Source organism: Peromyscus leucopus, chromosome 17, assembly GCF_004664715.2.
Source record: "Peromyscus leucopus breed LL Stock chromosome 17, UCI_PerLeu_2.1, whole genome shotgun sequence".
NCBI classification, from domain to species: domain Eukaryota; kingdom Metazoa; phylum Chordata; class Mammalia; order Rodentia; family Cricetidae; genus Peromyscus; species Peromyscus leucopus.
In genome coordinates, this window is record NC_051077.1 from 44,999,828 (window position 1) to 45,071,916 (window position 72,089).

Here is a 72,089-nt window from a genome sequence, read left to right on the forward strand (position 1 = left end):
CTTCCAAGTTGGTAGGTTTCACACATGGAATCGAGTCCCAGATTTAAGTGGCTTCTTCACTGGAGAAAGTGAGTTCAAGGTAGACATGCTTTACCCTGTCTCCTGGGTCTCTTTGCATGGAATTCACTCCTCTCACTGTTCACAGAAGTACTGCCTATATTTCTTCTAGTGGTTTCAGGTTTCACATTTAGGTCTTTGAGCCACTTGAAATCAGTTTCATGCAAGGTGATAGATACAGGTCTAATTTTGTTCTGCCACATGTGGACATCCAGTTTGCTCAGAACCATTTGTTGAAGATGCTGTCTTGTCTTTAGTATCTGTTTTGGCATCTTTGTTGAATATGAGATCTCTATAGTTATATGTACACATGTTTGGGTCTTTGATTTTATTCCATTGGCCCTCATGGCTGTTTTTGTGTCTGCACCATATTTGCCTTGATTACTATGTCTCTGTAATCTGTCTTGAAGTCTAGAATGTTAGTCCCTCCAACATTGTTCTTTTTGTTAAGGGATGTTTTAGGTATCAGGGGTTCATTGTGATTCCATGTGAATTGTAGGATAGTTTTTGTATTACTCTGAAGAATGAGATTCAGATTTTCACTGGAATTGTGTTGGATCTGCAAAGAGCTTTTAGTAGAATGGTCATTTCTTCAGTATCAATTCTACCAATCAATAAATATGGAATGTCTTTTCATTTCTAGTGTTCTCTCCATCTTCCTTCAGAAATTTAAAGTTTTTATTGTATAAGTCTTCACCTATTTAGTTAGGTTTATTACTAGACATTTCTTTTTTGAGGCTGTTGCCAATGGAGGGGTATTCATGATCTCTTTATCAGTATGTTTGTTTTATGTGTATAGAAAATCTGTCTGTGTATAGCTGTAAAAACTGCTAGAAGACAACATAGGCAGAACCATATAGGAAATGGATGTGGGAGATGACTTTGAGCAGAACCCCATTTGCCCAGGAATTGAGACCAACCATCAGCGAGTGGGACTTCATACGCCTACAACACTTCTGCACAGCTAAAGAACACTATCAACTGAGTGAAGAGGAAGGCCAAGTTGGTTGCAAACTGGTCCAGAACCCTAGAAATCAGTTTGAGGAACCTCAAAAGCTAAAAAAAAAAAAAATAAATAAATCTCCATCTGACCTAAGGATACGACTTCTCAGTGTAAGCCCAAAGGACTCAACAGTAACCCCCCCCCCAGTTCCTTGCTCAGCCATGTTCACTGCTGCACTATTCACAAGAGCTAGGAAATGGAAACAGCCGAAATGCCTTTCACCCGATGTGTGGACAATGAAAAATCTGTATGTATTTATTGTGAAATACTATTCAACTTCACAAAAACCGAAAGTATGACATTTGCAGGTAAATAGATGAAATTAGCAAAGATCATATTGAGTGAGATAACCCAGGTCCAGAAAGACCGAGGTCATCTGTTGTTCCTACCTTCAAATCTTTATATCCAAGTGTGGATATCACCCTTGCCAAAGAAATGTCTCTTTGCCACAGAGACTACTACAGAAAAACCACAACCAACCAAAATATAGGGAATAAGTGATCATGTGGTACACAGCCCCAACTGATACATCTACAACACAACTCCTGCATCTAAGGCTCTGGCATCATTACAGAAGATGAACAGAAAGATTGTAAGAGCCAGAGGATCAGGAAGCTTGCTGTGAGATTGTGTTTCTTAACAATGTCAGAAGCTATGATCATAAAGTTCCATAAAGATGCCTGCCTAAAATGATAAGAGCAAAGACACTAATGGACATGCTAACATGCAAGGGGAAAATCTCATGAGGCCACAGCCCTAGAAAAAGACTGTAGGCAACTAATTAATGTTGAGAGAAGTAGAAACAGGCTTTCCCTGGGAAAAGCCCCCTAACTGGACATCCAATACTGAGTGGCTAGGCCTCATCTCATATATCTGCAAGTAGCATTATATGGACTGAGCAGATTGTATTCATATATTGAGAAACACACACACACACACACACACACACACACACACACACACACACCACCACCACCACCAACAACAACAACAACAACAACAACTAGAAAAAAAAAAGAGGCCATGAGTTTGAAGAGAGCAAGGTGAGCACATGTGCCATGGTACATATGTGTCCAGCCTTCCTCCAAAAATTAAAGAAAGAGCTTTTAAAAAAGTTTCTTAATTAGCTTTACTGGGAGTGACATTAGCACAATCAAGGTATATACACAGATTCATGTGAACCCTTACTCTTCCTTCTAAATATCTTGTACAAGTAAATAATCCAGTAAGTATATCTCTTGGTATACTTTATTTTCAACTACTTTCATTCACAGGCTGTTCTAGGGCCTCATTTCAGCTTTATTGTGTTTGTTCAAGAGTGAAGGCAATTCGCATGAGGGTGGGCACACACTTAGGGTGATCACACACTTTAGTGTTATAGATTTCAGGCTGATACCAGAGACAGTCATGATCAGACTTTCTTGTAGGTACTGACAGTTCACATTTAAATAAAATCGAGGCCAGCCTGGGCTACCAAGTGAGTTCCAGGAAAGGCGCAAAACTACATAGAGAAACCCTGTCTCGAAAAACCAAAAAAAAAAAAAAAAAAAAAAAAAAAAAAAAAAAAAAAAAACGACTCCAATGCAATGTTTTTCTTATTTCATCACACGTAATTTAATTAATTACTAATTGAGGAAGGGGTGCAAATCCAGGATTACATATTTTCAAGAGTAGATTTTTTGTCTTAGAATAATTTTAGAGATAGAAGAAAAGTATGATTTTATAGTTTTGTTTCAGTGTCAATAACAGCACAAGTTCAACAGTTTGTATCTGAGGTGTCTGTAAAGAGGGTTTCAAGACCTTCAAATCTTTACTTATTTTAGTAGTCTTCCACATCACCAGCACAGATGGCAAGCAGTGCTTTTTCATAGTGCCCTGAAGCAAAATTCTAAAAAGAAAAAATAGAGGCTCTTAAAATCAAATCTCTCCATGTTTCTAAAAGTCAGCTGTAATTCTAATTTCAGTATGAAAGATTTGTGGACTGTTAGTCTTCACAAAATGATTTATGTTTTTTTCTAAAGATTTTCTGAGCAGTTTTCAAAGTGAAACTTATTAAAAATAATGCTGTGGTTATAGCCAATACAATATATTTCACATAAAGCTGATAGAACTTTAACGTGTATTTGTGAGCACAATAACAGGATAAAATGGATCTTCTATTCAGCTCTAAAAGTTGGTAGCCTAATATTATTAATCAGTGTAGTCTGGACATTGCCAAAGATCTGAAAATATTTATACTGTTTAATTCAGTAATCCTATACCAAAAAATGCATTTTAAAATTATTATTAATTGAGTGAGCACAGAGATTTATGCAAAACACATATGCACCATAATGTTACATATCAATGAAACATTACACATATCAATGAAACATATCACATATCAATGAAAAGTTGAAAAGCAGTTTGTAATCATGTAAGATAGTTTTTCTGCTTCACAGTATGTTTTATACAATAAGATGTCCTGGTTTAATAAAATCCTTCCTTTGGACAGCAAAACATTATAATTTATGTGCTTTTAAAAAAGATCAACAGTGGCTATCTTAGTCCCCTAGGGATTCCACAAATGAGGTGACTTAAAGTATGAGAAATTTATGTCTCCATTAGCATAGAAAATCTAGGTGACAACACATTTTGTGTCACTGAGAGCATACTTCTTCACAGACTTCAACATGACATGGCAGAAGGGACAAAGGAGCATCCTGGAGCTTAAGGAAAGTAACCTTACTCATGGATTCTACCTTCATGACTTAACTCTTGGAGGCCAAGCTCCTAATGCCATCTACATAAGATTAGGGTTTCAGTGTAGTGATCTGGGGAAGCCATAGCAGGCCTGACAAAATCTCATTAGTGGGTATCCACCAAGAGAATTAGGGCAATTTTGTTTCCTTTTTATGTTCTTCCATTGTTCCTAAATATTCCAGAATATTTGGCTGAATGAATGCCATTCATAAAAAGCATTTAGCATATTAATGTTTTACACAAAGCTGTGTAATTAAGGCTCATAAATTTAAAGGTACATAGTAGCATTGCAGTATTCCAACTTGTCTTTGAGGTAGCTAGGAATAATGACAGGTAGTGTATGTGAGTTAGCTTATTCACTTAGAAACTGAGTTCTGACTATTTCTCAATGGTGCATGTTGATCATCACTAGTAACTCTGGATTTTCTCAGTGGTACATGTTGATCATCACTAGTAGCTCTGGATCTTCATGGTAGATACAATGATTATTTTATCAAATATTAAAAAATACAATATTGAGTTTAACTAATTTATCAATTTCTTAGAACCTCTTTGATTCCTACAAGGGCCTAGCAAATCTTCTCGATTTTGTGGCTTTAATATTTGAGATGTTGAGTCATATCTTGAATAATTCAAGGAGCTAAAATGTTCTTTTTGTAACTAGGCATTCCATTTGAAAGCAATGTGAATGTACAAAGTATAAATTAAGACATAGTCTCAGGTACTGTGTGTGTTCTGATGCCCTGTGCTATCCATTCCTAAAACCTTTTCGATTTTTTCTTTTGGATGAGAAACTAAGCATTTTTATTTTCAGACTGAGCCCTCAAATTGTATAGATGAACCCATATATTTCAATTTTTGCCAAGTTTTATAAAATATTTAACAAAAGCTTAGAAAGATCAGAATAAGACATTGGTTTACTTATTTTTGAATTATTATGTTCTTGACCGTTGCGTGCTGAAGTGGTTGGTCATGTAGGCTTTTACACATTCAGTAATAACTTTCTCCAAGCTAGCAGCTACTGACTGTCTTGCCTTCTATGATGCTATGAGGAGTGCCGCAGTGAGGTAGGAATCCTTCTCACAGTTAATTCATTCTTGTGGCAAAATACAGTTTCCCTGATCCTCAATTTTGTTTTTTGTTTGTTTGTGTTTTGAGACCAGGTTTCAAGTAGCCTGTCTGAGTCTCTAGTTGCTTTTTAGCACAGAGTTGACACTGAAGTCTTGATTCTCCTGCCTCAACCTCAGTAGTTCTTGTGTGAAGGTTGCAGGTATAATTACAGGTGAATTTGTCACATCCAAGTGGTCCTGTGCTTTCCAGGTGAGAACTGAACCCTTGAAGCACAGTCATAGGGAGTGACTATTCTCTACAATTACAGCACATTTTTTTTAAAAAGCAAAGAACAAAAGGTTTTATTTTCATGATGCAATGGCTTCCCAGTTTAACTTTGTTAATGCGCTGAAAGCTGTCTGAATTTGTAAAGTCAATCATCCTTGTCAGATAGGTAGATTTCTAGATCCCAACATCAAGTTGTTTACATTGAAGCTTTTATTTACGGCCCAGAAAGAAGGAAATGTGAGCTAAAGTAAATCATGAAGAGAAGGCTTACTTTGATATCATGAAACAGGGATTTCCCAAATCTCTCTTTGTAGCGTTTCCTTATGGTCATTAGGTCTATCTCACTTCTGGCGATCAGAATCCTGATGACAGTTTTATTATGGAAGCCAAAGTCCTAAAAGATGTAGAAAGGTGGGTAGAGAAAACAGGGCTTTAAAGGTCTGTCCAACATCGACTGACTTCCGTTTCAGTAGCAATTTTCTTGCAGGTCCACATGCCTCCGGTACCACTGCGGTGGGATGCCTGAGGCCTACCCGCAGGGATGGTGCAAATGTCTTTGAAATGGAATAATGGTGACATCTGGTGGCCAGTTAGTACAATCTAACTTGATTTCAGAATGTTTTGAGTGTCAATCTACTAACGGACTTTATGATTTGAGGTGATTAAAACAAATGATCTGACCAAGTTTTTATTTTTAAAATGTAGGTCATTTTGAGTTTCTTTAAAGAAAACAAAGGGCTTTTTTTTTTGGCGGGGGAGGGGTGGTTAAAACAGCTTTTTGACATTTGTTGATATTCCAGCTCTTCATGTATGAACTTTTAGATTACTTATACTTAATCTTCATGAACTGAAAACTACTTGTCAATACAAGAACATTTTTTCTTCCTTGAATACATAGAGTTATGATTTAATTTATTAGTTATTAGAATGAGTTTCCCTGAATCAGGGCATAGCTGGAATCAGAATAACAACTGTGATTATTTGCCCAGGGTAATTCCCAGGGAAAATTTAGTTTCTTGTTGCAGTCATGGCTCATTGGAGAGGAATTGCTGAATTCTCTTACAGCTTTTCTCAGGATGCTATTTTGCACAAAGTGATTTTTCTCTTGAGTTCTGAGGCTATGTAGATTCTTATGCATACGTTAAGAAAACTCCTATGTACATAATACATAAGAAAAATGTTCTTGACTGTTACCATGCTTTCCCAATATGCTGGCACAATTCAAGAAGTTGGCCTGTAAAATGTCTTTGGTAATACTTTACTTACATGTATGAAAAATGTCATAATGAAGACTGTTATTTTGTACAAATAATATATACTAATGTGAAATAAATTGCTTTAAGAATAACATATTCTGATTATCAAAATTCTATACTCTGTTCAAATTACTATGCTATTGCATTTAGTAAAATTTTATTTCAAGGCTATGTTATATGTACAATAGTCTATGTGAGATATTTTCTTTAAAATTTTATTACATTTATTGTATGTGTGCATGTGTGTCTGTGTGTGAATGTGTCTGTGTTTGTGTGTGTGTGTCTGTGTTTGTGTGTGTGTGTCTGTGTTTGTGTGGGTGTGTCTGTATGTGTGTATGTGTGTTGGTTTGTGTATACATGTGTGTATGTGTGTATTTATGTGGTGTGTTTGAGTGTGTATGTCTGTGTATGTGTGTGTGAACCACAGTGTACCTGTGAACATCAGAGGACAACTTGTTGGAGATGTTCCTTACACCATGTGGGTGCCAGGGATTGAACTCAGGTTGTCAGGCTTGGAGGCACTGAGATGGAACCATTTAATTAGTTCAATCTTTATTCTTTAAGACAATTTCAGAACATAATGGGGAAAGCGTCTATCCACTATCTGATGACCATAAGTGTTTGTGTCCTTAATACGGACTGCTACAGGGTGTGCAATTGAATATCACACCAGAGCCTCAACAACTATAATGATCTATTGAACATCACACCAAGACATGGACAGCATTATCATTTAATTACAAAAAATAGGTCTAGAATTTATTGTCATTTAATTGTATTTTACAGTATTTTTGACATATAGTACTTGTACACTAAAAATAACAAGTATCAATATTTTGTTTTCAAACTTGAAAAAATATAGCTATTTTTTGGCTGAGAGTTTAAAATGTTTTGGCATTTTCTGCCCCATATTTTGTGCTTGCATATATGTGATGTAGGGTCTTTGAATATGTCCAAATGTGTTTGGATTATCAGTTGATATAAGTGCTCAGACTCTAAACTGCATGAAAGAGATATACCCTGAAGTGCAATATGTTTTATGTGCCCATGTTGTATGTCTTATGTCACATATGACTTATGTGTCTTATCTGCAATTGATAAATTTTGCTTTGGTATTTAACTTGTTTCTTTTTACTTGAACACAATTTCTTTGAAATAACAAATAATATTAATTTTAGATGAATTTTAAAATGTGTTATACTTACATGGATTGCCCTGTATAATTTATAAGCAAAATAGGTTGCTTTGTCCTGGACACAGCGAACTAGAGAGGTAGAGAACAAGGAAGATATTTGAATGATAAGATGCAATTCTTCAGAAGTTTAGATTCACATTCTGCCAAAATCATCACATTGAATTATAATTTCAATACTCAGAATAATGGTAACATGCCCAGGCAGCAGAGCCAGGACCTGTCCTTGGTGCATGGGCTGGTTTTTTGGAGCCTGGGGCCTATCCTGGGACACTTTGCTCAGCCTTGGTGTAGGGAGGAGGGGACTGGACCTGCCTTGGCTGAGTCTACCAGGCTGGACTGACTCCCCAGGGGAAACCTTGCCTTGGAGGAGGTAAGAATGAGGGGTGTATTGGGGGAAGGGCTGGGGGTTGGGAGGAGGGAGGATGGGGGAAATCCATGGCTGATATGTGAAATTAAGTTAATTATAAAATAAAAAAAAAAAAAAGAAAATATAAACTGTCAGCATTATATTTTAAAATAACAAATGATGTAAGGTGAGCATATGACCATTTTTACTAAATGTTTAGAAATGTGGTGCTTAAATATAAAAGCCAACACATACAATCTGTTCATCTTCCTGAATGTCACCTATTCACATAGTCTCTAAAACTGGTCTAGCCTAGTTGTTCGTTGGGTAGCAGCTGATCCTTTATAGATTTGTAACTAGATTGGAGATCCTTTAAAGAGAAGCTGTAACAAATATAAAGTGTCTCCTCCAGTGATAGATATTATTTGACTAAACTTGCCATAGCTTTGAACTGCCTGGAGCCTGTTAATATCTGTTGAGACTGTAGACCATCAAATAGTCACATTTGAAAAAGTAAATAGATTAATTAATTAAATGAGCAATAAATGAGGAGCTATACTGTTTCTTCAAAATAAAAGCATATTAATTTCTCTTCAGTTCAAGTAAATATTTTAGATCGTGATCTTATTTTTTATATTTAGCTTCATCTTTATCTCATTTTCATTACAGAGAGAAGTAAACCTAACAACGAATCTTGAGTCGCTTTTAAAAGGCAAGCTCCCAGAGGGCAGGGGCTTTTGTTGATATTTTTGGTTTTGTTGCTTTGGTATTCTATCTGCAGTACCCAAATAAGAGACACAGTAGGGCTCATTCTGTATTGATTGAATGAACCAGATGGGACTTTCCTGGTGTTCCTGATGTCCACTATCTCTTCCATCAAACCCACTGCTTTTTGGCAACAGTTTGGGCTGCCTTGAGAATTGGTGACTTGAGTTCTATTCTAACTCTGTTGCTATTAGCTGACATGTGATACATGCCTAATAAATTTATTAGAAATTTGATAGAATATACACATATTTTGTCTCAGAAGCATTCATAGACAAAAGCTACTTCATCACTTATCTTTAGGGGTTTCATAAAACCCATCAAATCATTTTCATCGGATGCTTGCTTACTAAATAATTCATAAAAATGCTGTAACCCCTCTGCTCCATATCAAAACATACTTGGAATGGAAAACTCACAATGACTGTTTATTCAGCACATAGCTAAGTATTCGTCTGATGAACCTATTATGGGACATTTTACAATGACTCTTCATGTACCTTTCCTGAAGTCTGTGCTGCCAAGCCACAGAGTACATGGTAAGCCATGGTAAGTACACGGAATTGTCTCTATGAATAAGAGCGATGGCCTTTTCTACAATGGGTATACCATTTTGGAGAACATTCAGGAGGCATACCTGTAGAATTCACTACTAATTAACAATTTAGTTTCTTTTGATAATACCATTTATCCCTAAAAGCAAATTTATTAAAGATAGTTAAATTAAAAAAAAAACCATCAAAAGCAAGATTATAAAATTCCCTTTCTTTTTGGAGAAAAAAAAAGAGTCACACTGTTAGTATTTATCTGCTCCTGAAAAGGGGGTGAACGTCAATGAAGCTGACATAGATTTAAAGCTGTGAGAAGTCGATTCCTGAGGTAGGGCATTTGAGACTTCTCTTTTCTCATACAAAAGTTGAACCTGTTCTTAGGGAATGACGCCAGTTTATTAATGTCTCCAGGTTGCCAGTTCATTGCATCAAACCATGAGCTGATATACTTTCCCGGAGTTTATGGATCTTTCAAATAATTTCATTGAAAAAAATACTTCAATCAAATTCTACTTGTGCACATTTAATCCAGTCGGAACCAGTCAGACTTGACTATGAAAGGTGAGGTCTCTTGTTCATCACACAAAATTCATCGTACAGCTTACCAATTGCAACCAGCAGCTCCTGGAAGTAGCCATCGTAACAGTCATTGATGGCATTCACCAAGTCTTGGCCAGAAATATTTTGAAATTCCTGGAAAACTTCAAGAAATGTATGCAATAATTCAAAAGAGATTTTCATAATATCATAAACTTAAAGTACACACCCTGGCTATTTTACTGTACATGTAAAATTAAGTGTCTTCTCTGAAGTATTTCCTAGTACTACTACCCATTGTGTTGAAGAGTCTACTTTTTTACAACAAGTATAGATTCTATGAGATGCTAAGACTTGCATGAATCCTGGACTCCCAGGACCTGCTCTTGCTGGGCTGGGGAGCAATGGTTACCCCCAATTGGGCCTTACTGACTCAAGTGCTGACTTAGATAGAGGGAAAGCACAGCGTGAGTTATTATCTATGAGACATATCCAGAGGACCGACTTAAGAGACAGTTTAAATTTATTTGTCAAGATGAAACTCTGCTAGACCTTAGATATGAAAGCTAAATACAAAAATCCTCTGAGTGATGTTTAGGAATAGAGTTTGGAGGAGCGATTTTGAGAAATAGGAGATTACCATTGGCAGCTTAATTTACTAACATAAAATAATGTTCAATTAAACTTCCCTTTTAAAGAACTTACTCAGCTGGCTCTATCCTTGACAATGTTTAGTTCTCGGCCATTTCAACTTAGATGTGAACAACTATTGTTATTGTTAGTATTAATCTTAAACTGACAAAGTAAAAGAGGCATAGTTGAATTAGAGTAGGCTATTGCTAAGATAATTGATATGACTTTACCTTTCATTTAATTATATTTAATTTGTTTTTCTAATATGGGGAAGGAAAGGTGCAATTTAGAGAAAGTCAGATGTAGGTTAATGTGAACACATCTCAAAGACCAATAGGTAATATGGGTATCTCATAAATCACAATGTCTGTACAAAGACCTTGACTCATGGCCACACTGAGCTCACTGGAGATTATTCAAGACACAATGTAAAGTATCTGGCAAGAAATGGCTAATGAATCTAAATAGGTAATTTTTAAGAGTTGTTATTAGAAAGCGATGGGATTTAGTTGTTGGAAAAAATTAAATACTGGCAGAGCTTTATTCTTTAGCAGTGCTGTGAGATGAGGCATACTGTCTAGACATAATTCAGGCACTAACTGGCTTTTCTCTATTTCTGGATGACATTCCATCTTTTATCCTAGTTACTTGTACTCAATTGGTTAAAGAGCTGTAAAGAGCCTGTTTCTTATTACCCAGCCAGAGCTGTGGGTAGCTCTTGTTGCATAAGATCATCTGTAGCATGGTTTTATGTTCTCCAGTCTTCTGCTGGCAGGCTTCCCACAGGACCTGCAACATCACACAGTCAGGAAGAATTATCAGACCCAGCTCTGCTCATGCCATCAAAAGCACTGTTCGGAAGCGAGTCAGGCTTAGTTACCACAGCATCCTGAGCAGCCATCGCAGGATCTGCGAATCCTTCCTCCCTGGTTCCCTGTGAAATAAGCAGGGGTTTCCTTTTAGATGGTCTCAATACACAGAACACATAATGAAGGCCTTATGTAACTATTATTTATCGATAAAAATTGGGAGTCATATGTCAGGGTAAAAATCTGAATGACCAGAGAAAGGTGGAGCAGCTACCAGTGACTTCTATCTCTTCATTCTTCCATCCAAATGGGTCAAGACCCTCTCTAAGTACCACCCTACTACTTCCTGTCTCTCTATCCTCAGTCATCTAAAACCTCTATGATTAATTTTGGTCATCTAGTAGCTAGCTCCAGCCTCTGACTCAAAACAAACTTCATTGTCAATCTTGGGAGCATCAGAGTGCAATCAAAATATCACAAATATAGGATTGTTGGGACAAAAAAAAAAAAAAAAAAAAACCCTGAGCCCCCAAACACTGGTGATTTCTAAGCAATCTCCGTTATTAATTTGGATACTTTGACACGTGAGGAATTGGTGTGTAGTCTTGTAAGGAGTTTCATTTTTGAGCTTTTCTTTGCAACGGAGGAACTTGGAGAAAAATGTTGAGATTCTTTATGCTTTCATTTCTCTGTGAGGTATTTTGCTCCATCAAGATGAGCATCCATTCCTTGTCAGAGGTGGTAGTGATGGAGCTTAACACTGTTAGTGCAATGGTGCAGACATAGTAGTATCTGGCTTGTAGAACAGAAATAATGTAACAACCAAATAGTGATGAAGTATAGGCTTTGCAAATGAGAATTTTCTGTAAAATCTTTTAACCCCCACTCCCTATCACACAAACGGTGGAGGGTCTATTTGATCTTCCAAACAGAAGGAAGGAGTACTAAACAATGCTAGAACCAGTAGTCTCCTGGGTCAAGCAAGAGAGGAGAGAGATGGTAGAGGTTTGTGATTAGAATTTACTTCATTTTTTTTTTGAGCTGAAGTATGGAGAGGGAGGTTACTAATGATGAGAGAACACTAAGGATACAGTGCCTTTCCCTGTCATGAAATGGCTCATGCGAGTGAAGCCAGTGAGATTTGAAGACGGACAGAGGTGTGTGTGTGTGTGTGTGTGTGTGTGTGTGTGTGTGTGTGTGTGTGTGTGTGTGTGTGTGTGTGTGTGCATGCTCATGCACATGCACATGGTGGGGGATAATATTGGAATTCTTAGTCTCAACTTCTAAATAACATTAATAGTACCTCAATTTTCTTACCTGCTTCTTGTTAAAGGAACTTACACTTTGGCTGAGGAATTAATGGTGAAGCTTGAATAGTGGTGTTGTTTGTGATCATTACAAGGACAGTATTTCAAAGGTTATAATGAGATAACATTGACTAGACTTATGTAGGAGACAAGGCTAGACCTTAGGGGGACTCCTCAGATGCTAAGAAGGTAAAGGTGAGGTTAATTAATTTACCTTAGCTTTGGTCAAACAGAGACAGAAAAAGCATCATTAATAAACTTGCTGTACATTTGGAGTTAGTACTGGAAAACCTCCACATATATCATGGACATTAAAGCCTTACATTATCTATTCAGGGTTTCCCAGACCTGTTATTTCATAGTCAAAGTCATAAAGAATGCAGAAAATATCTATTATTTGAGGACACCATCACTGTCCTTTGCAAAGACACCTTATAAGCCATATACATATCTTTCCATCTGGTAGCATCTTGGAGAGAAGAGGTGATGGAGAGAACTTTGAGAGTTGAGTAGTCAACTCAATAAAATTATCAAAGGGATTGAATAAGCACTCATACAGTTTGACTGTTCAAAGTATTGTAGGATTAAATTTACTATATTAAATTAAATATTAAGCATTTTTTTTGTTAACCCAAACCTAGACACATCTAGGAAAGTTGAATTACTCATAGAAAAATAAATTCACATTTTCTTATGACTAAATTTGTCCTGAAGATTTAGGAACAGGAGACAGCATCTAAAGAATGAATGTGATTTTACTGGCCAGTGGTGTTATGGGTGTTATTTTATCTTTAAGTTATGAATTTGGGGCAGTGCAGGATCCCAAGAGGTCTTACATTTCTTCCTTATTTTGGAGATAAAAAGTAAATGGACTTAGAGATATGAAATCAATTGCCTCAGGTCTGAGAGTTACAGAAGGGCAATTATTAGATACCAATGGCTTTGTTTGCTTTGGGATCTAGGTATCATATGGGAACTCATTCTTTACAAATGCTAACCTTGGGCTCTGTTTCCAATTTTCTCTAAAAATTTTAATTTACAAAAACGTGAAAACAATTACAGCATCATGTCTTCTGTGAATGTGTACTTTTCATTTGGGAAGCTCATCCCTGTAACTGTTAGCTTTCATCTTATCTGATGTGTCTGGCAGGCTTTGGTGGCATTTCTTTTTTTTCCTTCCAGTGCCTCCATTACTGGGCTCACATCATCTTTGTTTCTTTGCTTCCATTTCATTGAAAACTTCCCAGCCTTGGGGAAGTGCTTCCTTCCTCTGCATGTCTCTTGGTGAATCTCCTGCACCGTGCTGCCCATGTCTTCTTGTCCGTCTTTCCTCTCCCTTTTCTTCTATAATCTCAGCTATTGATATGGGTTCAGATTTTGTCTATATTATAGTAACAGTCAAATTCTCTAGCTGGAGTCTGTTACAGAACTTTGCATTATATATGTCTGTTCCATTAGCCAACTCCATGTCTCTCCTTGACCTTTTTCTATGCATAAAATTCAAGACAATCAACAGTCAGCTTCTACTACCTCAACCTCAATGACCCTTTCTAAGTTATCCACATCTCAGTGGCTGACCACTTCATGCTTATTGCTCAGAATGAAAACCTGAGCCATATTTGGTTCTTTTTATTGTCTTTCATATCTCACATAAAATTCCCCAGAAACTAACATGAGCACTGCCCCTCAAACACACCCATGAGCACTCTAGATCCTTACTATGCTACCACATGGCTCACAAGTAACATTATATCCTTGGTTTCTGCTATGACCAGCTCCATTCAGGCTTTTGGCTCTATGCTTGTTTCCATAGTCTTTTATTAAAAATAGAATTTATTGTGAGTTTCATGAAGTTTAACATCTCATTAGTCATCTATTTAAAACCTAGAAAATGCTTACCAAACCCCCATGCCACTCGAAGTAAACTCCAGTGTTCATAATGGTGAAGGATTTGACCGAATCTTAGCCCTTGTGGCCTCTTTGGCCTCATCCGGTTCTTTTCTCGACTTAGACTTTTTCTCTGCTTTTATATTTTCACTGTATACCCAATTACATCTACCTGGGGCTTGATTCACTCTTTCATTTGTATTTTTGTGTGTGAATTAAGTTGTCACTTATTAGGAGTAAATTGGATAAGAATTTAACTTTATAAAATATTATCAAATTGTTTCTTATGAAAAAATATTTTTGGGATGGGGGAAACTAACCAGAGTAAATCTGCTATGTTTAATGAGGTCTACTCTGACCAACCTATACAATTCAACTTACAGATTCTCTCCAGTCCTATACTTCCTGTATCCCACGTCCTGATTGGATACATTTTGTCATCACTTTCAAAAGCTCTTAGTAATGTCTTTATTCATCATTGTCTAATAGCTTAATTTGCTTTGATAGATGTGAAATTCACCAGACCTAAAGACTTTGACTCCTGTGTTTACTGTTGATCCCCAATGGTCAGAAATCATATTTGATACATTGTAAGTCACAAAGAACTCCTCATAGGGAAGGCAAAGAATGCTTTTTGGATTGTAGCCTTTTAAATTTGCCTTCTAGATTTTTTTGTTTCATGAAGACATAAATTTTATTTGGTAATGAGATAAAATAAAATAGCTACAGAAGCCTGAAATTTCAAAACACCTGACAAATGAATTACTGTTTTCATGACAAAAATCTTCAAAGTGACAAGAAAGAAGCTGAGTATTTAACAGCTTTTATAAAACATTCTGCATACAGTAAAATAAAAAAACCTTAAGATTAGAATTTATGCTTTCTAGTGCTTGTTTCTAAATTGACTACTTATAATCAACATAGGTACTCAATATTCACTAAAATACAGCCTGTAAATATTAACCCATTAGGTTGTTTATAATTGTGAGATATTGACACGGTTCTATTGTCAGAAGCACACACTTAGCTTCTAAACATTCTATAAAAGTTTCCATAATTGTATCCTCCCGACTATATTTGTGTACCAATTAATTAATTCATTAGGTAGATAATACTACCTTAGAGAAGAGATTCAAGTATGTGATATAATTGGATGAAAATGAAGTAATGACCACTTGTTCTTGGTGTTTTATTTTAGACAGAGAAAGACTGAAAGAATTAAAACATTAAGAACAAGCTTTCTGGATTTTTGAAATGCAATTTTTAACTATACAGCTAAGTAAATTCCATCACTTGCAAAGATTGGGGGAACTATTTAGAGATTGTCTGCAGTTTTATTTATCTGAGGTTTTGCTTAGAAAGGTGATAATCTTGCATATTTAACTCGCAATGGTGGCCATCTGTATGTGAGTATAGGATTTGAGCAAGAGGAAAGATAAAAAGGGAAGAAATTAAAGGCATGAAAATACTTGAGCAGAAAAACTGACTATAGATGATTACAGAAGGATTATGGTAGTAATGCCCTGGATGTCTCACTGTACAGATTTCAGAAAGGGCCCTCAAGAGAATCCAGAAAGCCAAGATGAGGAGTGAGGCTGACGTATTTAATCAGGTTGCTTCCCATCTTGTTGAGAAGGTACTTATCCACAATGTAATTTGCACATGTTGATTAATTAATCTCCAAGAGACTAATCCTTCTTTATTTGACAGATAATTAGACCCTCCACAAATCTAGTGCAATAAAAGCATGCAGGAAGTGTTGTGGGCCAGCTTAATTACTGGCATCAGTTTTTTCAAGAGGAGTGTGTTCCCCTTCAGTTGTTTCTTGGCAGAAAACCCTGGGTAGACTAAGGACAAGATTTCCTCCCAGAAATCATAGCAGTGATTTCTACCTTTGCAGCTCACAAACACTTTCAAGCTCCTATGTCCTAACTCCTTGTCTTCATTCATATGCCAAAATGGGTGTGTCTGAGTCTTAATGATGTTTGAAGAATGAAATCTATGGATTATCTTTCCTTTGATTCTGAAAGTGAGGGTGCACAGAGGATGAGATGCTGTGATTGCTGCAAGTGAAGAATGAGAGAATATTTGTGTTGTGCAAGAACTGAGAGGATTACCTCATATTCATAAATTTGGTGAGCAGCAGTCTGACTTCAAAAAAGGCAAGTGATAAACCCAAGGATATACAACTAAGTTATAATAGAGCAAGATGAAAAGATAATCTATCCATCTGTCAGACTTTCTGCCTGCCTGTCTATCTACCTGTCAGTTTGTCTGTCTATCTATCTATCTATCTATCTATCTATCTATCTATCTATCTATCTATCTATCTATTTATCTGTCTGTCTATCTAATCTGTCATCTATCCATCTTTTTTGGTGTGTGTGTGCTTGTGTGTAAGAGAGAGAAAGAAACAGAGGCAGAGAGAGCAGGATATTTACTTGGGTGTGGTAGATTAATCTAAATTAAAGTATTCCAAAACTGTCAGGTTAGAGGCTATCAGCTCACAATGTAGTCTCTCAGAAAAAATGTGCTCCACAAACATTGGTTCAGAGGCCTGATCAACTCTCAACTTCACAAATCACTTATGGAAATCATAAATTCTAAATCAGGGGCTCCAAGAAAAACAGTCACTAAGTGTAGAAATCAAAACTCAATCAAAACATTTAAAAGCCTAAGGAAAATCATATAGTAAGCACTCTGAATCATCATAGAACGTCTATGTTTCAAAAGCACTATAAATAAATGAGACTATTATAATTCTATATCTGTGGAATTTGTTATCTCAGTTTTCTGAGTTCACTAATCTTCATGAATTATGCATTGTTTTATTCTTGTGTTTAGCATTTTGAGGATAATGTACTATGAAACTATGTAAGCATATAATATTAAATGAATATTGTTTGTATGTACAGGCTGCTAAGGTAAGGAAACAATTAAGATGAACAATAAAAAGGAGCGAGAATATTTATTTTAGAAAAGTGGTAAGTTAAATAAAATTTTTCTTGCTACCTGTGAAATCTAAGTTTCAATTCACCCTCATTTTCTTCTGTTGAAAGTTTTACTGTATTTCATGCTGCTCCAAGGTCACACACACACACACACACACACACACACACACACACACACAAACACAGAGAGAGAGAGAGAGAGAAAGAGAGAGACAGACAGACAGACACAGAAACACAGAGAATGTTTATGTTCATACTCCAGGTATCAAATTTAAGAATCAATACTTAATCTTATCAATCTATAATCATATTAGGTGGAATTCAGCGTCAAAGCAAACTCTTACACCTTACACATACACAAAACAAAGATTAGATAGATAAGATGGATAGATCTTAGATAGATAGAAAAAAGAAGATAGATGATAAATAGATGAAAGATAGATAGATGATAGATATTTGATAGGTATATGATAGATAGATAGATAGAAAGATAGACAGATAGATAGATAGAATAAGATAGACAGACAGACTGATAGATTATCTTTTACTCTTGCCTAGCTATAAGTCTCTTATACAGAAGAATCTCTGATTGGAATCTGCTATTTTAATTTACATTACTTAGCATCATTACTTTAAAGCAAAAAAAAAAAAACCCTCCTTCTAAATTTAGAGAATGTTTTAATTAAAATTAACCTCATGAGGGCCAGCAAGATAGTTCAGGAGGCTAAAGGTGCTACCATCCTACCATGCCTGATAACCCATTTTTGATCTTTAAACTCTACATGGTAGAAAGATGCAATTTACTTCCACAAGTAGGTCTCACATGTGTGTTATGGCACATAGGACTGAAATACATAAACCAAAAAAGTAGTAAAAATTTACCTTATAAAATGTAAAGTTTGAAAATGAGCTATTGATATAGTACTGAAGAACTATCTTAAAAGACAAACTTCTATTTCATATTAAAGTCATATTATTACTGTGTGGCTTTACTCAGAAGTCTTCATTTGGAGGGTGATAAACTGAGGTCCATTCTTTATTTATATGTAACTACATCTTAAGATTCTCACTCCAGATGTTGATTAATTAATGTTGGTGATAGGGGCAGCTTCGTGAGCTATGTACTCACAACAAGCACTCCAAACCAAACCCAGCCAAACAAACACCAAGCTTGATAAAAACAAGTTCTTGATTTTGGTTACAATAATTATATATAAAATGAAAAATTTAGTTTAACTAATGAGTCAATAGAGTTGCTTGGTAATATGCCTCACTTTTAAAAATATTAAAAATTTTTTATTGAAAATAGATTCTTCTCTCCTACAATACATCGTGACCACAGTTCCCCTTACCCCTGCTCCCTCGACCCTCCTTTTCCCCCAAATTCACTCCTCCTCCACTGGCTCTTCAGAAAAGAACAGGCCTCCAGGAGAAGTCAGCCGCACTGAACAAAACAAGACACAATAAGACAAGGCAAAAGCCCTTGTATTGAGGCTGGACAATATGCCTTTTTTTAAACTGAGAAATTTAAAAGACTCGAATTGGTCACCAACAGTTTTCCTCAGTGTTAAGTTACTAATGTTTGGCTTCTTTATCAGTCTACAAAAAAAGTATTTCTCCATTTTCATACCTTTTTTCAGTGAAACATTTTAGGTCAAGATACGGAGGAATGAAATCATCATGGCGTATTTGTGCATATGCATCATTTTACTCTGTTTTTCATTAACTTCTGCTTTCTCAAACTGTCTCTATTCTGAACTGGAAATTGACAATAACTTAGAACAAAACATGCACACAAAAAGGGATATCAAAAAGTCTAGATCTTTACTGATTATAGATGAATGGAATTACTGATTTTGTTTTTATGTATGTATGAATTCTATATTTATTCAGCCTTTAATTGAGCAATATAAAATCTGTAGGAAGTATAGTATGAAGTTTAATTATAATAAACATTCACTAAATGAAACCACATCTGCTGTTTTGGGCATTCTAATACATCCATGGAGTTGTAGAGGTGAATACCAGTGGAAGAGAAGGGAGAAGATGAAGTTGCAGTTTACAGACACAGCAGGTTGTATCTAGAGATATATGTGTATGAACATGTACATACACATATACACAGAAACATGTAACAACAACTAATGAGAAAAGAGGTCACAGATTTGAAAGACTGAGGAGGGGTATATGGAAGGGTTTGGAGGGAGGAAGGAAAAGTGGAAATAATGACGTCATAATCTCAAAAGTAAAAGAGGTAATTAAAAGAAAACAAAACCCACCATGAATAAAAACTTTCACATTGCCATTGTTTCAAAGGAACAATGAATTCATAAAAGCTAGTTTTCACTTGGGCTACTTTTTGGCATATAGATCAAGGTAGAAATGATTTCTTAGTGCTAAATTTTTTGCTCTCAAAACCAAGCTAACCAGCAAAATTAATAAAGCCAGTTGTGTGTATGAGCATGTGTGTGTGTGTGCATATGTGTGTTTGTGTGTGTGTGTGTGTGTGTGTGTGTGTGTGACAGAGAGAGAGAGAGAGAGAGAGAGAGAGAGAGAGAGAGAGAGAGAGAGAGAGAGAGAGAATGGCATGTGACATGGAGCTAGAAAGGGAAACGTGAGGTAGAAAAAATGATCTTCAGGAAGAGAGGCTGTGAAACATGATAATGGAATATATTTGCCATGAAGTGGACAAGAGGGGTCCAAGGATTGCTCAGTGGGTAAAAGCACTTGCCCTGCAGTACCTGGAACCCAAGTAATGATGGAAAGATAGAAATAACCACACAAAGTTGTCCTTTGACCTCCATGGCGCATCTGCCCTTCATCTCATACACAACAATAATAATGATGAGGAGGAGGAGTAATAGAAAATTAGATATTTTTTAATTTTTATCCTCACTGTATATGATCACCAAGCTCTTTTTTTTAACCTCCTAAAAGACCATGTTCAGCCACTCTCAATACTAAATAGGGCTGGTTTGACTTAGATTTAACCAATGAAATTTGAAGGAAAAATTATACCCACTATAAGAAAGCCCTGACTCTCCCACAAACAACCTTCCACCATGTTGTTGATTCTGGAGGTTGAAGTGATTTAGTGAACGTGTAGATAAAAAGAAGGCCTGAGCCTGTGGAGGAGAGGCTCTCATCAGAAGCAGCTGTCCTGGTCTTCATGTGGCCCTGAGAAATGGAATTGGTCCTTTGCTTTTAAGCATGTGTTCGAAGCAGGAACTGAACCCAGTAAGGAATTAGTTGTTTTGCAAACAGAAGTTAAAGAAGAGAGAAAGTTTAAAAATCTGATTCTTTTAAGTGTTAGAAGGGGAAAATCCTTGTATACTCCCAGCTATGTGACTTGAGAGTTGCAGAGGACTTGAAAGGGAAGATGTAGTGTAACTTGGCCTTGCAGTAATAACAGGCTCATTTTATTGTTTGAGAGCCTTGCAGCTGTGAAATAAAGAGACATAATGAGGATGCAAGAATGCAAAAAAAAATAAATCACTTAAAGCATACATCTGAAAAAGTTTGGTGTGTGGGTAATTGTGCATGAATCTAACTGTGTGCGGATAGGTTGTCATTCTTCCAAGTTTTCAGGATTATTAATTTTCAAAGACTCCAGAAACCTGTGCTCCAAAAAAGCTGGCTATACAGTTTTGAGTCAGCTATTGGCCCTTGTAAGTTTGCCAAAATTGAACTCTCAAGGAGGGTCGACTCCATGGCAGCCCACAGGAAGCCAAGAGAAATAAAGGGCAAGGGGAAACAGCCCAAGAAATGTGCAGTTAAAAACAATTCAGGGAGCTGGTGAGATGTCTCCGTACATAAAGACACTTGGTGCAAAACCTGATGACCTGATTTTGATCCCTGGGACCGACATGGTGGAAGAGATAACTGGCTCCCACAAGTTTTACTCTGACCTTCATACTGGTACCGTGGTATGCATGTGTTACCCCCATAAATAAATTTTAATGAAAAAAATCTAGGAAGGCACAGTAATCAGCAAAAGAGCTTCACAGATAAGAGAAAGAATACATGAAGTATCATACTGTATTTTCATCTGGTGAGTCTACAGAAAGAGTGTGGGTCTGGGTAGCCAGTTGGTGTGTTCTTCCCTAGTTCTCCATTCCCTGCTCCATTCCATTCTGAGCAGGTTGTATATTAAGAATACACACACACACACACACACACACACACACACACACACACACACATCACAGCATACATACCAAAGCATTCACACCATAACACACACTTCATAAAGTGAAAGAAAAGCCCACAGCCTTCAAGATGTTTTCTGAACCTGTGAGGTTTTGTACTTTCTTTTACTATTTAAGTGCTGAACACTGACTCCACTTGAATTCCTGAACCCCTTTCCTTGATAGGATGACTAGAACATTCAAAAGCAGGCATTAACTAAAAGGAAATTATACTTTAAAATAACACTGTTATTACAATTAATATGTGGAATGTTTTTTGAGAAATGCTAATTGGATCGAAATAATTACATACCATTTAGTCATTACAGAAAAGAAGATAAATGACAAAATATAATTTTAATTAGAAGTAAGGTTCCTCCTTGGTAATGTATAGTATAATGGAATTTATACAGATTACATTGAGATCTTTTGCTTACAGTAAAATAAATAGGAGCAAATTCAATTCTGCATTTCAATGTACTGACTTCTTGAACAATCAGTGCATACACAATGTGCACGCATTTTTGTGGTGCTGGACATCAAACCTAGGTGCTTGCTCAGGTTAGGAAAGCATTTTGTTGCTAAACTATGTATATCTCAACTTCCATACCCTGCTTTTTTGATTCTTTGCTTCTTTATTTGAGAAGTACTTCTAATAATAGTTTTATTATACTATTTTATTATATTAGATGAGAAATTAATTCACTTACCACATAACACTAAGTACAGAGTGTCAGCCCAGGAAATTTAGTATGTCTCCAACCCCACCTACTAGTTTAAAAAAGTGTGGAATACAGGGTTGGAGAGACAGTTCAGTTGTTAAGGGCACTGGTTGTTCTTCCTGAGGACTTGGATTCAATTCCCAGCATCTGCATGGTGGCTCACAACCATTGTAACTTCAGTTTTAGGGACTCGTATGAATTCTTCTGGCACCTGTTGGCACCAGGCACTCATGTGGTGCACAGATATACATGTGTATAAAACAGTCATACACATAAATTTATTTTAGTTGCAAAAAAATCAAAGCTGAAGTAGATTTCTAATTTAAGTTATAAATTAAAAAGTAAAGCCTTTATAATTGTTATATATATATTTATATTAAAAAATGTTATTTTTTAAATAATCATTTATGTGTGTATATGTGTTTATAAATACAGTAGATTTAATGTTTTAAGGCAGAACTGGTACACATTCATGCTTATAACATGTGTAAGTCAAGTTTTAGATTAAGTGACTCATACATAGATGTATGGGTGAACCTCAATATACCGAACTATCTGTCATATTTCGTGAGGATGAAATGTGTCTATGTTTTAAAGAGTGTGAAGTGTTATGGTTTTCAATGTCATACCTGAACCAAGTTCATGAGAGTATCTCTGAAGTGTCCCGAGGTCTCTGAATAAATGTCCTCCTGAAGGTTATTGCTGTATTCTGGACAATAAAATATGCACGTTAGAAGCATGTCTTATTACAGAACCCTATATCAATGGCCTTCACATAGCTAATGCTACTGAATGTTAATGATGAGAAAGCCATTAGTCAGTTTGCTGTTTGTTTGTTTGTTTGTTTTTTTGTATCATAAACTATGTCAAAGACACCTGTATCCTAATGGTAGCATCAACCTAGGTCTGTTTTATTGAAAAGATAATTTTGAGCCAACTTTGAAACAGAACATTGGAAATAACTTCACAGTCTCTCATTCTGTAGGTCAGGATTGTTTACACCATGCTGTAGACTGTGGGCTGGGCTAACCATTCTCCAAAGTGCTCCATCTCATTTTAGTATTTCAAGTAAAAGTCCTTATTTTATTCCACTTGGAAAAGTCTTGATTTTCTTGAGAGCATGAGTGTTGACTGTGCTCAATGTTCAATGTTCTCAATACACATTGGGTCAGAAATCAAAGCATTACACATTTTTTGATATAAAAATTATCACCTTTTTATTTTAAAATGTGCAAAGGTTTGATTTTTGAAGTAATTTGTTGGGATATTGACATTTAGGTAAAGTAAAAAGATGTATTTGGTGAGCAATGGTCACTGTTTGCTGTATTTTGTAATACTCAAGGTGTCTCTTGAGTAAAGGATCACATACCTTCAATTCGAGGTGCTGGGCACTTCCTGTCATCCTAAAGCATTTACTTCATAGATATTTGTAAACATATTTAAAAATTAAAGGAAAATTTGCTAGATTTCCTAGGGAATTGTTTCATTTTCAGCGTGATAATAATTTTTATTTAAAGAGGAAATTGGTTTTGAGTGTGTCATATTCATTATATTTATTGGCTTCCATATTTTAGTCCTTTGATTGATATATAATTTTATATATTTATATGGTACAATATGTTTCAACCCATGAGCACATTGTGTAATGCTGCCCATCAGTTATTATTATTTGATACAACCACGCCTCTCTGTTGGTTACACTGAGGTTTAAAACACATTATTATTATTGTTCTTCACTGTCTTGTTCAATAGGTTGTTAGAACTTATTTCTCCAATATATGACAGTGTACCAGTTGATCAGCCTCCCTATCCTCCATCCCACCTACTCCAGGGCTCTGAGGAAACCCTCATTCTACTCCAGTGAGTCATATTTCAAACATCATAGTACCTGTTGTGACTAATCTTGGTTGTTATCTTGACATATCTGGGAAGAGGGACCCTCATTTAAAGAACTGATTCCTTCAGACTGGTGTGTGAGAATGTCAAAGTGGAATTTTCTCGCAGCTAATTGAAGTAGGAGGGCACAGCTCAATGTGGATGGCGCCTTCTCTGCACAGGTAAGCCTGGGCTGGACAAGATAGGTAATTGAAAAAGGCAGGGGAAGCAAGCCAGTAAGCAGTATTCATCCATAATCTCTGCTTCCATTCCTGTCTCAAGGTTCCTGTTTGAATTACTCCACTGACTCCCATCAGAGATGGACTGTGACCTGTAGGTCAAATAAACGGCCCCCTTTCTACTTGCTTTTGATCAGTGTTTTATTAGAGCAACAAATAAGTAAATCAGAATGGAATGAACATAAAATGGAATACTTTTATATGTTACTTAAAAATGTGGTTGTACATGTGCCTAATATATGCATGTTTATGTATTTTCTTACGTAAGCAGTAGGCTTCTCGCATCTGGAAAATCTCCCCATTTGTTCTTGAAGCTAATATTTCAATGAGGCAATTCTCATCAGTGCCTGCACCCTAAAAGTCAGAGAGAAACATGAAGACACTTTTATTTAGGACAATGACTACTTTTTATACAATAAAAGAACAAAGCATTCATGGTGTTCTTAGAGGTGGTGGAGGGAAAAGAAAGTGCATTCAGGATCAAAGTCAGCCTGCTATCAAGTCTGTGTCAACTCTCCACTGTTTGATGTCCCTGTAAAGATGATGTTGTCTGCAGGAATTCTGTCCCTTTACTTAAAACAACAGTATGGGCACTGCTAATCAACATGGGAAACACACTTTGCGTTTTCCACTTTCCTCTGGAGTGGAATTTGAAGCTCCACGTTCTGCTGAAATATTAGCTCCTAAGCAGTTTGAAATTAGAACGCAGGTCTCATAATTGGTCAGGTACGTCTTAGTGACCTGTGCTTACATCCCCCTGGCTATGGAACTGCGCTCAGATTGCCTCATCATTGGAACTGACTGTGTTTGTTCTGAGGGATCTTTTAGCATCCAAGGTACTGATCGGTGGTCATGGGTCATGAAGGTAGCACATGTCTTTCAGAAAGTCCATGGGACACCTTACCATTTTGTGAAGTGCTGAGAAAGCTTGCTGGCTCCTATTCAACAGTCACATATGACCTCATTCTTGCAGATTTCTTCCACATAGTTTCATAAGAAATGGGGGGTTGGCATGTGAAATTTTGAAAAAGTGTGATGGGTTGGAATTCCTCTGGGTTTTATAAAATCACTATTCTGATCAGGAAATATTATGGCTAAAATCCATGTATCTTTAATTTTTTGTCTCTTGCCTCATATCTGTCACACATTGGGTGATCTGGTCTTGGGCAAGCACATTATGGAAGGATTTTTAACAGTCTACAGGAGTTTAATGCCAGCATTTGAAAGAAGTCAAAGGACCCCCAGTCCCCATGTTCCATACAATAAAATCTGCAACAAACCTGTAATTTATTTCATGAAAATGACTTTTCTGTAAGATCTTAATTCTTTAGAAGTAAAATTTTATTGCATCTGAGCAATACTTTCCATATGTATTTAATTTAAATTGTCATAGATATTTTGTCTCTGATTCAGTATTTTACTTTGCTCCTGAGTTAAATGTTTATAAATAATTTTAGAATACTCTTGTGATTTTAAATCTCAACTTGAGAACACATATAGAAGAAAGACATTGTGAGCAGCATGGAAGGCTAACTTACTCATTCCTGCTGGAGCTGAGCTTGGGGCTGACTGAGTATGTTTGAGTCTCTACGCCCAAAGAATAGGCTGTTCCCAACCTCTTGACTCAGAGACTCCCTTTTCTAAGAAAGCCTCTTTTACCAAAGTATTTCCATGGTTACATATTAGATATTCTTCTTTCATCATATAAACTGCAGGAGCATCATAGGGGAGTCTCTCTGTTGAAATCTGAGCCTGTCCCTGTCATAGGTGTATTATTGGATCAGCCTGCATCTGATGCACATATCTTATTGGGTCAGTCACTACCTTCATGGCATGCCAGAGTTCATGAGCGTCGTAAGATGGTGGCGGGTACATCAAGCCCACCATCACTTCTTTGAAGTGGGATGAAAGTTGCTCCTTCAGATCTGTAATCAGGTCCTATGGAGAAAAAGTTAAACATAAAAACTGTAGCACTCACCAAATGCACATGAAAACGAACTATGACAGTGAGGCATCTTCTGTGAAAATGTCCTTTTTCTATCATCAGATGATAAGTGTGGTTTCGACACACATACACCCTTGGGTTACACCAGACAATGAATTCAAGCGTTTGCAGTGAAATGACTGCTTTAATCACATCTATGAATGACCGAGCATGTGGAAATTTTAGTTACATCAGCTTATTTATTTCTATACTCCTCAACTCTCATGCCTCTTTTTGTTTCCTTGTGAAAATAAACATTGAACCTGACAACATTTCAGCTTGGAGTCCTTGGTTTTTCTTGATAGAATTAATGGAATCATCAATCCTAAAATTATTTCCTCATTATAGGAGTCTCTTTTAGCAGGGTGTACTTGGTTACTTAATAAACTAAAAGCTGACAGAAATTGATTTAACCATATACATTTCTCAAACAACAGTCACATTATTTAAGATACTGAATATTAAATACTTACAGAGAAAAAATAATGCTATGTTCTATATCTTGGAATACAGGTATAAAATATTAAATGGATACTTTAGATTTTCCTTTCTGTTTTTCTGATATACCAAAAAAATTAAAAACTGCTAAAATCCATTTTTGAATGTTTATCAGGACAATTGAAAGATATTTAAAGTTTATTGTGTTTTGGTAAAACCTGTCAAGTGTATCTAGGTCTATTGAAAACTGTGCAATTGTATTTAGTATTTTACACTATTACTAAGACATAATTAACTCTATTAGAATAAATTCAAACTAGTCAGACTTTATTTACAAAGCTAAGAGGATATCAGAAGACATAAACTTGAAGGACAGTAAAGACATTGGCCAGGGTAAAGTAGAATGTACATATGAAGTCCTCAAGGTAACTTTAAGTCAATATTAAATTGGTTTGAAATCTAAATGTATATGGAGACTCAGATATTGTTTATTCCAACATGCTTTCAAGTGCACAGAGGCATGTTCCTGGAAAAATGGGGATCTGAACAAAGTAGATGAGAGAGTGTGAGGGTCTAAATCACCACCATTTATTGCTGCTATCTTCCAGAATGGGCCTTGAGGATGCGAAAAGAATTTTGATTCACTACATCCATCCTATAATTAGCTGCAAGTAGTGCACTGTGTACGTGAGAAATAAGAGACAGTGCCTGGATGTTATCTCTTTGTAGTTTTTTAAAATAGTTTTGCTGTGTAGCCTAGGTTGGCTTTGGATTCACTACCCTCCTGGATGCTACGATTACAGGTGAGTGCCGCCAAGCCTAGGTAGTCTGATCTGTAATGGTATGCAGGGTACTGGGAGCCTAGATGGTGAATACAGCATATATATTTGAACAAGGAGCTTGTGATTTGCGAGATATGATACAGTGCATTGAAAATGGGATTGCAAATGGACAAATTCAATATGCGATCTGGAAGAGATAAGGGCGCTCAGGCAGACGATGCAACAGTGTAACACTTAAATTGGCTCCTCGCCCCCCAGCCTTCCACTAAACCTCAGTTGATTCCTTATTTGACACCCGAATAATTCTGAATTTATTATATTATAATATCTGGGTATTTGATAAAACTTTATATGCGTATATTTTTCCAGTGTCTATCAACACACACATTGTCTCAAAAGACTTTTAAACTCAGCGTTTAGCTATATGGCAGTGTTGTGTATACAACATATAGATAGAACATATGTAATATGTAAATTAATCCATAAAATAAAAGAATAAACAAATACTTGAATAAATAAATGCGGAAAAAGAAATAGATTTCAATTTTGTGCAGAGAATAAATGTACTATTTAAGTTGAAAATAATGTGAGCATTCCAAGTCTTTGATTTACTCTTTAAGCACTTTTGATTGTTCTCTGAGATCTCTGTATCTCTGTTCTCATCCCATATGTATATAACAGCATCTTTAGTTTATACATTATACATATTCTAGACAAATATCAAATATGTATTTCACTGCAAACTGAGGTTAGGATTGCCACTAGATGGCGATATATATCTATATTTTTCAGTGTGTGTGTGTGTGTGTGTGTGTGTGAGAGAGAGAGAGAGAGAGAGAGAGAGAGAGAGAGAGAGAGAGAGACAGAGACAGAGACAGAGACAGAGAGACAGAGACAGAGAGACAGAGAGACAGAGACAGAAACAGACAGAGAGACAGAGATAGACAGAAAGAGCTATAGTAAGTTAGTTTTTAAAAATTCAGTTGAATAACAGTTTTAGTGAAAGAAGCCATATGAAACACCCTTTACAGTCACTATGCTATAGTTTCTAATCTTGTTTAAATTATTAGCATGAGGATAAAAGAATATTACTAAATTTCTTTGTATTTTTATCCCTCTGAGTAAAGAAAACAACAACCCTTCTCACAAGATTAGCATAAGCATTATAAGACATTAGTCAAAAAAATTTTAACACTCCAAAATGTACTCCCAAAATATTAATCAATGCTTGCAAGTCAGTAATCTTTAGCTATAAACAATGGCAATACAGTATGGCTTCCATCTTCTTGTCTTCCTTGTCTCCATCTCTTACTGTCTCCCTAGCTCAGAGCTTTGCCTGTTATCTTCCACTTCTTCTCTTTTTACCATATTCCATTGTCAGTACAGTCTGTTGTCTCTAACTTAGAAATACAACGTGCTCTGTGGGCTGCACATATGGCGATTCTATAAGAATGCAGGGGAGATGAGACATTCCCATCACTTAGTGACTCTTGGTTTCCTCACTTGAGGAAGTGCAGTCAGTCTGCAATGTTCCTGCAGTGACTTCATCTAATGCCTTGCTCGGCCCCTGCGCTTGGTAAGCAGCATGTGCTTGCGATCCTAGAGCTGGCCAACCATTGCTGCAACCACCTCTGTAAGCCCTGGCATGGCCATCAACGTCTTTCTTCTACAGTGACAGAGCAGCCATCTGATGAGCTTTCCTTCTCTGCTTACTCTCTATATTCTCTTTAAAAATCTGACGATAATGTTCTGAAAAAACACAATTCAGAAAAATCATTCTTCTGCCTTAAAGGTTCCCCCCCCCATGTGGAAGTAATCATCATCATTCTTCTACATGGTTTACGGTTTATCTCTGAAGAAAGTGGGCACTGGGTATGTTTATTGCACATAAATAGAAGTGTAAATTCTTTCCAGGGTTTACAAGATTCATGGTGCATTGTGATCGCTTCTTGGCCTTCACTGCTCTTCTCCCTGACTCCCAGTTGGTCTACTCTAGCTCTGGTGGTCTTCTCCCTCCCTTCCCCTTCCTCCTGCTCCAGTGTCTTCTCCCTGCTCCCAGTTGGTCTACTCTAGCTCTGGTGGTCTTCTCCCTGCTCCCAGTTGGTCTACTCTAGCTCTGGTGGTCTTCTCCCTGCTTCTGGAACAGCAGATCTGCTCTAGCATCTGGCTTTGACCTTCATTCCTCCTTTCATGTTCTTTCTCAGTGTTTCCTCAGCTCTCAGCCTCCTCTGAAAAACTCACATAGTCACTTAGTCAGGCAGGCTCCCAGCACTCTGCACATATCTCATCTAGCTTTGACTTTATTCCACAGTACCTACCGTCTTCAAACTGACTTATTTTACCAAGTCATGGTCCTTCTCACCGAGGCATGGCATGGCTCCGTCATGGCAGAGATTTGACCTGCTCTATTCATGGCTCTTTCATCAGCCCATGGAGCCGTGCCTGCTAACTACTAAGTATTTATAAAATAAGAACAAAGAGAGCAAATGAATGGATAGGGCAACATGTAATTCAACCATGATTTGTTTGTAGTCATTCTTGACTGTTTGAAAATAAACAAGGAAAGCAATCTCTGCTTCCAGCAGTCTCTCCCATGAGTGGAGGGTGCAGAAATCTGTGTAATAACCAGGGCACAGTGCACAGCAGGGGAGGCCTATCAAGGTGGGAAAAGCATGCTATTATCAGGGCACCAGGAAGGAGACTGTGCCTTCAGCTGTGAAGATAAATATTGAATTGTATGTTTAAATAAGTATACTTTGAAAGTTCAAAGAGGAACATTCAAATCGGCTTCCTAATTAGAGCCTTAAATTCTCACTTGGAGTTACATAAATAACTTCTCAGGTGCAACCTTTGGAGTGTGACTTTCCCCAGCTTCCTTGCCTCTGATTTCCTCTTTTCTCAAGCCTTGCCCGAAGCAGGCTCTGCCGGAATCACAGCTTGGCCTTCCATTAAGCTAATGAGTACTTGCTTTTCAAATTGAGCTGTTCTGTGCCACCTCCGAACCGGTCTGACCACTCTGATTGAATTAAAAGTAAAACAACAGTTTCTCATCCATGATTTCTCTTAGTCTCATCTTCTAATGGGTGGAATGGGGTCAGAGGTGGGAATATGACATATTCCTTGTTTGGATAGACTCAGAGGAACTCTTTAATAAGCTTTTCAGAAAAAAAAGGCCTATTATTGAAATACTCAAAAGGCGAGCACATAGAGTGAAAATCAGAATCTGCCTTAATTCTGCTGTGTGACCTCTGTGCAAACACACAATTGTGTTTTATTACAAAGACACTTGTGAAAGTTGTTGTGTTACTTTGCTGCAGTAAGAGAATGTTCTTCCAAACAGCTGCACCCCCACAGATGCTGTCACATTTTATTTAAGGCCTTGGTTTTTAATGGAGGCATGGGTTGGCTTTTTTTGTCTGATGAGAATGATGACTGTTCTAGAGTAACACAGCACACTGTAGTTGGAACAGTTTGGATCTTGAATGTTTCTCAGAGGCTCACACATTAAATGCTTGGTCCCGAGTGTACCTCTGTTGGGAGGGGATGGAATCTTTGTGAGGACCCGTGGGAGTTTCTTAAGTCATTGGGGGCATGAGGGTGGAGAGACACCAGTCCTTTCCCTTCCTTTCCCTTCCCTTCCCTTCCCTTCCCTTCCCTTCCCTTCCCTTCCCTTCCCTTCCCTTCCCTTCCCTTCCCTTCCCTTCCCTTCCTTCCCTCCCCTCCCCTCCCTCCCCTCCCCTCCCCTCCCCTCCCTCTCTTTCCTCCCTTCTTCTCCCCCCCTCTCCCTTTCCTTCCCAGCTGTGAGATGAGCAACTCTGCTCTGCCACATTCTTTCATCAGGATGCTATGGCAGCTCACCAAAGGTCCAAAATCAACAGGTTCACTTGCTAATGCATTAGACCTTCCAAAAATTTGGGCCACTATAAATATTTTCTCTTTATATGTTGTCTCAGACACTTTGTTATAGTGACAGAAAACTGACTAATCCAAAAGGTGTCTCTCTCAATACAAATATAAATATAACAAGCATTCTTTAGAAAGAATTTGCCAGCAATGGAGAGAAGAACACTTGAAGAAAAAAACCTATTGGAAAAATGGAAAGTAGAAGATAAGGAAATAGGCTGACTTTCAAGGTGATCTTAAAAATGCCTGAGGGAAAGCAGGTATTAGTTCTTAAAATTATTTGTTTTGGATATTAATGTGAAATGTTGGACAGTACAAGCAGATAGGAAAATACTTATTGGGTCCTTTGACATAGGTAGCTAAGTCATGTAGAACTGGACTATTGTTATCCAAGGGCATAACCAATGCTGTCCTTATAGTTCCGGTGATTGGGTTTGCCACTTTGATGAATTAACCTTGCTACTCACATTTGAGCTATTACACTGATTGATTTGGCTTAATGCTTGAAAATTATAAATTGTGGGTTTTGTTGGGTCTGTAACTGTTGAAATTATTGTGACTTCTGCTATTACCTTTGAATCATTCTTGCAGCTATCTGGAGTCTAGCCAGTAATTTAAACTATATACCCCACATTACACCATTGTCCCCGAGGTCTGCCAGCACACTGTACATCATAAAACACACCTCATCATCAGCTAGGTATTTACTGAGGTCCTCAAAGTTTCACATCTCAAGGTTTCTGTCTCTAGCCAATCTTGTGACTTCTGTTAAATCTGACATGATTTTTCTGCAGAGAAAAGTCAGCTCACAGGGCATTGCCCTGTACTCCTGGCCAACTATATTCCTTTTTGGAGCTAAACACAGCTACAAATTTCCAAGCCACAGTGCTGCTATTTTAGGTCTGTTTCCAGTCACCCATTAACCTGGTCTTTGAGACTAATCCATGTTGTATTTTAGGTTTTCTGGACTGACCATGTTATGTGTTTGTTTGTAGTGTTTTTTTTTTTGCATTAGTATTTTTTATAGTTTTTACAAAGCTATGTGCTCAATATAACTAGTAGAATTCTACTCTGTTTCCATAGACAGGTTTCTCTGTAGCTTTGTGCTTTCCTGATCTCGCTCTGTAGACCAGCTGCCTTGAACTCACAGAGATCGTCTGCTCTGCTCTGATGCTGGATTAAAGCGTGCGCCACCTGCCGTTTCTTTCTTTCCTTTTGATGTGCTCAGCTCAGTAGGACATTTGGTCCCTAGCTACAGCAGTACAAGGGAAAAGTATCATCTCCTTCCAGTCTCCCCTTGACAATGCTCATAACGAGGGGGAGCAAGGTTATGCAGATTCACACTTCATATTAGATATCCCAACAGTGCCATTCCTGAGCCTGACGTTCATTTTTTTTTTCTCCTTGCTGACCCCTGGGCACAATGTTTGGCCTACACTTTTATTCTTACTGGTAGCCTACCCAAGGTGGGCACAAGGATTCTAATGTGATTCTGCTTTACCTACTTACACTCTCTCAGGATTCTTGTAGTCCTGGACTATGTAAGAATAATTTCTATTCTGTTGAATATACTCTCTCTTTGTAGGACATATTGACTTTATGGAATATTCTAAAATGACCTTGTCCTTCTCACATTTAACAATTCCAAATAATAGTCCTAATTATATGTTGGAGATAATACAACAAAAGATAAAGTTAAAACTATTGAAATGGAAGTTGACAGGTTTCTGTTGGTAAAGCAGGAACAATAGCCTTGCTACCTTGAACAGGGTTGGACTACATTATCTTGACCTTGGAAAGCATTCCAGTGGCAATAGCTAAGATTATTACAGATGATAGGCCCACCTTAGACTTTCTTCTTATGGCCAAGGTGAAAACAATTTCATATTTAATACAACACACTGAATGATCCAGATTAAAATTCAAGCCAAATAGAGAGTCAGTGTTAAATTTGAAAAGAAGAACACTTGGAATTTTCAGATTTATCCATGATGACATGTGGAATTGTTAGCTCATTGGTTCTGAGACTCAGTGAAGGTACTGTTAGGTATAATATGCCATCTTACTTTCTGTGTGTGGAAAGTCCTGTTTATAGGAGCTTTAATGAAGATTAAGACAAATTGATAATCTGGCAGATTTTGTTGTTCTGAGTAGTCAGAATGGATTACATTTGGTACAATCATAGCATGTATCAGTTGTCAGAGTTGCATAGAAATTGGGGTTAAAGCAGGGAAGTGGCAGTCCTCTCACAGTCTCATATTTATAAATATTATGAACAGTGAGGCACTGGCAGCCCTTCCTTTTGTCCTGCTTCTCTAAGGATGTTTACATAATATAATACCATGAAGACAGAGGTAAGATCTCCCTAAAGAGTAAAGGTAGTCATGCATTCTGCCCATTTTAAAGACTTTTGTTTTCTGAATTCCTTTGTTTCTTGGCTACAATGCAACCCACCACATGAGAGCATCTTCATATAGTTCAAGGAACTACTGCAAACAGCTGAGACATGTGTAGTGGGTAGCCATTCCAGCTTTGATCTGGAAGTTCCAACCCCTATGAGGTTTTGGTAACTGTCATGCCTACAAGGTGGGGCCAAGAGAGGACCCTGAAGACCTGAGATTGTTTGGGCCAGCTCACTTGGTTCCTGGACCCTGGACACTGGAGGTAGATCTAGCAGAGTTCTCCAGAGAATAGAGACAGACTGCACCATACCTTTCCCAGACCCTGTTACCTATCCATTCACTTGCAAGTTACCCCACAAAATAAACCTCCCTTTTAACTACATGGAGTGGCCTTAATTATTTCACTAATAGACATGTTTGTCCGTTACTAATGATAGCACTGAAATTTCTTTTGTCTTTCACTCAAGAGTCTTCTGTACCAACATCCATGTCATCTTGGTTGATTAATTTGCTGTCTTGTAAATAAGTTAAAAAATATTACATCTTTTGTAGTCCTCAGTGCATATCTCTAAAATATATAGATATATAATTTAATTATATACATCTCTATATAATTACAATTATAAAAATAATCATCTTATATAAAATATAACCATGTATTTAAATAGAACATTTTCAATCTATTAGCATAATCTCAAGAAATCACTAGTATAAATAAACAAATGCCTACATATCAATATAAAAGTGCAAAATGCTGAAAGAAAAACACATACAGGATGCAAAGTGCTAACGGCAAAGAAGCAACATCTTGTCTATAGTAGAAACATGTAAAGATACCCACCATTACACTTGATCAGGGAAAAAAGGTAAGTTAAAACTGCAGAGAGCTTTCGGTTCCACCTGTATCATGGACCGGTTAAAGCTGCAGTGAGGATTCAGTTACATCTGTACTATAAAATGATTAACACTGCAGTGAGATTTCAGTTATACCTGTATGACAGACTGGTTAACACTGCAGTGAGCTTTCAGTTACACCTGTATTAAAAAAAAAAATAGATTATAACTGTATGACAGACTGGTTAACACTGCAGTGAGCTTTCAGTTACACCCTTAATGATGAACTGGTTATACTGCAGAAGCTTCATATCATCCAGTGTTGCTGATAACTTAAGAGGAACAGGAATCATGGGGTGGGACGTTAATCAGCATCAGGACAAGCAGGATCTCTGTGAGTTTAGCAGCTGGTCGCAAAGCAAGTTCAGAAAGCAAGCTATACAGAGAAACCCTGTCTCAGAAAACAAAACAACAACAACAAAAAAAATCATAACATGGTAGAAGTGTGAATTTACAGAATGCCTTATGTAGAGATAAACTTGAAGCACAGTGGGGCCACTTTTAATGCAGGCATGACTGTATGGTCAGTTTTCCACTCTTTCTTCCCCTCTCCTCTTGTTCCTCCTTCCTGCCTTAGCAGATACTGTTTAAGTCATTCCAAATAGAAATAATTTCAATAAGAAAAGTACAGAAGTGATTTTCTGAATCTGTGGAACTTTGATTTTTTTAGAAATTAGAAATTATTTTTCTTATCTGTTAACTTTCCAGTTTTATCAGAAGGCTTATTTAACTCATCTTAATTATGATTAGTTATTTATAAAATATTTATATGTGATAAACTATATAATGAAGCTCAGTCTTTGGGCTAAAACTATATCTATTTCCCCTTTTCAAACTAGAAGTGAGGTCTGAAGGAGAAAGAACTCTTCTTATAGGAAGGAGGACCATTTATAAAGTAGATCAGATAATTTCTAGAAAACTACTTCCTAGCTATATTACTCTGTAGGTATTGATATTTTAACCATGGAGCTCAGAGACAAAAGGGGAAAGTGTATTTGAGAAGAAGGTGAGTTTGAAGAAATGAACTCTTCATAATTCACATCTATGTATGTAGTGCCAATGGAACTAGACAGCTTGGGCTGCCATAGCAGGATACCACAGGCCTAAATATTAGAGCTTCTGTCTCAGGATGTGGGGGCATAAAGTCCAAAATCTTGGTGTGCAGGTTTGGTTTCTACTGAGGTCCATTGCCCTGGCATGTAACCAGCTACCTCCTATTCATCATACACACAACCTTGGTCTCTCTTTCTGTTATAAATGGAGTCCTATTGGACTAAGGATCTACCTTTTTTTTTTTTTTTTTTTAAATCTCAACATCCTTAGAAGTCTACTTCCAGATATAATCACACTGAGAGGTAGGGTGCTGACATATGAATTTTAGGGACCATGATTCAGTCAATACTGTCAACCATTTCAATGTAACTGTGGTTGGTGATCTGGATAGACTGGTGAATAAAATATTCTTTCCTTTCTGGAGATTTATTTCAGAGGGAGGTGACATGTCATGAATAAGAATGGGTTGATATATTAAGATGGTAATTGTTGTGAACACACCCATACAAGAACAGGAGAGGGAGTTATGAGTACTAGTAATATACCTTGGGGCAGGTGACTTTGTCAAATATATTAAACTTGCTGGAGTAGTTGACATTGAAGAAAACCGTGAAGAATGTGGGGTATTCACTGTCTTTGACAATTCTGGTGCATTCTTAGTTGAGAACAAAGGGCATTAAGGAGAGGCTGTGGAAGGCACAGTTTAGTCACATGATTTTGTTCTGGGCATGCACAAAATTACACAAGCAATGCTGTGCTTAAATGATCGATAGAAATCAACACATTTCAGAGCTGACCATTCCTGTTACAGCTGAAAACTGGGAACAGGAATTGCTTTTAATGCTTCAGCTTTCTCTTTGAGAAAACATTGTCTGGTTGTCATACTTGTCATGGATGAGCAAACTTCTCCCCATCGCTTGGGTCCTGTTGCATTGTTAACAGCCCAACACTTGCTTTGGTGGGAAAGACCAGTGGGTAATCTCATTATTTATTCTGACAACTATGCCAAACATAATTTTCTAGGCTGGCTTATACTCTTTTAAATGAAGAACTTCTTCCATATTAGACCTTGGACTAAGTTCTAGAGGGAAGGTACAAAATAACCCAGTCTCTATTTTTATTAGATGTTACAGTGAACTTGGTAAGACTTAAATACAAAGCAATAGCCAGTAGCTTTATATAATGTGCAGAACAATCAAGCAGAAGCACTAGTTAGAGCAGAGAGCCATGGTAGATACAGTTTTCAGAGCACAATGTTATGCAACTATGGAGGAGCTTAGCTATGAGATCACTGCCTTTCAACAGACATTGATCAAACAGTCTTGGTGTTAAGCAAACATTATGCTCTGGCAGAACAAAAGTTATTCATGTAAGCACACTGGTAATGAGGAAGAGATACAAACAAGTTCGTGGGTTAGGTTCTACTGGATTTGAGGAGTGGGTGTCCGGTGTCTGGAAGTTTTATGGGCACAGTCATTGTAATGAAAACCGAGGCTCCTGAAGACAGATGAAGCAGCATGACGAAAGATGAGGAGTCAGGCAGGAGTGCTGTGGAAACTACAGCTGTTTCCTGGAGGATACATTAATGGTATATGATAGAGAGCAAGAGTGAGAAAAGGAGAGGGAGAGGAAGAGGAAGGGAGACAGTGAGAAGGGGGGAGAAAGGAAGAGCATAATGAAGATGCAAAATAAAAGTGAAGTAAGAAAGGCTTCCAGTACCATGAGAAAGGATTCAGGCTTGTGCCATGCACACATAGATATTTATGATGGAGAGTAGTAGAATAAATGTTAGAAGAATTTTAGGTTTTGCTTCATTTTGGATTGAGGTTGAATAGTGGACTGGTCTAGGCACAGAAGGGAGGTGGAGGAGAGACTAGAGGTTTGGTAGAAGGAACCAATTAGAATTAGAATTAATCTGGGCAGAAAACCATGATGATCTAAGTCAAGAATATGTAGTGGAGGGAAAGAGAAGAATGCGAAGGGAAGATAAATGGCAGGGCTTGACAACTGACGGAATGACAATGGTACTTCTGAGGTGACAGACAAGCCAGGATCTGTGTTGTCCTACTTCTTCAGCAATTTAGTGATCAGTCATGACATGCCAATTGTCCAGCAAAAGAACAGGGTAAACAACTCTAAGATCTTAGAGAAAAAGGTTTCACTCCAGTGCAAGTTATTTTCCAGTGGGTTTTAATTTCCTTGCGTCTAAGGAACTCATGTCTTATTTTAACCTGCTTTGTCATGACTTTGCAGTGCTCAATACGTAGAAGTTCTTTGGCCTAAATTAACTTGTCAAATGAAAAGCTAGGTTGTAGGTATACCTTTGGATTAAAAAAAAATGTTCCCTAGAAATACCATCACTTACAGTCCTGTGCACATTTAGATCATCTTAGATTAACAACTGTACTATTTCGATTATGTTTACATTTTATTTGCAAGAAAGTTATTCCTAGGAGCACATGCTGAGGTAACCATTTCTTGTGGCAAAAAGGAATACTGTCTCCTCCTTTGGCTTAATTCAACATATCTCACCACTCACAGAGCTTTCTGGATCATTAACCATTCTAAAACTCAGGGCTACCTTTTGTTGTGAGTGTTATGGTTGTTCAAAGGCTGAGCTTTAGAGACAGAGTCAATTTATATGGACTAACTCTGCAGAGAAAGTTTTATGAGAGTGTTTCATCGATAATGTGCAGTTGACAAAGTAATTGCTATTTCAGGCCCCTTTGGCCTGAAGAGTTTTTGTTCTGAATCTGTGGTTTAAATGCATAACAAAAGCAAAGACTCCTTAATGGTACTTACTTTGAAATTAGAATGTGATTACTTTAAAACATGGATAGTTTTATTGCCTTAAACTATTTTTAAACTGCCATTCATTTTTTAATGGTCTCCATCACTGCATGCCGCAGAGAAGAAAAGGTGGAAGAAAATTCATATTGGCTCAGAGCTGGATGAAGACCTGCAGAGAACTGGAGGAAAAGATATTATTTTTTGACCCTGGTGATCATTAGTTCTCTCTATGCCTCCCCTAAAGCTCCATATAGGCGTTCCCAGCTCAACACTTAGAGCCTAATTGGACCAAGTGGGATAAAAGGTTACCCAGCTCCTCATTTGGGGCAAGCTCTGTGAATTGGAAAAGCACAGGTAGACACTGTGTGAATATACCTCATACATATATACGTTTCATGATATGCTCCTATTCCTTGAAACATGTAAGAGCAAGACAGACCGTTTTTAACTAACATGGAGTTCAGAAATGTGAGACTGAGGAAAATAATAGGTCCATTTCTCTGAGAAGGGTGTTGGTGCTCAGGCACCTGCCCTAGCAATGGGTCAAGGTGAAGAAGCCTTACCCTGCCATACATGCTCTGGTAGGCCCCAGCAATCATCTGCCGCTGTGCATTGCTGCGTTGCGTTAGGATGTCGATCAGCATGTCCTTGTTGCAGTCTAGGAAGGAATCATAACAGAAAATTCGGGAAGTTCTTTGACAGTAGCTAGGAAGACTCCACCTTTTATGGATTAATCATAACTAACCAATGGGAAAGTGTTATCTCTGTTAGTATTTTACCTTTAAACACAATTGGATAGCAATGCTTGCTGAATTCTTGATGCTCTCTCTCTCTCTCTCTCTCTCTCTCTCTCTCTCTCTCTCTCTCTCTCCTCTCCTCTCTCTCTCTCTGCAATTAGTACTACTTATATACATTGCACCTCTTCCATCTAAAATCCCATAAGAAACATTTGAAGTTAAGGAAAATTTAGCTTTTCTTCAGCTATCTAGTCTACCCTCCTGAAAGAGAGTCTCCCTGACTTTCAGGCTCATGAATATTAATTGAGCGCCACATCCTTCCCATGGTACAGTCAAGTACATGGTTCATAATGAACACATGTTCTGAAAACAGGGCTGCTTTTGCAGGACCCACAGAAGAAAGGGGAATAACCTAGAAGGAAATAATGAAATCACAAGGTGTCAGCATACTTCAGTTGGGTGAAGTGAGACTATCATCAGACTTTGGATGGAATATGGCCTCTCACCCATCACCTAGGCCATCTTCCTGTGTTGTGCATCCTCTAATTATTCATATCACAGTATTACATTATCACATCACATCACAACATTCATAGCAGTCATATATAATGATTGCTTTTTTATTATGTTGTATTTCAGAGTAGAGTGACTAAAATAACTTTAACTTCTACACCAGCTTGACTAAAATGTAAACAGATTAATTTCTATCTAAAGCCTCATGAACTCTTTTTTCTTAGGGTATTTATCTTAAAAAACTTAGAAGTATAAATGCCTTCTTTGCTATCTATTTGTCTATCTCTCTCTATCATCTATCTATCTATCTATCTATCTATCTATCTATCTATCTATCTATTACCTACCTATCCATCCATCCATCATCCATCTTTATTACAAGAGAATAGAAAGATGGATGATTAAGAAAAAGATAGGAGACTGTAAAGATACTTACAAATAACAAATAGAAGATTTTTTCAATGATTTTCACTGTGTTCTTATAATCAGAATATTTATTGAGTTACTATACTCATCTGTTTTTGTTGCTCTGTTGAGATTACACACAAACTATCTCTCTGATTTACTTTGCATTTATTAGTTTTTATAGCAGTTTTTGTTCACTTTTTATGAGATATCATATAATAATTTTAAATGGATCTCAAAATTTTATTAAAGTGTGTTAATTAAAATACAGAAACAAAATACTGATAAAGAAATGAAAGAGAGCCCATTACTCATTGACTTCATTAAAAGGATAGTAAAGAAACATTATAAATAACTCTATGTTACGAATTTTAATTGTCTAGATAAATGGATCAGTTCCTTCAAAGATATTATGTGCTCAAACTTATACAAGGAAACTGACACTCTGAATAGATGTATAGCTATAAAAGAAATTGAATCAATGATTAATAGTCTGTCAGAATAAAAGTATATTAGATGTTTTAATAATTAATCTGACAAATTAAAAAAAAAGAAATACCAGTTGTCTACAATCTCTTCCACATAATTGAAATGTTCCAAGGCCAATCAGTATTACTCTAATGTTCAAACAAGAGACAGACATTACAGGTAAACTCCTGAACAAAATCCTTCATGAACAAAGATGCAACCCCCCCCCCTCCAAAAAAACCCTAGAAAATTGAATACAACAGTGTGTATGGAGAATTATTCATAGGTCTAACATTAGACAATCAGTGTAATCTATGTCATTAACAGTTTAAAGGAGCAAATTCATATGACTATAAGGAAAGATGTAGAAAAGGCATTTGACAAAATGCATTGTTGTGGGATATTTTGGTTGCACTCTGACACTCCACAGATTGACAATAATATTTACTGTGAGTCAGAGGGTGGAGCTAGCTAGCAGCTGACCAAAATTGGCCATAGAGCTTTAAGAGGACCAAGGATGTATAGAGAGACGTAGAAAGCAGTATGGAGGGGCTTAGGAGATTCTTGGATCTTTTGGATTAAGAAAGGAGAGAGAGAGAGAGAGAGAGAGAGAGAGAGAGAGAGAGAGAGAGAGAGAGAGAGAGAGAGAGAGAGAGAGAGAAGGCTACTGGTCACTTCTCTGCCACTTCTCTGATCGATCAGGTATTTACCCAATACTGATGTCTGAGTTTTTATTGATAAAATAATAATTAGATAAACACTTCAATGAAACAAAAGTTCTAACCAAAGTATGAATCAAAAGAAGCTTCTTCAGTTTGAAAAAGCTCTAAAATCTATTAATTATTATAATGACGAGAAAGGTCCTTCAGCTGAGTCGGAGTATTTCAAAACAGATTACTTTTGACTTATGTACCCCTTTGTTAAGTTTGAAGGATATAGGTTAAGAATGGTTTCAGTTTTCTGGTGTCACATGCAAATTTGGAAAATATATATGCTTATGGATTATAAAAACAAAAACAAAAACCCGGGCTGAGCAAAGTGGCCCAGCATAGGCCCCAGGCTCCAAAAAGCCAGCCCATGCACCAAGGACAGGTCCTGGTCCCACTGCCTGGGGGCCTCCCAAACAGTTCAAGCTAATCGACTGTCTCACTTATCCAGAAGGCCTGATCCAGTTCCATAGGGACTCCTCAACTATTAGTTCATAGTTCATGTGTTTCCACTAGTTTGCCTATTTGTCCCTGTGCTTTTTCCAATCGTGGTCTCAACATCACTCGCTCATGCAATCCCTCTTCTCTCTTGCTGATTGGAGCTCAGCCTGGGAGGAGGGCACTGGACCTGCCTGGACTGAATCTACCAGGCTGAGCTGAATCCCCAGGGGGAAGGCCTTGCCCTGGAGGAGATGGGAAAGGAGGGTGGGTTGGGGGGAGGGCGGGGCAGGGGAGCAGGATGAGGGAGGACAGGGGAATCTGTGGCTGATATGTAAAATTTAATTATAAAATTAAAAAAAAATACACAGTGGAAAATTCATACCAAAGGTGGTGAACACAATAAATAAATAAATAAATAAATAAATAAATAAATACCCAGTGGAAAACTTAAAAAAAAAAAAAACCAGAAAAATCAACAATGACAACAAAAACAGCTTTTCTGAGAATGTAAATGTAGGTAAGTAGCTACTAATGATGATGAGTTGAGAATCTGATGGTATTATCAGGAGACACATGTCTAAGAAGTGCTTCCTTTTAGGTTGAATAAGTATGTATTTAAGCATCTTTCTACAATTTTTGCTAAAATTATTTGCTTTCACATGCTTTAGAGTCCATTTTTGTTTATTTTCAGAGTTATATACTTAAGAATATCTGGACAAAACATTGACATTTGTCTTTTCCAGTGGCACTTAATCAAAGTCAGCAAAATTGCAGACCCTTAATACATTCTTGTTCTGGAATGCTTCCCCAGATACTATGCCAACCAACTCCAAACACTCTAAAATATGTCAGCCTAAATCCCACAAGCAAAACATTGTGACAGTCAAAATTAATCTGTGATAGGAAAGTTGAAATTGGAGAAAATAATTTATTTATTCATTATTATTATTATTTTTGTGTGTGTGTGTGACCAAATTGCTCTGCACTTCAGTTTTAAAGGAAAAAAATCACAGTTCAGAATTCTGAAGAAAAACTTATTTTGTCTCTGTAGTTTTTCAAGTGACCATTGATATTTTAAAAGGCATGAAATGATTGCCAACTCCTAAAGCCGAATTCAGGAAACATATTTAATACTCCATTATTTTCCTATGTGTGATATACTATTCATGACTGAAACATAAAGATATGCAGGTGTATAGTGTACATTCATGTAAATGAGAGAGGGAGAGAGACAGAGACACACACAGAGACAGAGAGATAGAGACAGAGAGGAGAGACAGAGATAGAGTCACAGAGAGAGGAGAGATTCTGTAAAGCAAGTAACCATGTTCTGAAGTTAAGAGTTTGCTTTCTTGTGCATAGGCTTAATTTTTTCTGTAACTATTTCTTTTATATTGTCTGTGTTTATCTTCCTGCTCATTTAGAAGTGTTTAGAAATGGGTTTTGTCCAAGGAAAATACTTGAATATTTAACCGTTTTACATTGAACCCTAAAGATTGAAGAATTAAGAACAAGCTAACTATTTTCCTCCCTTTTTCTTGTAAATTCCTTTCCTAAACTCTGATCTTATCAGATGAACATCAGTTTCTTAAGCCAAATACCCCAAGCTAGGAACTCACAGGCCAGTCTGCCGGTGCAATGGACAGACAGAAGGCAAATGATTATCAAGGAGGAAGGGGCTAGGAAGAAAGATGCCCCGGATAGCACAGTTGGTAGAGGCTGGGGTGCTCAGGGAAAGATGCAAAGAAGATGTTCATTTGGAGAATTTAGGTTAAAAACAGACCAGAGAAAGAATAGCATCCCAGGCAAGAAGTACATTGGAACAATTTATGAGGTGTGAACAAACAGAGCCATCTGGGAGAGGAGGATGCTAGATTTGGCCGAAAGAGTTAGTAGCAACAGAAATAGGCTAGAAAGAAAACAAGTGCAGAGGTCAGGGGTATGCATTACTTCCGATTACATTTACTGCTTTGGAATTTTACCTGAGAGTCCACAGTGAGGCATTTGAGGGCATGAAGACATGAGAATTCATTCAGGATTTCAGATTACATAAACTGCAATTTCTCTTCAGCATCATAGTATTCTATTATTTTCTTCTCCTTCTATGCTGTTGTGTCTGTCTTCTAGTTATTTTGCACTCTTGATATCATGTTACCTCATGGTAGAGAAGGACAAGACAATAACCAAAGCAGGAATTACCAAGCTTACCAAATCCCTGGAGTGCTCCTCCTAGCATTTGCGCATCCATCACAGGATTGAAATTTGGAGCTGGGAAGATGGTTCCTTGGACCTGGTGGGAAAAGTCATAAGAGATTATATTAATTTAATGAAAAGTTGCAACAAAATTTTCTATATAAATCCCTACAGAAATGTATTCTACAAGTTTAAACTACTGTACTACACTGACATTTATTAAATGTTGTAATTGTGTGTTAAATATAGGAAGCTAATTTGGTTGAGTGTGTTTTATTCAGTAGCTTCCACTATATTGGCATTCACCATTCAAATAAGAAGCTGAGATTTCAGAACTAATAAAAAAAAGATATAAGAACCATATTAAAATATGCATTTTCTTAGGAACTGAAGACTACTTCATAGAAGCTGAAAAGAAAACCATATTGAAAGATTCATGCTATTCATCTGAATTATAAGTGCCATTCACTATTATAGATTTTTTTTTTGCACAAACGAGAATCTATATCATATGGGAAAAATCAAAATACTTAAACATAGATTATGGAAGACCTAAAATTTTGAGGAATGTAGATAAGATTGAAATTACTTACCTGAAGCACTCAACTGAAGAGAAAACATAAAAACTGACCCCCTCATCTCCGGACAATAATACAATAGCAGAACACTTAGGGAAGGTTTCTGACTTCAGACAGAGCCAGCAGACTCCCTGCCCTATGCTCATTCTCAACACAAGAGAGCTGTCAATCAGATATTGTCATGAACAAGGTCAGATCTCTACATTTGTTGTTGGTGTGTCTGGAACTCTGGAAAATGAAAATGCTATTTCATAGTGAATGAGCCTGTGAGGATTTCAGAGCTCCTTCATTGAGCTGGGGCTTTGGGAATACAATGTTAAGTGATTATATAGCTCTCTAGTACTCATTGTCTAATGGAAGGTTAATCAGTTAAGCAGAACAAGACTGGCCATAGTTAATTGTCAGATGAGTGTTAATCCATTGATACCAAAATATTTATTAAATGATTTTGGAGCACTAAATGCTCTGTTTCCTTGAATTACATATAGATTTAATTTTAAATGATATTAGCAAGCATGTAGTTGTGAATTTGAAGTAGATAACCATATAGTAACTATAGTGTAAAACAGTCATAATTTATGCCAGAAGTACATTTATAATGGTAGACTGTGCTCCTTCAGCATTCCCATGAACAGATGAATGTCATTAAAATTAGACCTGCCAGATACAGTGGTTCATGCTTATAGTTCTACCACTTGGGAAGCTGGGCAAGAGGATTATGTGAGTTCAAGGCCAGCCTTATCCAAACAGTAAACTCCACATAGCCTGGGTTACAGAGCCAAACTCTCTCAAGACATCTTATGCAGCCTTGAGGCAGGGGAAGGGCTTGGACTACTTGCCTCTACTGGATGTGCCTCTCCCTGAGAGGCCTTGCCTTATTGTGGCGGGGGAAATGGAGGGTTGTGGGGAAGGAGGAGGGAAGAGGGGAATCTCTGATTGGTGTGTAAAATAAAAAAAATTCTGAATAAAAAAATAAATAAATGAAATAAAAAGAAACAAAGCATCTAGTACTACAAAATCCATTCTTCATCTACATTGCTCCAGTGCATTATTTTACAAATAAAATTCAAGTTAGCATCCAAGTCTCAAGTTTATTGTACATGACCTCATGATCTCAAAAGAACTTTCTCTTAGTTAATTCCCAGTTATAGAGGCTGTTTAGTAGGTGAAAACACAAAATTTTAATGCATATGTCCACCAAACTGTCATGTGGTGGGATACTGTTAGGAAACAGACAGATATGTCTTTCATTTACTAAATTAAACCCAAGTAGCAGATTTTAATGTAAATACTTGAATGTTCATTTCTCAATCATTTTTATCTTATTTATTTTGGTTTTTTTTTGTGTATGTGCTTTGAATGTATGTATGTGCACCATGTGTGTACAAGTGACTTCAAAGGTTAGAAAAGGATTTTAGATCTCCAGAAGCTGGAGAGGGGTTTGGGGATGCCTGACATGGGTTCTGGGGAGAGAAACCAGTGTCTTTGCAAGATCAGCCAATGCTCTTAATTGCTGATCCATCTTTCTAGTTTCCAAATTTTCTTTTTAATGTTTCAACCCAAGATGAATTTAAGATTTAAATATTGGAAGCAACAATCACTTTGCTTTAACTGTGAAATTACGCTGCTATCACTACATTTTATAAAATACATGTATGTATGTATTTCTTTTACCAAGAAAAGAATTTATAATAGCATATTGTTTCAGAGCAATATTAAGTTCACAACATATTTAGCAAGATGGGTATTGATTTCCCATTTCTCCCTACCTCCCCTTCTCTCATTATCAATATCTATCAGAGTGGTATATATACACATCCTCTCTCATTATCAATATATATCAGAATGGTATATTTGCTACAAGGACCTACTTGATACATAATAATCTTCAGTCCATATTTTATATTATGGGTCACTTGTGATGGTATATATTGTTCAAGTTGAAACAAATGTATAGATGCTTGTACTTATCATTATAACCACTGTAATAATACCACATAGCTGTCTCAATGTCCTAAGAGTCCTGTACATTTTCATCTTTTCTATATTAAAAGATTCTGTAATAAGGAATAATTGAGAGGTTCCTTATTTTCTGCTATGATAACAATTGAAAGTGAACTCGTCACTGCAATATTACTTTTTACTACGTTAATGATCTTAATCTTTCTAAATGTTATCAGCCAAATGAAAACTTACTTTGAGTTTTAAAATGAGAAAACACAAAGTGTTAAAAAAAAACAAAGCAAAAATTTCCAGTATGTCCATTTATATTCAGAATATTAAAGTCTTAGCTAGAGCAATAGGACAAGTGAAGGCTATAAAGGAGATATAAATAAGAAAGCAAAATCAAAGTATTCTTTCTTTGCAGATAACATGATTCTATACATTAAACATCCTTAATACCGAATCATAAATATTCTATAGCTGATAAACACTCTCAACAAAGGAGCAGGATGCAAAATTAATATACACAATTCTGTACCCTTTAATACGCTAACAATCAATACTTCAAGAAACAAATCATGGAAACAATACTGGCTTATTTATTTTTCTATTGCTGTGGAGACAGTGTGGCCAGAGCAACTTACAGAAGAAAGAATTTATTGGGGGTTCACAGTTTCAGAGGGTGAGTTCATGACTTATCATGGTGGAAAGCAGGATAGCATGAAGACAGGCCTGGCACTGGAGCTCACAATCTGAGATGACAACTGCCAGTTAACTGGAATAGCATGGGCTTTGAAGTCTCAAAGCCCTACTCCAGTGGCACACCTTTTCCAACAGTGCCAAACCTCTTAATCCTTCCTAAGCAGCTTCACCATCTTGAGGCCAAACTTTCAAACATATGAGCATATGGAGGCTATTCTGATTTAAACTACCACAAATCCACTGCCAATAGAAAAAAAGGTCTTAGAAAATGAAAGATTTGCACAATGTAAATTCTAAGACGATGATGAAAGAAACTAAAGAAAATACCAAAATATGGAAGGCTCCCCCACCATGATCATGGATTGGTAGGATTCATATGAGAAATGTCTGTCCTATAAAAAAAAAATCTGCAGATTCAATTCAATCCTCATCAAACTCTTTCACATGACCCATCATAGCCAAAACAATCTTGAATAACAACAACAATAACAACAATGACGATAATAATGGAATGGCTGGAAGTATGTCACTCCAGATTTCAAGTCATATTACAGACTTATTTTGGTCCTTATTTCTATTTCTGATGAGAAAATACTTCTGGAAAGAATATGATACTGGGGAAAAGGAGTTTATAATGTCAGCCCTACCTCAGGGAATAAGGTGGGCTCTCATCACAAACTGGAGAAAGAAGACTTTAAAAATATGTAGCATACATCTACATAACTGTAAACTGGCTATGATGGTGAACTAAGAAAACCTGTATGTATGTGAAGTTGTCTTTAGCACTGTTTTCCATGGAGCAGGTTCCAACATACCGCTGTAGAGAAGTAGTTCTCATGGAATTGCAGAATTACGGATTTTTCTGGAGATTTTAATAGTTCTACAAAGCAAACATTCATATTTGTACTGCACACAGTAAACCATCTGCAGGTACCTAGGTTCAAAGGTTAATACTACATTTTGTGTTGGAACGAATGCATCTCAGTGAATATTACATTTGTCTTTAGTTGAAGGTCTAGTGGCACTTTGGTTAATGAACGAGCCAAATTTTGAAAACATTACAGCTTTCAAACAATTCCCTGTGGTATACAAAACATGATTCCTGAAAAGTAAAGCATATTGCTTGTTGTAGCCTATAACAAATTTCTTACACTGTATAATGTGGCTACAGTAAAGCTTGTTCACATTAAAATAATTATTACAAGATATTAGGAGACTGTGTAAATGTTTTTTCTTGGACCCCAAAGAGATTTGAATTTAAGTTTCTTCTGGGTCACTAAGCAATTGTATGTGCACAGAAGTTCCTTAATTTCAGTGTGTCTCATTTTTCTTCAGTTACAAAATATGGATAATACAGTCCTAATATCATAGAGTCCTCTAACAATGAAATATGACAGTGTGAACTAGAGCTTGGGGATGTGCTTAGCACTTTGAAAATGGCAGCTATTACAGTAATGACAGAAATTCACAGAAGAAAACATGCTTAGAAGTGAGGACAACAAAAGACCTGTGAGGGAGACAAACACATTGTGAAAAAACGTCTCCACTGAAAAGAATTCAGTAAAATTAATCTACTACTAATAAAATTACAAACAAGCATGAAAAGTAAGGAATGCATCCAAATATTAGAATTTCTATCATCTTTTATTCATTACACAGATATTATTTTTATTACTTAGATATTGAGCATTATGTTATAAAATGTATAAGATAGAAAACATGAATAGTAATTTTTACTCCAGGATATTATCTATTTCCACATAAAGAATAACCAATAACCAATATCTTTTCATGTTAAGAGTCCAAATGGAACTCATCATAGAATGAACATATCTCAACACAATAAAGGCTATCCATGAAAAATCTACAGTTGCTTTTGTGTGAAATTGGAAAAAAAAAAACTCAAAGCATTCCACTAAAATCAGGAACAGGAAAGGGTTACAGGGAGGTTGGGGCTGAGACTGGTCAGCATGGGTGTCATCAACATGAGAAAGTTTTAAGTTTGGTGATGAGAAAATACATACAGAAAATCAGGTTTGGTTGGGACACTGAACTGTAAATTTTAACACACAAAATTCACAGGGCAATCAAGATATGAAGGTCCAAGAACAAATTAAACTAAGTAAAGTTAAAGTATATATAATAGTTCTACTAATTCTTTGCGAATGTATTACTATATATGTCTTAGTTTGACTTATGTTGCTATAGAAATGCAGTGATTAAATCTAACTTGGGGAGGGAAGGGTTTATTTGACTTACAGGTTGTAGTCCATCATCGAAGAAGCAAGGCAAAAACTCAAGGTGGGAGTTCAATGCAGAAAACGTAGAAGAACATTGGTTATTGACTTGCTTTCCCTAGCCTGCTCAGTTATCTTTTTCTACAGCTCAGGCTCTCTTGCCTAGGGAAAGTATTATCCAAAGAGAGCTGGCCCCTCTCACATCACTGTCCATGCTTCTCACTTATTGATAGGGATTTGGGACCTTTTTCTACTCCATGTTGTCATGTTAACTGGCTTGATCTTGTGCAGGCAATCATGGATGACATGTATTTATGAGTGTATTAGTCCTGTCATATCCAGAAGAGACTGTTTCACTGCAGTCTTCCCTGACTTCTGGTCTTTACAATCTTTTTGATCCCTAATCCCTGGACCTTTGGAAATGAATGAGATATACACGTCCAGTTTCTGCCTGAGTATCCACAGATATTTGTTTTCTGAAATTTGCTACTTGTGACTTTCTGCATTAATCACTGTCCACTTCACAAAGAAACTCCTCTGATAAATCTGAAAGTTGCACTCATCCCTAAACACAGAGTTAGGATTTAGAGGGCATTTTGATAATATGCAGAATAACAGTAGTAGGTTCGTACCCAGGAACTATGAGCTCCCCAATACCCACCAGCCTCCTAAATAGCACCTTCTGGTACTAAACAATCTAACCACCTGAGAGGAAGTTTTCTGGTCAGAACCCATTTGATTTCTTCAAGTCATATGACAAATATGTGTAGCCTCTTTAGCTATACAGTTTTGATACATACACATCAGTTTTGATAGGCAACCACAACAATGGCAATAACCTGTTTTGTTTTGGGAGTCTAATTAAAATTTTTGAAAAAAATCACCAAAGAAACAACAAAGATATTCTTATATACTTCAACATATCCAGAAACATTTTACATTTTCCATTCAAAAATACATGCATAAACACGTTCTTTAAAAATGTGTAATATAATTAAATGGCTAGTGAGGAGAAATCTTCTCTAGAACTAAATGTATTCTGCAAGACTTTAAAGCTCTCCTTTGGGTGAAATACAAGCCAGGTTCTTAGTAATACAGGAATGGTTGGGAAAATGTCCTTAGTATGACTTATTAGAGCAGACAGGACACTAGTCAAATTATAGTCTCCCTGTTCCTGGAGAGCAATCACATTACAATCACGTCTCCTGCAGATTGGCCCTAAGGGGGTTTTCGGGAGATAAAATCTCAGCATAAATCAAGGTGATGGAGAACCTACAGAGTTACAGTAGCTTCTGCCCCAGTATGAAAAACACATTCACTGTGAGAATGAACATCAGACATTCTACACATTCACTTCAACTGAAAGGGAGGGAATGCTATGCTGTTATTTATTCTGGATGAAATGAACATGAGACATTCTACATGCTCACTTCACCTGAAAGGGAGCAAATGTTTATCCTTTTCTTTAATTTTCATGAAATCTTGCTATGTTTTGTCAAGACTCTCTACTTTGCTGTTCCTCTGATAAAATACCAGGACCAAATGAATTTAAAGAAGGAAGAATTCCCTTTGCCTTGTGGTTCTAAAGGGACAGAGTCCATCAGAGTGGGAAAAGCATGAAAACAGATTGCAGGAAAAGGAAACTGGCTAGTTCCCTTTGCATCCACAAATAGGAAGCAGAGAGGAACAGGAAGTAGGGATAGATGTAAGCTCCCCAAACCTGTCCCCGGTGTTGTTTATACGTCCTTCAGCAGGGCACTACCTCCTGAAGATTCTATAATATTCCCTGAGTGCCACCAATGGCAACCAACTGTTCAAATACATGCGCTTATGGGGGCTACTATCACTAAAACCACAGGAGTGTTCCAGGTTAGTAAGGCTAAGAGCACATGGCTCTCCTTTTCTTCATAGCTTCATCATAGTCCCTCATCTTCATACCATGGCACAGCTACATAGATTCAATGGACGTTGGAAACACATCTGATACTATCAAGTGAGTAATATAAAATCGTGAAATCAGGCCGGGCGATAGTGGCACACGCCTTTAATCCCAGCACCCCGGAGGCAGAGGCAGGTGGATCTTTGTGAGTTCGAGGCCAGCCTGGTCTATAGAGTGAGATCCAGGAAAGGCACAAAACTACACAGAGAAACCCTTTCTCAAAAAAAATCAAAAAAAAAAAAAAAAAAAAGAAAGAAAAAGAAAAAAAAGAAAAGAAATCATGAAATCGTGTCATTTATTTCTTCTAAGATGAAAAGAGCCTAACTAATATTTGTCTAATTAATTAGAAATGCATTTTTAAATGTAGGTATTTTGGGAGATAGGATTCCAATTGTTCAATATTCTGGGATATATATTTTAGATTGACTTTAGAGACACTTGAATATATGTTAACAATAGATTGGATATTTACAATTAGCCAGAGCTTTATATAAATATATATATAAAGAAGTCTGTTTAACACCATTTAAGGATTTAAGGTATATGTTAAAAGTACATTAAAATGTTAGTGTATGTGGATTCAATTTTTAATTTGAAAAAATTGTTGATAAATTGCATGTTGTTTTTTTTATCCTGTGAAATCAAACAACCAATCTTTATGAAGAATGTGGGTTTATGAAAGTAGATGAATTTGTCTTCATCTACCCTCTATTTTTGGAAAATCATTTGCTTGTTTGAGCTCTGACTCAGTTATTTTATATGAAAAATAGTTCTGACCTGTAATGTAACCTTCAAATGATGGTAGACATTTATTTGTTAACTTTGTAGAACATCTGATTGTTACACATCATAGAATTTCCTCTAGAGTATAAGTAAAATATATGCTAAAGTGGAACCTTTCAATAAAGTTAGGAAAAACCTCAGACATGAATTATTTAGTAGCTTCAGTACTTTGGAAAGTCTGGGGATTTTTAAAACAAAGATCTGGAGATACTAATTGTTCTTTTTTTCTGTTATTGTCATGAGGAGGAACATGTAGTAAATGTTGCATATCTGTAGCATGAATCTTCAACAGCCTTATTAATAAAAACAAACCTGGGGCCTGGTATTAGGGTGAACGCTGGAAGATCAGAGAAGCAGAACAGCCACCTCACCTTGCCAATTCTGTTTTCTCGGACTGGAAGCCTCTGAGTCCTCATCCAAATGGATCTCAGCTGAACTGCTACTCAACCAGCTAAAAGCTTCTAGTTTCTGGTCTTCACACCTTATATACATTTCTGCTCTCTGCCATCACTGCCTGGGATTAAAGGCTCACTTTCTGGGATTAAAGGCGTGAGTCACCATGCCTGGTTATTTCCAGTGTGGCCTTGAACTCACAGAGATCCATGCCTCCAGAAGGCTAGGATTAAAGGTGTGAGTGCCACCATTTTCTAGCCTCTGTCTCTAGCGGCTGTTCTGTTCTTTGACCCCAGAAAAGTTTATTAGGGACAATATTTTGGGAAACACAATACCACCACACGTATCTAGTGTTTGAGCCCATGTATACCATAATTAGCTAGCAGGGAAACTGCCAATTGGTTTTTCTATACAAGAAGTATAGATTCCAAACTAAGTTTCAGTCTGTCAAGAGGCCACTTAACAGTGATTCCTCAGACATAGTTTTGAAAAGTATTTTTTGGCACTTACCCCATCTATTAGGATTACAATGTCCCCAAACTTAAACCTCAGTTCAAGCTCCACTAATTACACGGAATCTTTTTAGATTTTATCAAACAGCTTTCCACTTGCACCTCTCTTAAATGTGGCTCTCTTTGCTGCATTTCATTACCTTCAAATTGCAAACTTCCAGTGGGCAATTGCATTCCTGTTTTGCCTTTCAAGTTACTAATGTAGTGCCTGAAATATAATGTGGACTCAAAGAATTCTTATCCATCATAAGGATTCCCAAGTTCAACAAGCACATTAAGTTACTATTTTTGCACTAAACACCATGACCAAAAGCAATCTGGAGAGGAAAGGGTTTAGTTTATCTTATAGCTCACAGTCCATCATGAAGGGACGTTGGCAAGCCCTCCAGGCAGCAACTAGAGGTAGAAACTGAAGCAGAGTGCATGGAGAAGGGCTGTTTACTGGCATGTTCCTCAAGGCTAGCTCAGCCTGTTTTTTTACACAACCCAACACACGCGATACTACCCACATCAGTCATTAATCAAGAAAATATCCCACGGATGTGTCTATGGACCAATTTAATAGAGGACTTTTCTCAATTGAAATTCCTTCTTCTCAGATGGCTTTGGCTTGTGTTACATTGACAGAAAAATCTGATGAGGACAGAGTTATTCAACTTACCCCGCAGTCTTTCTTAAATCAGTTACTCATGTAAACAGGCTATATTTTAGAGTGTTTTCACCTGCATCCCACTGAGCAGTCTTGAGGGACCGACTCTACTCATCATCTTCATATATGAGGAGTCTATGAAGCTAACTTGCTTGAGAGCACACTGATAATGTGCCATGATGAAAATTCTCAACTTCACGTTTAACTCCACATCCACAGTTAGTGGCATATCCATATAGCAGTAATTGTTATGAAGTGAAATAAATAACATGTTCTTTTGAGGAGGCTTACTCATCTATGTAAGAGACAATATATTTCTAATTCTAAAGGACAATATAATTCTAATTCTAAAAACAAAATTACATAAGCAAATTGTTATGTTTATGTTATCTCATATTGTTAGGTCAGTTTAAGTACTAGAAGATAGCAATACATGTGTGCATGTGCATGTGTGATTGCCTGTGTTTGTGCATACAACCTTCTCTCTCTCTCTCTTCTCTCTCTCTCTCTCTCTCTCTCTCTCTCTCTGTGTGTGTGTGTGTGTGTGTGTGTGTGTGTGTGTGTATGTGTGTGTGTTAGAAAGAAGAATGGAAAAAAGAAAACAAAAGTAAATTTTCAATAATTGGGCTCTTAACATTTTAAAGCACATGATATTTAATTTTGTTATCTGTAGAATCCCAATGTGAACTCATCTGTTTTCATGAGTCCCCAGTAGATTGGCTGCAGACATTTTTTGATGATGGCATTGGAATGAATGAAGGCTGCTCCATAGCAGTATTAGGTGACATGAAGAAGGAGTAGCATGGTCCTTTCCTTTGAGAAGGTCATGCCAGTGTTCCTGGATGTTTCTTATTTTTTCCTGACTACTTTTCTTTCTCCCAACCCTTGAAGTTAAAATCTCATATTTAAATTCTCTTAATAAACTCCAACTCTGCTTCAAGGGCAAAACAAAAAAGCAAAGCATGCCTACGCTGGCTGAATATTCCCTAAACTAAATAATCTCAGGAAACAGAAGCATAGTTTCAAGTGAGAGAAAAATTAACCTTATTTTCTGCATTCTCCAAGCTTATGATGAGTTTTAGCAAAGCAGTCACTGAGATGTGATTCTTATGAATCTAAGTTCTGACTAAAAAGGCAATATGACTCCAGTTTATATCTTTCAAAGTATATACATATATAATCTAATGGATATATACATATAATATAATAAAAACAAATTTGATCAACAGATAAATAGTTCATTAGTACTGACACAGCTAGTTATATTAACATGGAACATTCATATTGGGTTTTTTTTCCAGACTGATAGAAAAGTATTCATAGACAAGATCCCATTACTAGATTAGCAGATATAAAATTTTTGTAACTTAGCAGTTAGATGTTCAGGAATCTAATCTACACAGCCTCTTAACAAGTAAGATGCAAATTATTTCACGAATTTCTAGGAAACAATTTTCAAGAAGACGAATTGCAAATAACGTTAACTCAGTAGAAGACTACTAAACTTAAATTAATTATAGTAAAAAAAGAAAACTTCAAATGCTGCTTACTTTTAGAAGTATATGACACCTACTTTCTAATGCCTGGAACCTGTGACTGTTACTTTAGGCAAAATGGACTTTTCTAATACAATAAAATTGTCTTTAAGTGAAACAGTTTCCTTTGGATTATCTGAATAAGTCATATACATATGACTGACTTTATATGGTAGAGACAAAGGGAGAATTGACTTTTAAAAAAAAGGCAACAGGATCATGGAAGCAAGAGCTTGTGCTGCTATCTTTGGATATGAAGGGAGGAACATGACCCAGATATAGGTGTCCTTTCGAATCAAGGAAAGGCAAGAAAAACACTTTCCACCCTAGAGACTCCAACAGGAAGCAGTCTTGCTGATAACTCAAGTTCGGATTACTGGAGTTGACTGTAAATTTTTAGACCCTGGAACACAAGGGACATGAAATGATATGGATCTGAGCTCTGGAGTCTGTCCTCTATCATTTGTTATAGGAACTCAGAAAATTAAATGATTTGCTTGAAATCCTTGTCTTTGTGTCCACCAGTTATAAACTTTCACTTAACTAGTTGACCCAGGCCCAAGTAGATTCCTTGCATCCACCACAAAGGATATCTACATACTGAAAATGAGAGAGCTATGAAAAGAAAACAAGGATATAAAAAATTCAGATAATAAAAAAATCACACCATTAGATATGAGTAAATCCTTTCATATTGGGGAATATTAATAAACTAATGTAAACTAAAGTTAACATTTACATCATTACATTTAGACACATTTAAGTCAATTACAAAGGAAATAAATTGACATCACAACTCTGTTCCTTAATATGAAATGTGGGAACACACCATATCCCTTCGAGAATCCAGAAGAGAAGATTTAGAACTCAAAATTCTTGAAACCGGAAAAGTGACAAGTTAAAAGAAAGGCAAAGGAAAATACCAATTATGTATTCTCTCATAAATAATACTCAAGACTCATTTCAAACAAGAGCAGAGTCAGAGGACAGAAGTAAATGAGAGAAACACTTCGATACTATTAATATCGATGTCCAAAATTAATCCAAAGTAATAGCCAACAATAACTGAATTTTGACCACGCAACGCAACATGTACTAAATAATGGGAACATTTTTTAAAACAGATAATCAATGAGTATTTAACATAATCACTGTGGCAAATGAAGAAATCTCTGAAAAACAATTAAGCAATTTCTCTTCTCATTATCTACAAAGAATTGTTAAATATTTTAATTGAAGACACTAGAGGAAATAGCCTATTAAGTATTCTTCCATCCTTTTCATATCTTGGGATTTAGTCATGTGGAATTTGTTCCCTAGTCAAATTACTTTGACATCTTAGTTTATAATCCACCTGTTCTTTCATTTTATAAAATAATTTTTAATGCTGCTATTTCCTTGTCTTTGAAGATACCATGGAATACCATAGAATGGCTCTAATATGCTCCTCAAACTTTCTTATGAGTGCTCTAATACATCATATCAATGGGCAGTATAAAGTACGGTGAGTGTTCTCATTCCAACGTATTATACATGTAAAAGTGATATTTCAATATACATAGCTACTGGATTAATAATTGGTAACTTAAAACAAGAGAGTGATGACTTTAAGCCCAGGGTTACAGCCTATTGTACTTGTTTCCCTTTTTTGATGATTATTCTCTTATTAAAAAGAAATAGTATCGAGTTCCTAAAGAGGACTTTTTTGCATTCATTTTGGCATGTGCAGACTGGAGCAGAAGGGGGTCGGTTGTATGAATCCTTTGATATTCCACCATTAGGTATGATGGCTGTTCAGCTTGTATGAGTATCTCTTTTTTAACCAAGATAAGAAATTTGGTGTCTCTAAAGTTTACTGGGAACTTTTGAGCATTGGTAGCATTAAACTTGTCAAATTCTATTCTTACATCTTACCTTTTGAAGACGACAGGGCTTTCTTGTTTTGTTAATAAGGTGAGATATAAGCATTGGTCTTTAAATGTTGAGACAGCCTTGCTCTATTAAGACGACCCTCGCCTGGCCTTTCTAGATCCTTCTTTTTATATATTGCCATGTTGGATTGTTTTATTTAGAATGGATATTATTTGCAGCTATGTTCACAAACACTCCTGTTCTTCAATTTTTCTTTTCTTTTAAATGCTGACTAACTTTCTGCTTAAGTGTTTCTGGTTCCACAAGATGAGCCAGAAGCTCTGCTTGTCACTAAATAGTAGATAACCTGAACAGCCTGATAATGCCAAGAGAACAGAACTACTAGTTGAAAGATCTGTCAAGGAAAATGCCAGGCCTACAGAGTTCCACTCAAGGTTGCCTTTTCTTTCTTTCTTTTTTTTTTTTTCATTTTTTAAATTTATTTATTAAATTTAATTTTACATATCAGCCATGGATTCTCGTCGTCCCCCCCCCCCCCCCCGCATTCCCCAGCCCACCTCCCATTCCCATCTCCTCCAGGGCAAAGACTCCCCTGAGGATTGAGTTCAACCTGGTAGATTCAGTCCAGGCAGGTCCAGTCCCCTCCTCCCAGGCTGAGCCAAGTGTCCCTGTATAAGCCCAGCTTCCAAACTGCCAGTTCATGCACTGAGGACAGGACCAGGTCCCACTGTCTGGATGCCTCCAAGCAGATCAAGCTAATCAACTGTCTTATTTATCCGGAGGGCCTGATCTAGTTGGGGGCTCCTCAGCTATTGGTTCATAGTTCATGTGTTTCCTTTCGTTTGTATATTTGTCCCTGTGCTTTTTCCAACCTTGTCTCAACAATTCTCGCTCATACAAACCCTCCTCTGTCTCACCAATTGGACTCCTGGAGCTCCACCTGGGGCCTGACCACGGATCTCTGCATCCAGTTTCCTCAGTCATTGGATGGGGTTTTTAGCATGACAATTAGGATGTTTGGCCAGGTGGCCTTCGAATACTTCAGAGATCTATTCAGAGGGCCTGATCCAGTTGGGGGCTCCTCAGCCTTTGGTTCATAGTTCATGTGTTTCCATTCGTTTGGCTATTTGTCCCTGTGCTTTATCCAACCTTGGTTTCAACAATTCTCGCTCATATAAACCCCATCCAAGGACTGAGGAATCTGGATGCCGAGATCCACGGCTAGGTCCCGGGTGGAGCTCCCGGAGTCCAATTAGCGAAAAAGACAAGGTTGCCTTTTCAAAAAATAAATAATACCGGTGCTATGGACTTCCTTCTAGAAAAATAAAGGGAGGAGGCACTTTCCCACATTCTGGTCAACTTTGGAAAATGATGTTTTTGACCTAAGATGATAATATAAGAGTGAGAAGGAAGAGAGAGAGAAACTGTTGTTTCCAGGAAAATAGCTTAAAAAATTTAAAGTACATGTATAGCCAGGTTGAGAATATAAGCAAATTGATTTCAAATACTGATGCTCATGGTCTTTGTTGCCTGAGAAAGAAGTTAAAAAGAATGGGAAGACTGAAATAGTGACACTGATTAGATTAGAGATATTAGAAGAAGATACATCTTGAGTAGATAGCTCGAGAATGGTGTGTAGTCAGGCAGATACATACAGACATATGTTTGTGTGCATGAACAGAAGTGAATGTAGTTATATGTAGATAAACGGGTGCATGGTTCTTTGCCTTATTCAGTAAAAGGTAAATCAACAGTTACTCCAGTAACAATGCGTATATTTAATATACAGATTTTCAGATATCAGTGTTACATTCAATGAATCAGAAAACTTTAGGAAAGCAGTGAATTCTATGTCAAATACAGAAAAAATAAGAGATAAGATTGTTATATCTTGCAGTAGTAGCAACAGAATGCTCAGAAAATAAAAATAAAAGGCATCTAGAACTAAGGGTCAAGGGCCCCTGAAATGGCTCAGGAGATGAAGACACTTGCTAGGAAATCTGCCAAGTTGGGTTCAGTCTCCAGGACTCCCAGGGTGGAAGGAGAGAAGCAGCCTCTGCCAGCTGATGCTCACATCCACACGCGCACACACACGCATGGTTACACACAACAAATGTAATAAAAAATAATCGTTGACTTCATTTGAGGGAACTAGCAAACGCTTGTGGTAGTATGTCATTATGCAAAGATGGAGATGGAGGCCTTTCCACCGTTCACATATTAACATGTCAATAAACACTATGTGCCTATAGCTCTTCTTCAAAAAGGTTTCCAATTAATAGATGGAGAAAAGAGAAAATAAACCCCAATTTGGAGGCTGAAACTGGCAAAAGAATATTGAGAAAGAAGATCATTGAATAGTCCTACACAATTTATAACCTAATACATAAGAGACTTATTGTACTTTTGTGAGAAATCTGTACACCATCTCTTACCAAGTTCACCACAACTAAGTGATCCTATGGGGAATGATGGGTTGACACTGTGATCCCCCTGATAGGATGCACTGGAAAGGGTAAATTGCATCCATACTATTCTTTTGAACAAGGGACATGTACAACCTTAACCAAGAAAAACATCAGGGAATGCTAAGCTGAAAGACATTTTATTCATAATTGAGTACTCTTCTAAAGATTCAAGGTCAGAAAATTGAGGGCAAAACTGAGGAATTATTAAAGATTGTAAGAGATGAAGAGATATAATAATAAGATGCAATATGTCAAATTAACTGTTGGTACAGAAAAGAATAGTTATGAGGAACTAGATATAATCTAAATCATATTGGTGATTTAGTTACTAGTACTCTGTTGTAATATTCTTATTTTGATGACTTCAGTAAATATAGAGAGATGGAGAAAGGATAACTGGTAATCCAAATCATTAAAAAACTTAGATTTATTTATGTTCATGAGTGTTTAGCCTTGAACTTGTAATGCCATGCATATGGTCGGGATTGGGGGCATGTAGAGATGGGGTTGGCCAGTCAGCACAATGGTCAATGAGAGATCCTGTCCCCAAAACAAGATAGATGGCACCTGAGAAATAACAGAGGTTGTCCTGTAACCTCCACAGTATGTACATACATGTGTATGCATGTACACATATGTATACTTCACTATACATTTATATGTGAATATATATGAATATATATATATATGTACACACACATACATGCATAAAGAAAGAAAACAAAATGAATCCTAAATTGTACTCCTATATCTGTTTTGAGAAAGGAATAATGCCTAATAGATAAGAAGGGACAAACCTACCTGTTTCTTTATTACTGACAGACAGGTGGTATGTCATCCCGCTCACTAACTTCTGAACTTGGAAATCACTGAAGAAAGATCTGAAGTATCCAGAAATATTAATCCTAACCTTTGTGATATCTGGGAGGAAAGAGAATCAGCACTGTAGGGGAGTAGACTAGTGAGGGGCTCTAGTGATCAGCTGAGAGAGGTTCAGTTGTGACTTTCATTACACATGCACCATATTCCACAACCAAACCACTAGTTCCTGTACCACTGAAGGCTCAGGAACCTGTGTCCTTGTTGCTGTGAAGGGACTTCTGTATTCACAGCGAATATTTGCTTTTCTATATTCCAGCTGCATGCCTGATTAAACAGCCAGAAGTCAGCACAATAGCAAATGAAAGATCCACAGAAGGAGCCTGTGTCCCCAGGTACCAGTGCCTCTGCCTGTCACTGCCTTTGTCCGTTTTTTACTTATCCTTTGAAACAGGGACATTATGAGACTGGCAGCTAAATGCAGGCCTAGGAGAGTGTGTACACGTATCTTCAGTGTCTCCAAGGAGGTGAACCATGATTCAAGAAGATTGCTATTGCAATGATGGCAGTACGAAGAAGAATGGCTTCATTTCAAAATGTATTATGATTTGCTTATTTATCCAGAACACTAGCAACACATAGTATGGCAAAGATGAGTCTCCTGGGGTTAAAGTGTTTTCCTTTTTCATAACCTGCAAAATCTAACCATGGGCTCTCTTTCCAGCTCCTTTTAAATAAAATAGCACCTAAGAAGCAGGATGATAAAATACCCGGAGATACCCTGTTACTTTTTTTATAGATTGCCAGACTATAAAGGTGAAACAGTGATAGAACACACTGAATGAAACTGATTCTCACTTTATTCATGACAGCAGTATAAATACACACACAGTTATGTTTTGTACATAATGCTTGTCATGATATAATAATTTTTTTATTTCCTTCTAGCATAAACTGGAACATCTGAAGGATTGAATGAAGCCATAATTGACAAAGAATGTACATGTGACATTGGACCAAGAATATGGGCCCTAACTTTTATTCCTCTTCAGATAAGATGCATATTTGCAAACTGTAAACAAATGTTTGTGAATTATTGAAGATAATTTAAAAGATTAGACTTTTAGATTAACAATATGGATTCCAAAATAGGTTTTTTGTTTGTTTGTTTGTTTTCTTGAGACAGGGTTTCTCTGTGTAGTTTTGGTGCCTGTCCTGGGAGTTCCAGGAAAGCTCCTTAGACCCAGCTGGCCTTGAACTCACAGAGATTCACTTGCCTCTGCCTCCTGAGTGCTGGGATTAAAGGTGTGCACCACCACTGCCTGGCCCCAAATAGTTTTTTAAAATGCCTGTAATCTCTTTGTTTTTGGTGAGTCAGCCTGAGCTGCTCCTGATTATAAGGCACTTTTGCTGATAGAATATAGTACATTGACAATTGGGCATTGATCTGTGAGATTAGGCTATAAAATGGAAAAAAAAATCAATGAGCAATGTCCTGTAGCAGACTCTCTCTGCTTTTACCACTTCACCTAATTACAGAAATGCATGACTCAGTAAAGTAACAGCGACTCTTACTGGCCAAATACAATTTCTCAAGACTTTCATCTTACAATTCAATAGTTTTTAAAAGTTCATGATTTGTGACTACCTAATCACTTCTTTCCTGTACTGTTTGTTAACTGGGTTGATTAATTAGGAAGAAATAGTAACATGGTTACACATACTTTCTTCATTCAAATTGAAAACTGAAACTGACATTTAATAATGGTGGAGGTATAAATTCAAAATAAATTTCTGGTCTGGCATGGTGGCCCACACCTTTAACCCCAGCAGCTTGGAGTCAGAGGTAGACAGAGCTCTGAGTTTGAGACCTGTCTGAGATATATGGTGAATTCCAAGACAACAAAGACTGCCGGCAAGACTACCTCAAAAACAAAAACAACCCCTCCCCACCAAAAAAGTGATTTTGCTTGGAAACTTCAATGTTCTTAAACAAAAGAACGGTGTATCTGGTTTATTTGGAAATATTAGAATTCCAGGAGAAAAAAATGAATTTAGAGATGTGAGCACCCGTTTTCTACAGAGATATGAAGAGATCCCAAGTAAACAGCACCTGGGGAAAATGAGTCTACAAATTTAATTCTGATTGTTTTCTTATTAGTATAGATGCTCTAAGGGCTTTATCCCTGAACTAGGTGTTTGCAAAAGGCAGGCTTTGGCAGTTTTATTCACTAAAGACCAGGTAGGTGGTAGTGAATAACACCAGTGAGTAATGGCTAGTAAGTCACAAAAGAAAGACAGAAGCTATCCCTGGCTACAAGCTCTTTGCTCTTATATTCATTTATTCTTGCTTGCAGTCATAAGAGGGTGGTGCTCACTCACTTAGTAGATACATGGTTCTATGTTTGGGGCTCAAGCCCAGATGCTAAACTGGTGTGTAAATTGAAGGTGGACCTTTTGAAAAGATACAAAATCATCTATGACTTTACTGCTATGACTAATGAGTAGGAAAGGGAAGAGTTTTTAAGAATTTAGCTTTGGAGTACTTCCAGCAAGCAAACACCTTACATCAATTAACATAAGGAGTGAGGATTGAACATAGTGTGCAGAAAGATGGAGGTCACTACTTTACTTGAGAAGAGCAGGTGAGGTACCTTTTGGGAAAAAAAAAAAACTAGTGAGGCTTGAATAAGAGAAAACTGAAGGCATGAAAGTCGATACGAGTGCACATTTAATTTTTTCCCCAGAAAATAAGTTGGTAACATTTGGAAAAATAGCTATAGAAATATTTTTATGGTAGGATCATTATACAAATAAATATTATGCTTTATTTAGAGAAAATATACTTCTGCTCATGAGGATTTTAAAGCCATTTGGATAATTTACAGGTAAAATTTGCATAATTCTAATTATAATCACACATGTATATAATCATTAAATACAAGTTAAATCTCTCCTTCCAATGCAGTACTTTGTGTTGTTGAAAAACCTAGAGTAGCTGATTAAGGAGAGTTCAATATTTATATCTAATAAAAATCAAAGTAACTCACTTTACAAGATGTTTTCTATGCTTCTTATACCCTTCTTAGGCTTGATATATTAACTAATTCTCAAGAGTGAGTGGCAGGTGCTATTTTGAGATGGTATCTCAGGTAGCACAGGCTGGCTGAAACTCATTATGCAGTGCAAGACTATCTTGGACTCTTAATTCTCCAAGACCTGATATTGCAAAGCATGCAATACCACCACATAATCATATCCTCTAAATAGTTAGAGAAATTGAGACTAGTTTCAAAGGACAAAAACAGATCGTCCTGAACCATTTTGGATCCTACATTAGACTTCTTTGATTGCATGTGTATATAGTTGCCATCCTCATGTTGTTCAGCCTTTAAATTAAAGGCAACCAACAGTTGATAAAACAAGGCGTTTTTTTTCTTTAAAAAATTATAACGGAATTCCTACATTTTATTTCAAGGAAAATGTTATTGCACTTATTTTTTTTTATTCCAACACTCATTAATTCCACCAAAGCTCCAGTAAAGGTTGAAGTCATAACCAGCACAACTCCCAACCTTTGTTGAATCATGTGTGTAAAGTTCACACAATGTAGTCTTGTGATATCGAAAAGCAATCTAAAGTATGAATAACCTTTTAATAATATTTGCTCAATAAGTCATATTGCAGTTAAACAATCCAAGTTAGATATCTTTGAGGCAAGTTTCTCTCAGGAATAACCCTTCTACCTCTGCTTGGAAAACAATCTTACCACTTCAACCACCTCTATTCCCATCTGACTTCACCTCAGTCTGCAGTTACCTCTGGATAACGCACCTTGAATTGTTTCTGGTTTATGGAGTTCATTGTCAAATGTTCATTTATTCCACTCTCATTGGACTAAAATATTGAGCATCTCATTGTCCATATAGACACCGGTTCAGTTTTTGTTACTTAATGTTAGTGCTCAAAGTCATTTTGAGGCTTATTTAGAAGCAGGAACATGGCTATAAAAATATTACTGTTACTTTTTCTACCTTTTAGTTGGATTCAAAGGAAGTCTTTTCACTGCCTGGTATGTGCACATATGTAATTCCAGCTATTCTGGAGGCTGAGCCTACTCAATAAGCTGAGACCTATTCAATAGGCTGAGACCTATTCAAGAAGGTCACAGATTTTGAGGCTGGACTGGGAAATTTAATAAGACCCTGTCTTGAAATAAAATATAGTAAGGGCTGTGGGTGTGGTTTAGTGATTATGAGTTTATTTTCCAGTATCACAGAAAATTGATAGATATGTCAATCAACCTACAGAACAGTTAGCCTACTTTTACTAAATAAAGCTGGCAATTATGTATGATAACTTTATTGGCTTTTCTCTATTTCCCTATTTCTTCCTCTTTATCTTCCTCCCACCCTTTCTCCTTCCCTCCTTCCCTTTATCCCCTCTTGTCTCTCTTATATAAACTGTTTTGGAGTTAGACATGATCCTGTGTCTGTCACTTCCTGGCTTCTAAGCACTTAATATCTCTGAGTTTCTGTATTTTAATCTCTGACATAAGGGAGGTGGGTAGTTTCAGTGAATATAGGGAAGTCTGAAATCCCATAGCCTAAATCACTAAGAAGAAGGTCAGGTAATGCTAAGAACTTTAAAAATCCTTACTCTATTAATTTCTCTTCTTATGAAATACATAAGTGTGGATATCAAATTAGGCAAAGCTCTAATTGTAAAATGGGAGATACTTCAGTAGATATTTAAGAAAATAGAATAATATCTCAATTTTCTGCATACTGTATAGTGTTATTTCAGGTATGGGACATATGTATATTTGGTACAAGTATCAAAATGCTCTATTGTTTTTGTATTGCTGTGTTTAATGTTTTTCTGTCAATCAATAAATGTGGTAAAAATATGTAAAAGTCTCAAAAGGAATAGAAAAGGGATAGAATTAAAATGAACTCATCATCATATCAATGAATCTATAAATAAAATCTTATGCTAACAAAACACCTGGGACTGGTTAAAGACAAGACAAAATTAGCAAACATTTTCCTAGAATAATCAGTGTAATGTATTCTAAAGGGACCATCTTAATTTAAAGAGTTTGAGCTCTCTGGATGTTGGAATGCCTGGGTTTGAATGCTGTTTCAAGCAGGATTTTAATAGTCTGCTGTACAGATTCCTTTATTCCTCCTGAAGCATGACTTATGCTGAACTAGTAAGTCAAATGATTTCAAGTTTGCAGTAGCCAATTTAATCTTATGCTCAATAGATGTCTTACATATAAGCACATAAATAAAACACATTTTTTATGTCAAAGGTAAGCCTAACTTCTGGCCATAAGAAACATACACAAATTGCCTTCATCACTAGGAGACACCTAATTCCATAGTTCTAGAAATAATGGAAAAAATATTACACATGGATTTTCATAGCAAAGTAGCTATTTTTCTGTTATTGCTTCTTGGTTGACATAGGTATGGCAGTACTGTACTACTCTGCAGATCTCAAGAATTTTATTGTATGTTTATCAAGCATGTATTTTCAAATATAAGAGATTATAAATCAGATCTGCCAAGTAGAGGTTTTAGGAGTCTACATTTACCTGGCCACCTAGTCATTTTCTGTCTACACTGGAAAATGGTAACTCTCTTGCATGCTGGAGAGCTTGCTGCTTGTTTGAAGTCACCCCATACAGAATGGAGACAGAATAATGAATTAGCCCGTACATGTCGGCTGCCTAGACACTTGGACTACATATCTTCAGAAAGGAACTTGGTTTATATTATACCACCAATGATGTAAAACTTCCGGTCATTTTACTCTCCCCTCATAGTGTGATTATAATAAAAAATATCTAACATTCATATACAACAATTCTAAGCAAAATATTTAAAATACATTTTAGATTAAGTTTAAATCTAACACTTTAATTTTTATTTTTATTGCTTCTAAAAGCAAAGCAGATTGTATAACTTAAAATTTTGATGTAATTTTATCTTTTAATCTCTGAATTATAACAATTACTTTATAAAAGTTTATATAAAAACATTTGTTAAAATGGTGTCAATGGTGATATAAGACTGTACAGTGCACAGAAGTAGCATTCAGTACTTTCAAGTAGTTTTACTCAAATAAAAAAGGCAGAAAACTAAAGATTTTTATCAGATTATTTGTTCATGTTTTAGTCTTCGACTACATAACACTATTTCTCCATAGTGAAGTATAACTATGTCATAACCAATAAAATGATGACAGCTTCCCTGAGATCTTAAGGTTACAGATGTAAATTGCTAAACCAACAGCGATAGAAAGTAGCCACATTTGAACTGCTCATTAAAATTTCTAGGAATTACCACTGTGTAAATGAGTAAAGAACATGATTTTATTCTACTGAATTCATAAATTTTTGCATAAAACTTTTCTAGGAAGTACAATTGTAGTATAGATTTAAGACAATCATTGTCAATATACATATACATACTTACATAAAATTACCATATGAAATGGATACTTTTTTCATATATGCATATACAGATAATTCTCTGTTGGTTCTTCCAAAGACAGTGGACTAGCAAAGGGTTTGTATTGAAATAATTCATATAAAAATGGAACTAAGTTAAAATTACACTGACTAAAACAGATACTAATTCAATTAAAATTATTTTAATTTCCTATATTAAGAAATAAGCATGAAGACCAATTTTTAGTATAACCAGTCATGATTCTGAGTCAAACTACTTATTAAAATGGAGGCAATTTAATTATAATAGAATAATATATTAGCATGGATTTAAGGCTTAATAATAATAACTCTATTTAATAGTTATGTTGGACAATAACTAATTAAAGTTTTAATGAAGACAAATTAGAACCTATATTTCCTCTTCAAAATATCAAGAAACTCAAATCTCCAAAGACTAAAAAGTTTTATAGAAATAATTAATGTACTCACGTATTCCCCGCCAAACATTTTGAAGAGAGTGAGCAATCAGAGTAGATCACAAGAATTTCAGTAAAGGACCCAACTCACAGGTTGTTCTCTGGGAGGCCGGAATGGCTGAAGTTCACTGCACTGCCAAATTTAAATATGTGCACCTGATCAACCCAGTATCTCAGGTAAGAAAATGCAGAGGCAAATCAGGAACATATGACTCAAGGTTCAGTATTTATACTTGGCTATCAATCATATGTAAATAGAATTATTACGCAAAATAAATAGAACCACCAGTCCAACCCTTCCTTATGCATTGATTTTAAGGAACATACATTAGCCAAATCATGAAAAAGGGTAACCTTTTGTAAAACCTGATGACTCGTGGAAAGGTAAGCCAATAAGGCACAGAGTTAATGGTTTATTTTCTGATTAATTATTATTAACACCCAGACTTTTTGAGGTCCTCCAGCCCTAGCTCCATTCTTTTTCAATTTCTAGGTTGTGATTTTATTGAGACTTTCACAAGAAAATTATTTAGAAATATTTTTGATTAATTATTTGAAAATTTCATCCTATTCATTTTGAACATATTCACTGCTGTTACATACTCTCACCATTATTATTCTTACTCTCTTCCGTCTAACCCAACTTTGAGATTTCTTCGTTCTTTGTTTGGTTTTCCTTCCTTACCCATCGAGTCCAGTTTGTGTTGACTAAATCTTGAGAGCAGAGCATGTCTTGGTGGGTCCTTGACCTACCTGGAGTTATATTTTTGAAAAGAGGTATCGCATGCCAATAGCTCCTCAGATAATGGTAAGATTTCATGTCTACTCTCCCTTGACTATGATGGGAATTTTGTCTGTCTGGAGCTTTCTCAGGTCTTGTGCATGTTGTCACAATAGCTGTGAGTTCATATGTGCTTGGTTGTATTTGACAAACATTGTCTTCTTGACGTTATCTACCACATCTGGCTTTTACAACCTTTTTGTCCCCTCTTCCATGACTATTCCTGAACTCTTAGTTGGGGATGCCATGTAGATGTCCCACGTAGAGCTGAGAACTTCACAGTAGCTTGTTCTCTGCGTGTTGGCCAGTTAGGGTTCTCTTTGCTAATTGCCATCTAACATAAAACTTCTCTGATTTGGGTTGAGAGATGCTCTGATCTGTGTGTATCACAATAAATGACTAGGAGTCATTTTAATACTATGTTTATTTAGCAGAGTATAAGTTACTGCATATCTGGTCTTTGCTAAAGCATACCATACTTAGGACCAAAGTGACTGTCTGGTAATAGAAATCTCTAAAGTAATACAGTTGCCATTATTTTCCATATTTCTTTGTAAAGTATCTTATTTTCATACTTTATTACATCTGAAGGAAATAAGTGTTTAAAATTCTACAAAACAAAGATTGTATTAGGAACTGTCTATCTTCATAATTTCCATATACTGTTCTAAAAATTAAAAAAAGTGTTATTTTACTGCTAATTGACATTTAGTAAATAAGACACTGTATTCACCTGGATTTTGAAGGAGTGAATATTAATAATTCTTTGCTGAAGACCAGAATATAATAACATAAATATAAACAGGAAGAGACCAATATGTATAATTCCAGAAATGCTTTTCTCAAAATAAATCAGATGTTAAAATATGGATAAAATTAAATAAGCAAGACACATTAATGTAATATATACATTTTAATATAATAGCGAGCAAGATATCTAAATTATTAATCATCTGATTTGCAATAGAATCTGGTTTATATCTTTGTACTATGAGATATATAAAGAAGTTTGCTGCTTGCTTACAATGAGATCATTATAAACTCAGACTGTATGTGTATTTGTATGTGTCTGTACTTAAGTCTATCGTAGATATTCCCCATGTATATGTCTAGAAAGCGTACAGTATCTGTTAAACAAAAATTGCAATTATAAAGCATAGGATTCAGAATTGGAAATGAAAGAAAATAAGTTTTTTAAACTAATATTACTATTATTTTTTTTCTAAAATAATTTGAAAAGTTGTGTGTCTTCCAGTTTTAACTGAAGAGTTAATGTTTCAATGTGAAATGATACTTGTCGAAATATGTGAGTCCAAAACATTTTTTCTTGTATAATTAAATAATGTAGAGGAAAGAGACCAGACATTTCCCTCATTTCCACCCAGACAATGGATACTTAGCATGTGTTTTTATTCATCATTGTTTTGTGATTTAGCTTTTCAAGACATCCCTGGCAGAAACAGTGACTTCTGGGATTTGTCTTAGGTTTTGCTTTATGTCAGGGAAATAGATTTGTGACTCATGAAGCCAGCATGATGAAGTCTGAAAAAAAATTAGGGAAAAGGAAGTTTATTAGATAATTCTATTTTTGCATAGATTATTTTTCATAATAGAAATATTTTAAAGGCTTAGGCTAACTCACTTGAATTTAATTATGGATTGAGTATTTAGCATCTATTAAAATTATAATAGGAAATGGTATTTGAGATTTTACTCCATTGTAAGCATTGTTTCCCATGAATATTTCTATATAATTGAATTGAATAATATTAAAAACTCTGAGGAGTAGGTAGTATGACATACATTATAGTGAAAGAAAAACAAAGAGATGTGTATTCAGAACATCTGAAAGTCATGCTGCTGAAGTGATCAAGTGCAACCTGAACTTACTCCCACGGACAGAATCTGCGCCCTTGGCCTGATACACAGGTACTATGTCAAAGAATAAGGTAAGGAAACTATTGCAAGGCAGAATTTCCTGATTCAGAAAGATTTATAGTTTAGCATGTAGTGAAATGAATAGAATAGATGAGAAATGGTAAGTGCCACAAGCAAATCACATAAAACATTCTGGACAGTTCTATAGCAGTAAGTAACCCTAGGCAGTAAGTAAATGAGGAAGTCTTCATAGATGAGGAGCTTTTGAAGTTTGACTTTGAATGGAAGGAAAAAGCCTTCCAGATGGAGAAGTCAAGAGAGCAGCACTAGCAGAATATTAGTGAGGTGGGAGGGCACATATATACTAAATTTTCTTAATTCCCAATTTGACAATGTTGTTGTTAAACAGGATGTAAGAAAAGTTCATAACAGAATTCTAAAAACGTTCTGCACTAATTATCCATAATTTGCTTCATTAATTTGCATTACAATTCAACCTGGGGTTAAAATTCAGCAAAGGAGAAATAGCAGCAACTAATAAATTAATATTGTCTTCTATTCATAGATCGGCAATATGGAACCAGAGAGCAAAAATTGCAACTTTAACAGAAATGAGCAAGGTGGTTTGATACTTAAGTGCTCATGGTGGATGCATGAGGACGTGAGTTCAAATCCCCAGCACCCATGGAAATAGCTGGGTGTGGTGGTTCACACCTGTAACCCCAGGGCTAGAGCATCAGAGACATGCAGGTGAGGCCCCACTAGCTAGTCATCGAGCTCAAACACTGAGATCAGGATCTGTACAGAGACCTTGCCTCAGGAAAGTAAAGTGGAGAGCAGAACAGGAAGATATCCAAGATTGTTTCATTTTCGTCCTTTTCCTTCATCCTCCTAGTTTTCTTCTTCTTGTTGTTCCTCCTCCTACTTTTGCTCCTCTGCCTTCTCTTCTTTCTCCCATTTCTCCCCTCTGTATTTCAGGGTTTTGCATTCTATATCGAAAGCCAGCCAATTTCATTTTCTTTTTTGCAGATATTCAGTTTTTCCAACATCATTCATTCAAAAGATTATCCTTTCGACGTTGAGTATCCTAATCTGTTTGTAAATAAATTAGGTATAGAGCTTGTGCTTGTGGGCCAGCAAAAGAGTTCAAAAGGTAAAAGCATTTTGCTTAGCACTGGAGAGGTTGTGGGACCTGGGAGAATTGAGGCAGACTGAAGTCTCAGGCAGTAGCCAACTTTATTCAGACCATCAGACAATTTATACTCTGAAGGTTAAGAAGAGTCACATGAGTAAAGTGTCCAATCACAAGGGCAAGCCACATGTGATGGGCAAGCTGCATGGGGCAAAAACATGTTTTTCCATAGAGGCATAAAAACAAATAACAATAGTTAGTTGTAATAAACAATTTGAGGTAAAGTTGCTCCTATCTGGGAGGAGTCTGAAAACAAATTCCAAGAACAGTTCTGTATTTTGAAGAAAATGAAGTCACAAGGCTCCTGTCTTGTTTTCTTAGAGTTTTCTTGCAGGCACTCAGATTTCTCCTTGTGCATGACCAGTCCTGGACCATATCAACACTTGTTTCTCAAGCCTGAGGACCTGAGTTCAGCCCCTGGAATGCATGTAAGGGTAGAGGAGAGAATGAACTCCATAATTTTGAAACTGGGTTACATGATTTCTGTTCTTTTATTCTTGTTCAAGATTATTGTGAATTATTGATTCATAATATAATTAATGAATTATTTGGTGCCATTGCCAATTCCATGAATTTAGGATTATTTTGTTTATTTCTGTGAAAAAATGCCATTACTATTGTGATTAGGGATAATATTGAGCCTATAACTTGCTTTGTTTTGTGTTGTATAGATATGTTGATACTATTAAATCTTCTAACTCACAGGTATGGGATAGATTTCTATTTATTTGTGCTGTCTTTAACTTCTTTCACAGCAT

At 36.5% G+C, this 72,089-nt stretch overlaps 1 protein-coding gene across 1 annotated transcript; it reads right to left on the reverse strand.

Moving 5' to 3' along the window:
• Positions 1 to 2,699: 2,699 nt before the first annotated feature.
• On the reverse strand, positions 2,700 to 48,233 carry Anxa10 (annexin A10). The gene is made up of 12 exons (XM_028881021.2): positions 48,150 to 48,233; positions 44,126 to 44,207; positions 39,210 to 39,304; positions 26,225 to 26,338; positions 24,664 to 24,754; positions 22,916 to 22,995; positions 11,304 to 11,357; positions 11,119 to 11,212; positions 9,859 to 9,954; positions 7,602 to 7,660; positions 5,412 to 5,534; positions 2,700 to 2,948 (listed from the first exon to the last, which is right to left on the reverse strand). The coding sequence occupies exons 1-12, from the start codon at positions 48,231 to 48,233 to the stop codon at positions 2,880 to 2,882; spliced, it is 1,041 nt and encodes a 346-aa protein (XP_028736854.1). The 3' UTR covers positions 2,700 to 2,879.
• Positions 48,234 to 72,089: the final 23,856 nt, after the last annotated feature.

Bases quoted from the DNA above. Each gene is read 5' to 3' on its own strand.
- Anxa10 (XM_028881021.2), bottom strand. From the start codon at position 48,233: ATGAATGTTTGCTTTGTAGAACTATTAAAATCTCCAGAAAAATCCGTA. The intron at 44,208-48,149 runs GTATGTTGGAAC...TTTTCCCACCAG, and splicing joins AGAACTACTTCTCTACAGCG to GTCCAAGGAACCATCTTCCC. The intron at 7,661-9,858 runs GTAAGCTGTACG...CTACCTCTCTAG, and splicing joins GGAGCTGCTGGTTGCAATTG to TTCGCTGTGTCCAGGACAAA.